The sequence below is a fragment of the Panthera leo genome, chromosome D1 (genome assembly GCF_018350215.1).
Source record: "Panthera leo isolate Ple1 chromosome D1, P.leo_Ple1_pat1.1, whole genome shotgun sequence".
Classification (NCBI taxonomy): Eukaryota; Metazoa; Chordata; class Mammalia; order Carnivora; family Felidae; genus Panthera; species Panthera leo.
In genome coordinates this window covers 61,914,495-61,986,583 of record NC_056688.1, presented here as the reverse complement: position 1 = coordinate 61,986,583, position 72,089 = coordinate 61,914,495, and the positions used below count along the sequence as shown (strand labels likewise).

At 41.0% G+C, this 72,089-nt stretch overlaps 1 protein-coding gene and 1 pseudogene across 4 annotated transcripts; both read right to left on the bottom strand.

Moving 5' to 3' along the window:
* Window positions 1-9,283: 9,283 nt before the first annotated feature.
* LOC122201387 lies at window positions 9,284-21,790 on the bottom strand (annotated as a pseudogene).
* A 10,841-nt stretch (window positions 21,791-32,631) lies between these two features.
* On the bottom strand, window positions 32,632-70,651 carry LOC122201386 (tripartite motif-containing protein 34-like). Of its 4 annotated transcripts, XM_042907243.1 has the most exons (13): window positions 70,386-70,650; window positions 63,565-64,054; window positions 62,867-62,962; window positions 61,827-62,057; window positions 55,316-55,338; window positions 53,509-53,609; window positions 53,183-53,209; window positions 40,562-41,034; window positions 39,825-39,920; window positions 38,953-39,183; window positions 34,738-34,760; window positions 33,587-33,690; window positions 32,632-32,997 (listed from the first exon to the last, which is right to left on the bottom strand). In XM_042907243.1, the coding sequence occupies exons 2-13, from the start codon at window positions 63,982-63,984 to the stop codon at window positions 32,978-32,980; spliced, it is 1,845 nt and encodes a 614-aa protein (XP_042763177.1). In that variant the 5' UTR covers window positions 63,985-64,054; window positions 70,386-70,650; the 3' UTR covers window positions 32,632-32,977. The 4 variants fall into 4 exon arrangements, with proteins under 4 accessions (XP_042763177.1, XP_042763180.1, XP_042763179.1 ...); XM_042907245.1 differs by lacking the exons at window positions 32,632-32,997; window positions 33,587-33,690; window positions 34,738-34,760; ... (1 more) ...; window positions 39,825-39,920; window positions 40,562-41,034 and adding an exon at window positions 46,063-46,848 and having other exon boundaries at window positions 70,386-70,651; XM_042907244.1 differs by lacking the exons at window positions 32,632-32,997; window positions 33,587-33,690; window positions 34,738-34,760; ... (1 more) ...; window positions 39,825-39,920; window positions 40,562-41,034 and adding an exon at window positions 49,733-52,650 and having other exon boundaries at window positions 70,386-70,651.
* Between the last annotated feature and the right edge of the window lie 1,438 nt (window positions 70,652-72,089).

Here is a 72,089-nt window from a genome sequence, read left to right as displayed (position 1 = left end):
ACAGACCCCAGTCAGCACAAAGTTACACAATTAAAACTTGTAGAGAAGCTCAATTTTGTTGACTAGAAAAGTAATTTAGAAAAGAAAATGCAAGTTTACCACATACACCGGAAAGTGAAGAGAAATACCCACAATAGAAAGAGTTTGAAAATTCTACATATAAATACTGCCAACATCTCTAAAGTACACGTTTGAGGAAGACTCTATACAATTCAAGTAAAACTATAAGACCTGAAGAGGTAGTTTAGCTGCTACTTACTGCCGAGAAGACACATGGAATTTGACATCAGCCAAGTAAACTGCCTGAAAAAAAATTTAATTCAGAAAACTGTAACAGAATCCAGACATTTTTGCAACATATCTTTCACAATTTCCAGAGTACATTATACAGTCTAAAATCACTAGACATATTTAAACAGGACCCATGCTTTAAAAAAAAAGAAAAAGACAGTCGTGGAGATTGACTCCAAGATGAGCCAGATGTTTGTTAGTGGACACAGACTTCAAAGCAACTGCCTTAACTATAGTCAAAGACAAAGGGATAAATATGTTTCTAATGAATGCACAAGTAGGAAATCTCAGCAGAAAAATAAAAATTATTTTAAAATAATGAAAACTCTGAAACTATAAAAACAATAACTGAAACTTTAAAACCACTATATGGGCTAAAAGAATGATTAGAGATGAGAGAAGAAAGAGTAAAGGAACTTGAGGATAGATTAATAATAATTATCCAAGAAGGAAAATAGTATCCAACTTGAAAAGCATATTTTAAAAACTGAAGTAAAAAAAAAGAAGAGAACAGAATCTCAGTGCCTTGTGGAACAAAATAAAAGGAATAATATACATTTAATTGGGATTCCGGAATTAGAACAAAAGGAAAACAATACATATCTGAAAAATATTTAAAGAGATATTAGCCAAAAAAGCCCTGATTTTATGAAAGACATAGACCTGATTAGAATAAATACAAAGAAAATCAGTTTCAAGCATATTATAGTCAAAATTCTGAGAAAAATTTGACAGCAGCCAGACGAAGCAGCACAGTAAATACAGTGAGATGATTGTTGGCCTCTATTTAGAGACATCAAAGACTAGAAGGGAGTGGAATGATATTTTTTTAATTGAAGAAAAAAATATATATATATCTGTCCACACTTCTGTAGGAAGTGAAAATATTCTTAATAAAGGCAAATGAAGACATTTTATCAGATCAACAAAAACCACAACTATTTTTTATAGCCCAAAGTTGAGAAAAAAAGGGAAGTGTTTTGTTTTGTTTTGCTTTTTTAATTTCTTATCCCAGGGGCACCTGGGTGTCTCAGTCAGTTAAGCGTTCTGACTCTTTGATTTCAGCTCAGGTCATGATCTCACAGTTTGTGAGACTGAGCCCCACGAAGGGCCCTGCACTGGCAGCGTGCTTGGGATTCTGTCTCTCTCTCTCTTTCTTGACCCCTACCCCACTTGCATGCACTCTCTCTCTAAAAATAAATAACCAGTTAAAAAAGAAAATAAAATTATAAAATAAATTTTAAAAACTATTTAAAAAAATTCTTGTACTATACCTAATGAAGGTAGACAGAAACAAGGAGACTAAGATATATCTGTGCTTAGCAGTGCATGAGTTTCTTAGTGAACAGGAAGTCCTGGGACCATCGAGAACAAAGTGAGGGCACAGGTGCCCCTTGTGTCATCAGTTCATTCTAGTTTTGCTAGACTATATTAAACACCAAAAATATTTTATTTTATTTTATTTTATTTTATTTTATTTGTTTAAGTTTATTTATTTATTTTGAAAGAGGGAATGAGAGAGAGAGAGAGAGAGACCACATGCACATGAGTGTAAGAGCAGGGCAGGGGCAGAGAGAGAGGGAGAGAAAGAATCCCAAGCAGGCTCTCTGTTGTCAGAGCAGAGCCCGACACAGGGCTCAGTCCCAGGAACTGTGAGTTCATGACCTGAGCTGATATCAAGAGTCAGAGGCCTAACCAACTAAGCCACCCAGGCCCCCCTGTTACACATTAAATATAAATGTTATAAAATTGTATAAGTTTGTTGAAGATGACCGCTCAGCATAATGGCATGTTTGATAGAAAGAAAAATAACATTTATTTATCTGCTATGAGGATTTGTTTTCTCCATACCTTGAAAACAATATGGGTTATTGCTTTCCAATATTCTCAAAAACAAGTGAAAATACTTAGAGTCTATGAATGTACCTGTAGGGTTTTAGTAGCAAAGCACCTCTCAGTAAAAAAATGAAGCCACACTTACCACCCCCAACCTACTAGATGAGAGTCACCAGAGCTGAGGATGGAGGGGAGAGAGAGATAGGACAGAGAGAATGGCAGAGGGGGAGGGGCTTAGGCCTTTGGAGATTAAAAACAGATTTGGGGTTGGACAATTTAGAGAGATTAGGGGTCTGGATCAATTAGATTGTGCAGTATTATCCTTGAGCAAAAAGGAAACCATTGGAATCCCAAAACCATGGGGCAGTCCGTGTGCCAGTCTTCCAATAACAGCATCACAGATCAGCACATTGAGAGATGTCTGATCACTTCTGGTGATGGTTCTAGATACATTGTCGGTGGATAATCCTGAGAGCTGAAGTCTTCTTATGCACTGAGATTCTCCTGAGCCCACCCAGACTTCCCACTGTGGTCACCCACCTTATTCATTAATGTCCCAGCAAAGTCCTAAAGATCCAGAAACACGAATAGTGTAATTACCACTCAAAATTCAGAGGTAGTGGGGAGGGAAAAGCCCCAGAACAGATACCTGGTCTCTGAGAGTGTCTGCAGCTCCGATGAACTAGGGAGGACTAAACAATCAGGCATCAGAGTAGCTGATTAAATTCAGCAAGCCAAAATGAAAGTAACAGTGAAGTCTTTAAACATTTACTACAGGGACATGTGGGTGGTTCTGTCAGTTACCACTTCAGCTCAGGTCATGGTCTCACCTTTCATGAGTTCCAGCTCCTAATGGGACATCTCTGCTGTCAGCACAGATCCCACTTCAGATCCTCTGCTCCTCTCTGCCCCTTCCCTGCTCATGCTCTCTCTCTCTCTCTCAAGAATAAACAAAACATTAAAAATAAAAGGATAAACATTTACTACAGTAGCATGAGGAAGAGGCTGGAACAGGGGAAAGTGCTGTATAAATAACAGAAATGAAACCGGTGAATTGCCAAAGTAGTAATTAGTAATGCACACACCAGAAAATACAGTTTGCAAACCAAGAGCACTCAGCCGAAAACACGGTATGAGGTGTGGGAGTATATAAAGCAGCTCATGTAGTGAGAAGGCAGTGATTGTTTATTCTTCACAATGATTGGTTATAATATTAGACTTTTCTTCAATGTTTATTTTTGAGAGAGAGAGAGCATGAACAGAGGAGGGGCAAAGAGAGAGGGAGACACCGAATCTGAAGCAGGCTCCAGGCTCTGAGCTGTCAACACAGAGCCCGATGAGGGGCTCCAACTCATGAATCTCGAAATCATGAACTGAGCCTAAGTTGGCTGCTTAAGCAACTGAGCCACCCAGGTGCCCCAATATTAGAATTTTCTTATAAATGATAGGGAATTGGTCAGTGGTTACCTGATATCAACCTTGGGAAACAGTTCAAGTTTTGCTTCTGATTTCCAAAGACACAAGCAAGAAATGACCCAGGTCAAGGTAGCCTTGCAAAATAAGTTAAATTAAACTTTATATATGACTAAACTGGTTTGTCTGCTTAGGAAAAGGCTGAGTGTCTGTTTATTATTGATTTTAACAGTGCCAACTTCCTCATTAGGTCTCCCCCTGTGGAAGAGTGCACAAGCTGAGGGTCAGATAGAGCAGCACAGACCTGGGGGTTGTCTCATTGCCAAGGGAACCCTGAAAAAAAGGTTCCTACAGTTTTGTGAACCCTGGGGTCTGAAGGAGTTTGAGGAAGGAGGGCTAAGAGTGGAAAAGTATTGAGTGTTCAGCCAGAGTACAGTATCTTCCAGGTTTCCAAAAAAGGACACCTCCAAGCAAAGGCTTCCGGGCTAGCAGTATAGGTGTGCACCAAAAGCATGGCCTGCCGGGGAGGTGGGGGGCCTGGGTCCTTGACCGCCACTCCCTTCCAAGACTGCCATGCATGGCTGGTACCAAGTCTGGTGTGGGAGGAGGTTTTTGCCCTGTGACGTCCAGCCTATGAAGTAAAGCTTTTGTCACTGCCAGTAGAGGGGCCTAAGAAATTACACATAGGATTTCAGCCTAGAGCTAAAATCCTCAATTTCATTCCCTGACTTTTCAGGACCTAAGCTGGAAACAGACGACATTATCATGAACTCTAATTGGTGAGACTTTGAGGAGTTATGTCAGAACTGGGTAATGAGTCTGACGCAACAGCAGACCAGGCAATGATCAAGATTATTCTGAGGAGGATGAAACCTGTCTGAAGAACTGAATATAACCATGAGTCTTCAGTTACCAAGTCAGAAAAAGAGGTTCCATACCCAGTAGGGCTTCCTTTAAAGAGCTAGAAAGCTTCCCCCTTAAGTTCCTTTTTATTTTAAATGTTTATTTATTTATTTTGATAGAGACAGAGCACAAGCCAGGGAGGGGCAGAGAGAGAGGGAGAGAGCAAGCTCCACACTGTCAGTGCAGAGGCGGACACGGGGCTTGAACTCACAAACTGTGAGATCATGACCTGTGCCTAAATCAAGAGTTGGATGCTTAACCAACTGCACCACTGAGGTGTGAACCCCCCACACTAAGTTTCTATATGGGTCTTATCTTATCTGGTCCAAGACATTGATTCAAGCACAGCACAGCTTTGGCCACAGTACAGCTGAAGGCTAACCTGAAGCTTTCAGAGGAGCTTCTGAGCTTCAGAAGAGGCAGTGTCAGGATAGTCAGGGTTCACATGCAAGAAGGATAATCCCAGGGGGCAAATGTGGTCTCCCTAAAAACAGGGTTTACAATGTGAGGGCACCCCAAGGGGACAGATACTAATCTGGCTGCAGACTAACAGAGCTCCTGCCCTGGGGTTCCCAGTCCAGACAGAATAATTCACTTTAGTCCTTGGTTTCAGAACTACCACAGATGGTTCGTTTCAGTCTTATTTGTGTGTGATATCAGTTTATCAGCCTGGTGATGTGAATGACATCTCTGTGTGCTCTGTTGGGATCTGGGAACTGCGGGATCAGTAGTCAGTCTGGATCCAAAGCACTTACAGCAGCTCAGAAAGGCAACACCCCAAGGTTTTAGTTCAAGAAGAAGGAGAAGCTTCCAGGGCTGGTTCTAAAAGACCTGAAAGACCACTGATGTTTTTCCCTTTCCCCCTTCCCCATGCCTCCCGAGGTACCAGAGTGTTACGATTCTTTTCTGTTTTTTGTTATTCATTTTCCCATGTTGTTATCAGTATGTCTCTTTTACGTTTTTTAATTCTGTATTTTCATCTAAACCTTTTAGTCTGGAAGGACTATATGCAGGAAGGGCGAAAGCATTTCTATAGGAAAACATTTTTGTACAACTTAATCAGAAAGACACATCATGTTGAAGAATTGGTTAGCACAAAAATCTTGGATCTCTCATCCCTTGCTGTGATGTTAATCTCTGACCTATTTGAATCTTTAGAAAGGGGTTGATGGGTGTCTGGATGGCTCAGTCAGTTAAGCTTCTGACTCTTAACTTTGGCTCAGGTCATGGTCTCACAGTTCGTGAGTTTGAGCCTCATGTCAGGCTCTGCTCTCTCTCAAAACAAATAAATTTTAGAAAGGGGTTGAAGGGATTAGAAAGTCTTTGCAAGGTCCTCCACAAATATTGAAATGTCAAAGTTATAAAAGACAGATGTACAATTGAAGGAAGGGAGCAGACATCCTGATCAAACATGAGGCGCAAGTGAGAATTGTCCTTTAGGGCAATCGCTGCTTTGAGAACCCGGATTGTTTGTCTGAGATGTGTGGTCCAGGCTGGGGTTGTCTTATCTCTTCATCAGCTGCAAAATTCCATCCAGTAATTGTTCATTAAAATACTCAGTTTCCTTTGTGGCTTGAGTGTGGCATGAAGCATGAAGAGTCCACCATGTGTCCCATGATTAGGTCCACTGATTTGTAGCTTGGGCTGCTAATCCAGGGCCATTATCAGAGGCAAAGTGTTCAGGAAACCTAACAGGAAACAAATATGGCCTTGTAGGGCCTGGATACCATGGCTTGAGTCAGTGGAATGCATGGGAGTGCTAGGACAAATACAAAGAAAATGTCAACTGTAGACAGGGTTGAGTGAGAGCTCTGATGGGACAAGGGGTTTGATGTTAGGCAGGATGTTCTACCAGCCAAGAATATATTTGGTCCTTGGGCAATTTGGGGATTCTGTCCTTGGGCAGTGATTTTAGCCTTGACCAGAGTCACGGACAAGCTTTTTATACTATTTCAGTATTTGTTGCTGACAGTGGCAGTCTGTGCATGTAGGCTTTTTCTAGATTTTCCAAGGCCATCCTCACCTGAATTCAAGAGAAGATTGGTCACAAACCTGTTTGCTTTGGGGTAGAAGACACTTTAGTCTCCACATTTAGTTGACAATCATGGTCTGCTCATTGATTGTTTCCTTGGCCAAGTGTAGGTCCTCTCTGCTGAGCATCCACATGGATCACAAACACTTATTAGGAGCAGAACTAATTTTTCTCCAACTGTTCCATCTCCACAGGGAAACTTGTTTTATATGCCAGGCTCAGGTTCTCTAGCAGGCCAATCAAATAGCCAGGCCATTTACTATTGCCCAGGAATCATGTTGGCTTACAGTCCTCCACATGCCCCACAAAAATATCCCTAACATGGCTCGGGGGCAAAGACTAGCAAAGGTGCACACAGACAATTTAACAATATCAATAATACCTTCAGCAGTGGGGGGCATCACAGTAGAAGTTTGTAGGGGCCCAGAGACACCTACCCATTGTCAGGTTTGGGCAAAGGCCTGGGTGCTAACAAAGATTCTCTCCTGAACTGAACTCAGGCCCCTTAGTATCCCATTTAGTAACCTCTGACCCTGTTCCTTGGCTCTAAATCCCCACTTTGTTTATTGTACTCAGAGTTGAGCCAATCTCTCTCTCCCACTACAAAACCCCATTGTAGCAGCCCCTCTAGAATAAAGTCCTCCTTACCTTACATCTTTAGCAAGTGCCCTGAATAGTTTTTTCTTTAAATGGTGGTGGCTTCAGACCCCAAATCAGAGCATAGTGTCTGTTTTTTCTTCATTTGGTGCCAGGGATTAAGGGATCACAGTAACCAGTGCATGGATGTATAAAATGCCTAAAAAGTGCAATTCTCTTCAATCTTCTCATTGAACTCTAACGTTGGCAAAGAGCATCTGGTCCCTACTAGAGACAGAGGGATCTGCTTAATTCCTAGTCTTGTTTATATCTGAAAACAGTTTAGGTCGGGCCACTTCTCTGCTCTCATCTGTATGTCAGCTGGCACCTTGAGCATACTCCGGTGAGACCCTAAAGGAGAGAACCCAGAAAAACTTTACCCAGACTCCTGATCCACAGAAACCATGACATAATTATTGTGTATTCTTTTAAGCCTAAAATTTAAACCTACCACTAAATTTGTGATAATTTGTTACATAGCAGGAGAAAATAAATACAATTTCATATAGTCTATTAAGTTAAAGAGGCTATTACAATTACAGGAGATGATGAGAATGAAGTAATTTTTACAATAACGTAATATTTATTTTAACTGGATAGAAAAAAATTTTAAACACTGATTCTTTACTCAAATTATCCTATTTCTTGAAAGCAAAGTTAATTATTTTAAAATGAATGGATGTGCTTTCTTAAAATCATTTATTTCAAGTCAGAAAATAAACCAATAAAAAGCATCAATAGGCACACTCTTGGTCAATGCTTATGTGCTAGAAAACAGCAGGTTGTTACAACTAACCTATTATTTAATTTCCACAACATCCCCATCAGGTAAGTTTTATTATTTTTATTTGTTTTATACACGAAAAATTGAATCTGATAAAAATTAGTTAATGTGATAAGGGCCACAAAGGGATAATATCATTACACAAAATTTGGTCTGTTTTCAGAGTCCAGCTTTGTAACTGTCCAATTATAGTGTTCACCGTCTACACTAAAAGGTGGGGACATTTTCTTCATGTCATCCGCAGTAGCATGGTGGCCATGAAGCATCTCAGCATAATATTATCTATGACCTACTACTGTCTCATTTGGGCTATATGGATTGAGCATATCAAATTGAATTTCATGGCACCTAAGGTTTGCCCTAAGATGGCCAGGCTCCTCCTGCAGGCAGCATTTCCTGGCTCTCCCTCCTTCCCCATATCCTTGGGAGTCAAGTTGCTGCCTTCTCTGTGGTGTGGTGCAGAGGACAGCACACAGGTGTGGGAGTAGCACACAGCTGGTACTATTCCTGCCTCTCTCACTCATTAACCTTGAAACCTTAGGAAAAAATTCTAACAGCTTACAAACTTCTAGAATTTTTTTCTTCCGTTTGTAAACCCTTTTAATCTCCTGATATAAATTTCTTCCTCTTAGGATATTTGTAAAGACTAACCAGAATGATGTTAATATATATTCACGTATTTATACAAATGGTTACAGGTATATACACCCATAGGTGTACATGCGTGTGTATGCATGTGTGTATATAGACAGATATATAAATATTGATCCAGCGCCAGACACTTTCATTTTCATCCAGCATGGCCAAGGTATGCATCTTTCTCTAAAGTCCTGTGAATCTTGATTCAAATTTTGTACAGTGGCATAGTCTGCTCTATTTTATAATGCATGCTTCTCAACGAGCAATCTGTGTCTTCACTATCCTAGGTAGTTCTATTCTTCATTTCATATTCTGACAAAGAAGAGGAAGAAGAAGAAAAAGAAGCAGAAGAAGGAGGAGGGAGAGGGAGGAAGAGAAAGAGGAGGAGGAAGAAGGAGGGGGGAGGAGATGGGGAGTGGGAAGAGAGGGGAGAGGAGGAGGAGGAGGAGAAGGAGAAGAAGAGTGCATAGGGTGGTAAATGCAGAGGTATACTCAGATGTTTCACCACAAGGACAAGGACTGAACACCAGAAGGCTGTCTTTCATCAGCACAGCTGAGCCTAGATATGACCCTCTCTACACGACACAACATGAAAACTCATATTGTCTGCGGTGGAGTTTTGGAATCTGGGAAAAGAGACTTCAGTGAGCCAATTATCATTTTATTAAAGCAAAACTAAACCAGAACAAAACAAAAAATTGTTCCTCATTAATACAGCTTATATTTTTTCAGCAATAACAAATGTTCACTCTTTCATGTAAGACTCTTAGATAAGTGCTTCACATCTAATAAAATTTGGTTTCTCAAAGTGACCCTAGGAAGTAGGTACAATCTTTAATATGAATTTTTATTTTAGGAAAATGAGACCAAGAGGTGCTAAGTAACTTGTTCAAGTTTATGCAACTTGTAAGTAAAGACATGAGATTTGACCTCAGAAACTCTGAGCACCAAAAATCCACTCTTGGTAAATATTTTATTTGTGCACTTCTGCTTTAACTCCGTCATATAAAGGGGTGCCATTGTAAAGCAACACACTCTGAAGGATTCACTACCAAATGACAGATTCCTATGCACTGTCCTAAGTCCTATGTATGGGGGTAGAATTGATAAGTTTTCCTTGTTAATTCCATTAAACAGCAGAGGGAATGAGGAAAAGAGATGTCAGATGTGGTACAGCAATACTGGTCTTTCTACAGAAAGGATTACATGTGTTCCCTTTGCAAATAAGCAACCTCTCCTCATGATAAACAAAAACGAATAAGAAAAAAAATATTCTTCCCTAGTGAGAACAAAATATTATGTAGAAAAAGGTTAAAGCTTTCGCTGCATGGCAAAGACATGCAAAAGACTGTTGAGTTGACTTGTGTTCCCCTTAAGTTCATATGTTACAATCCTAACCCCCAATATTTCAGAGTGTGATCTTTTGGAGAGAGGGTCTTTACAGGGGTGATTAAGTCAAATGATGTAATTAGGATGGGCCCTGCTCCAATCTGATTAGTGTCCTTAGAAAGGGGAGATTTAGACACAAAGGCATGCAACAGTAGGAAGGTGATATGAATAGACACAGAGAGAAGACAGCCACCTACAATGCAAGGAACAGACCCTTCCCTCACAGCCCTCAGAAAAAAGCCAACTTTGCTGACACCTTGGTGTTAGACTTCCAGCCTCCACAACTGTCAGACAAGAAATTTCTGTTGTTTAAGCCACCCACTCTGTGGTAATTTGTTACAGCAGTGCTAGCAGACTCTTCCAAAGACATTCTAAAATAAAAGATGGAGAAAAGAAGGAAGAGGTTTCAGAATGGTGCAGATGAGCTCAGGTGTAGGAGATGAGCCCCAAGGACAAGGAGCACTACACAAAAGTGAGGGGGGTGCCAAGAAGGTTCAGGAGCTTGGTGGGCACAGGATGATGGAGCCTGGACAATTCCAAGGATTAAAATATGGATAAGTAGTCTGAAAAAACTGACATCTAGAAAACTCGTAGATGAGTGACCCATGGTTTGCGATATTGAAAAATGAGACAATGCCTGCTTCATAGTCTAGGAAAACCCCAATACGGGGAGGGACAGTCATGCAAAGAGTCAAGACCTTGGGATCAAAGGTGGAAGACTCCTCAAAAACCTTATAACCAGATTCATTCTGTAACCCAATAACCCAGTAGCCAAATTGAGGTTTGTATCTGGAGTAAACATCTGGAAGATATACATTCGGGTCAAAAACAAACCCAGAACTCCCTTTTCTCTTGGGGCTTCTTGCTTTACTGTGCACCCCCAGGATCCAGGCAATCTTCTCAGACACATCTACTTCCCAGCAATACTTGCTTTAGGAGAAATGCTGGCAGCCCAAGACATCATAAAGAGAGAAACCACATAGATGTATATTTTGAAGAGAGAAATCTTATATGCCATTTACCTGTCTTTTACCTGTCTTTTATCCACAGAAATGGTAATATTCAAAATAGCATTGACTGGCTTCAGCATCACGTCCACTGTGGGAAAAATGACAGGGTTGGGTGAAGGATACAGAGCAGGTGTGTCTTGTGACATTTGAGGTGGAACGTCAGGAACTGACTGGGAGGAACTCATGTTGATGGGTCAGAGTTGAGTAGCACACTTAAGAACTGTTGTATGCACGCATGTTTGGGGAGGAGCACATGAAGCTAAGATCATGGGACCTGATAGTAACCACAACTTCTAAAAGGGATCAGAACATGGCAGTTTGAAGAACCTGTAACTCCTTCTTACCCCAGTAGCGTTGAATCTCTGTCAGCTCTGAAATGACAAAAGTTTCAATGATGTTGTTAAAAGCAAAGGGATTAAACCCTGATACTTGGCTTCTCACTAGAATGGAGGCATGAGGCCCTGTGTGGCTATCAACTGGTGAATGAAATGATGAATCAGACACCTTGACCATTCCCCCTCAGATATGATCTCATCTTCCACACAATATATCTATCTCCGCTTGTCAGGCCTACATCCTCTCTTTTATCCTCATCTAGAAACCACATCCTCTTCCCCATTTTGCTCCAATACTACAACAATTTGACACCCACACCCTTTCTCTGACTCTCCTTACCTTTAAACACTTGCAGCGTCCCTTTCAGATCTGGAATTTGGTATGCACTCTTCGGTTTCTTGGAAACAATGTTTGGCCTCTTCAAAATCAAGCTCTCACTCCTAGAGAAGACAAAATTGGTCACCCCACATGTTTGACCTCTGCAAGACCACTGCTTCTCCCACTTTTCACTCCACTGATGTACTTGAATCCTCTCCACTGAAGGACCTGAGGAGGGGAACGGGGAGAGACCTGATGCTGCAACCAGAAAAAATATCTGCTCACATATACCTTTCCATTTGCCCTCTGTGTGATCTTCAGAAGGGGTCTTCACCTCAATGAAGCTCATGTTCTTCCTTCTAAAATGGCGAAACTAACCCCATACTCTCTACCTCTTAAAATAATAAAACTATATAAAATAATGATGCATTTAACAGGTATTTGATGCCTCTAAAAAAAATCAAGTATTTGATACATGAAGAAGTCACTGCCACCCTAGGGGTTCCACCAGGGAGAGGCCAGAGATGTGAGTTCCCAGACAGGTGGTCAGTAAAGAAGCTCCAGAACCTGGCTACAGAGGGATTTAGGTTATCAAGTATGGAGCTCTATGTTAAGAGTCTGAAGGGTCTCCAAAGCCTGGTATCCCAGTACAGATGTCTAGAGAATAACATTTGAGGTTACATTCTCTGGGGAAACATTACACACATGTGGAAAAGGAGAAGTTATGACAACCAAATGAATTAGTGGTTTGAATTTCATGTATTTGGGAAGAACTTGAAGCTGCCATGTGGATAGGCCACTTTAGACACAAAAAGGCCACATTTTCTATAAGATACTAAAGTGTGTAAGCAAGTAGAAATTAATTATTGGCACCAGGACCAAAGCCATTGTTCCCCAAGACAGGGGTTGGGTTTTTTTGTTTGTTTTGTTTTTTTGTTTTTTTTTGTTTTTTTCCGAAGCCCCAATGAAACCACTAGAAAGAGCTTGTTTCTTCTATTTTCAGGAAGAAAAATAAATGAAAGGAGCTGCCTTTGTGGAAAACTTGGGGTCTGGAAGATAGAGGATAGGATCCTCCCTGAAATAAGACAGGTACCTATGAAATATGGAAACAAGCTGAAGCAGAGACTAAGATTTGACTAAAATTAGTGAAATCATGCTCTTACTGGCCCTAATTCTGTGACCTCCCACCACCCAAATTCCTTTGAAAACTTTCACCTGTGATCAAAAATTTAAAATGATATAATTTCCCAATTCCCCAGCTCTGTGGGTTTTTTTTAATTTCTTATTCATCCCAAGATAACTCTCATGGCTATAATTCTGTCTTCACATAAAAAAGGACCATACCTGGTCTCCCACACATACCTTCTCATGACATTAATCAAATCCTGGAGAAGAGAGAAAATATGAGTCAAGTACAGGATTGGTATACTTAGAAAATAAAAATGGGTAGTTAAATTTTCATTTTAAGTAAAAATATACTTTAGCTTAAGCAAGACTCCTGCAATATTTAGGATATCCTTCTACTAAAACAATGATTTATAATTTATCTGAAATTCAAATTTAATTATGCATCCTGGATTTGATCTGACAACTCTCCAAGGAGTTATAAGCCCTCCTACCTTAAAAAGTTTTATCCTCCTTAACCCTCTAACATCCCTTGCTAAGGTGTGAAAAAAGAGATGATCAGAATATGGAGGACAGAATATATGATAAGACCCAGATCAACCATCCTGAGGACTCATGTGAGGATGTTAGAAAGATGCTTCCAGTGCTTGGAGATGGGATATATTTAAAAGAAGAGAAGAGGCTTGACATTTTTAAACAAATACGTACATGAGAAGACCTCATTAATTCATTATGCTTTTATTTATTCCAGAGACTGATAAAGGTGAAACACATATGTGCCAGACATCATTCCAGGCTCTGGAGAGTCAAAGATGAATAATCAATAATAATAGTTCTCCAAAAGTATCCTTTCTTTTGCTGCGGGTACATGCAAACAAACACTTCAAGTGAAATGTTTCTCTGGCTTTCTTTCACTCATCCTATATACCTCCTCTCCGTTACCTATAGGTAATCTCATCAATATTTGAGCATGAAATAAGCCAGAGGAACCAGAACCTGAGAAAGTCTAAAATGTAATTTACTAGTTGCCAACTGTTTATATTCCATTGCCCCAAATGATACCAATACATACTCAGTCACAGTCTTAGAAACTATATCTTACTCTGAATTTCAATATTGTATTGTCAATCCAGTCCATGGTCTCAAAATCTTTTAGCCATCTTTTTATTCCCATCATAGAACAGAAATGTACCAATATATTTGGTTTCCCTCTTTCCAGCCCAACCCCTTTTATACCAATGAAGACCTGGCCTTCAGTTGACTCTACATTTCGGATAAAGTTTTACTCTCTGAATTAGGCTTTTTCTTGTTATTGTATATGACAAAAACCCAAATAAAACTGGTTTAAATTTAAAAGAAAGATGAATAAATTCAGGGGCAGGTGTAAATTTCGTCATAGGTGGTTTTTAAGTGAAAATATTGTCATCAGAATCTGTTATTCTCAAAATTCTAATTCTATTTTCTACTTGCAATATTGACTTTCTTTTTAGGCTCTGTGTGGCATCAACTTGAATCTCCTGGTTTAAATGATAATCCCTTATATACTACCTAGTGAAAAAGAGAATTTCTCTTTCCTAGTCATGACAGTAAGATTCAAAGGCATAAAAATCTTTGACCTGAATTGGGTCAGATGCCTATGTCAAAATAATTACTGCATTATTGGTAAACATAAGAATCTGATATTCTGACTTACCTAGAATTGAGAGACACATCCCTAAAGCTACTGATTTTATCAACCCTAACCAACTACATAGACTGGGAGTAAGAATGATTCTTCAAAGAGTAATTCAAGAAGTTCTAGAAAGAAAGAGAAAGAAAGAAAGAAAGAAAGAAAGAAAGAAAGAAAGAAAGAAAGAAAGAAAGAAAGAGGGAGGGAGGTAATTGAATTGAGGTTGGACAAACAAAAGTCCCATACAGTCCATCCCTTCACTGATTGCCATCTCCTCATTCTTTTTACCAAATTATTTCCCCCCAAAATGGCTCAAAATAATACAATGGTTACAATACTATTAAACATAGATGACTTGCATCACATATAAATTATAAATCAAGATGAATTAAAGATCTAGACTTGAGATATAAAACTATATAACTGTTAGAAGAAAACAAAGACAAAAATATTCACAATATTAGATTTGGTAATGATTTCTTGGATATAACAACAACAACAACAAAAAGCACAAGGAATAAAAGAAAAACCGCTAAGTTGAACTACACCAAAGTTAAAAATTTCTATGCAGCAAAGAACACTATGAAGAGACAATGCACAAAAAGGTAGATGATATTTGCAAATCATATATCTGATAAGGTATTAGTCACAGAATATACAACAAACTACAACAATGCAACAACAACAAAAAGCCAATTCAAAAAATGGGGAAAAAATTTGAATAGATACTTCTCCAAAGAAAATATACAAATGGACAATAAACCCATGAAAAGATGCACAACATTATTGGTCTATATTAGGGAAATGAAAATCAAAACTACAAATATTGCACAGTCTAGTACTCAACAACAAGAAAATCAAATGTAAATAGAGATTTGTGTTATTTGACCACACTTAATGAAGAGATGTCTTACAAATGGTAGATCATAGATAAGGGGAGCTTATAAAGAATCTTGTCTTCAAATTTTTTTGCACTGCCTTTTATGAATTGCTAACAATGGCAATTTTCTTTGCCATTCTTTGAATTATCCCTCCAAGCTTTGAAATGATTGAGAGGGGGTATGGAGGGGCCCAAGAGTCTTTCAATGTCACCATAAGGAAGAAAATGAAGGAATCCAGCAGGGAAGGAAATTTACTCTCTCTTTCCCCTAAATCTCATCATGTAAACGCTCCAACCGAAGCCTTACCTGCAGCATGTCTTCTGAGGACCCCCATATCTGATGCTCAATGTGTGAGATGAGTGAGCCCTCTCAAATACTGCCTCTGCCAGTCCAGCTAGTCTCTGGCCTCTACCAAGTTATCCAACACATTTACTTTGTCTTCCTCCAGCTTTTGCAACACTCTCTTCTCCTCGCTGTCCAGGAGGCCTTTCATTTCATTAAACTCTTTCAGAATCCTTTGTCTCTCAGTCTGCATATGATTCTTTGGGGATGGGAAGAGAAAGAGGCAGTCAGTCTGTTTGGCCAAGGGCCTACTTTGTCTGGGCCTGGGAGCCAAGACAAGAATTATCTTCCTCAGGGACTTCTCAATGAGGTAGTGAGCAACTACTGAGAAAGCCATTTCCCCATGACTTTCCTTTGAGTTTCTTCCAAAGGAATATATTAAAGTCTACTTTACCAGGGCCCACCCTCAGACACAATATGACACCTGGATGAGGCTTGGCTTGCAGATATCTGTCCTGGATAATCATGCCACACTGTATAGTAAGCCCTCTTCCACCCACACCTCCTAAATAGGGAACACTGGGCTTTTCTCAATATGTTTTCTGGAAGTATTAGTGCCTCAAACTTGATGATGGATATGGAACATGGGATTCATTAGTCATTTTTACATGGCTTTCTCCTATGCCTTCACCTCCAAATATTTGGTTTTATTTGTGATATGTCTACCCTCTGGAACCCAATTCCAACAGGGGAGGAATGAAATGAGGACTAATCAAATATCTTCTGAACTCATTAATTGTGAGGTAACCAAGAGAAAGGGGCCTCCTTGTGACTGGACTAAGATGCTGCCTTGTTTCCTGCCTCAGAACTCCCTCAGGAAATATTTTCCTGCCTTCCAGGAATCTCTCTCCTCTCTGATGTCAACTTCAAGCTCTTCTACTTTCTGCTGCTCCTTCCTCAGCTTCTTCAGAGTTGCCTGGAGTTTCTCCTATGAGAAAAAGAATCACCAGAGTCAAGTTATGAGCTTTCTTAGCACCTGGATAGAAGGAAGAAATAAGACTCATCACAGAAGAGACTAGGTTACGGAAATGAAACTGATGATTAGAATCTACTATGTAGACAAAAATCTGAAGAGGTTAATGCATTCTTTATCCCTGTGTGCTGCAAGTTATCACCCCTTGATCAAGAGTAACCTGATTCTCTCTTTTCCTAGAGGAAGAAGTGATCCTGCAGCAAGGAAATTCCTTTCCTCTCATTGACAGCATTCTCCACATCCAACCAGCCATGTTCCCCAAGAACCCTTCTGCTCAAAGCGGCTATCAGATTTTATCTTGGGAAGCATTTCTCCATTCATCCAACTTCTCTTTGCTAAGGGTCTCTAATCTAGACTCATTCCTGATCAGATGAAAGAATGCACAGAAATATCCTTTAGGTCTCAGAAGCTGAGAAAAGGGTATGGAAAAGAGATTTCAGAGCTCAGTTTTATGATGGCAAGGGGAGGAAAATAGGCTTAAAAAGTGAAGAATTCATTTCAGGTATCATCCTGCCCCATCTTCTTTCACCCTTGAGCCTACCTGACATTCCTTGACCACCTTCTCTGTGAGGAATATATGATGACCGTGATGCTCCTGAGACACTGCAGTGTGCTGGCAACCAGCCTTCCCATGCTCCTTACAGAAGACACAGAGTGTTTTTCCATGATTCTCACAGAACTTTTTCTTCTGTGGGCTCCTATTTTCCCTGACTCTCTCCACAATGCCGGCCAGAGGGTGGTTAGGTCAGAGATTCTGAAGCTGATATTTGCACTGGCACACAGGACAGTTGCTCTCCCCTCCTTGGTGAGTCCCTGTTCTTTGCAGTGATGCAATCTCAGCAGAAGGTGTGGCCACAGTCCAGGCTCAGGGGCTCTGTCAGAAGCTCCAGGCAGATGGGGTAGGTCAACTCCCTCTTAAAGTTTACCTGTGCTAGAAAATCCATTGCAGCGCTCCCCTGGCTTCTACCTTTCCTGACAACTGAGGCTCTTCTTGCTCACAGACTCCTGTAGGGCTGGAATGTTGAAGGGGACATGATAAGAAAGGCAGAAATAGAAAGGATACTGATTATGTAGAGATTTGGAATTGGGCAAAACATTAATATTCAATATAGAGAAGAAAATGGACAAGAGAAGTAGGTCAGTAGCAGAATGAAAAGCACTCTTTGTAATAATTTTAAACACGTCACTCTCAGTTTATGTAGCATGATAAATTTCACCCCATCAGGGTAAGCTTGCTAGTTTGTCTTCTTCTACTGGTAGACAGACAAACTGAAGCCCTTCCTACCAAGAACCTTGTGCAACCCATAAGTTTTTCCGGTCTTTACTTGCCCATCCCAAAACACATCCTTCCTGTTAAATACACTAAACCCACTGTGGCCCCTGGGCTTTTGCACTGCTCTTCTCCTGAGTGGAGTGATCCCACTCGTGATATTTACATGACCTTTTTTAAAAAACAATTTTATCAAGTAATATTTCTATCAAATGCATTAATTTCAACAGTACAATGCAATGATTCTAGTAAACTTATGGAACTGGATAACTAACACCACAGTCCAATTCTAGAACATTTCTATCACATGAAAACAAGCCTCGTGCCATTAGTAGTCACCCCATTCTGAACTTGAGCCTTAGGAAATCATCAGTCTTGTGTTTTTATATTTTACAATCTTGTGTATTTATATTATAATGTATAATAAGAGTGGAATTATAATATATGATCTTTTGAGGCTGACTTCTTCACTTAGCATACTGGTTTTGAGCTTCATCCACCCTGCCTTTCTCTCCAGTTCCTCAATGTCAAAAGCACAAAAGTCACTGCTGCCTCAGAAACTTTGCACTTGTTTGTCTCTCTACATAGAATCACTCTCCTCCGACATCAGCATGACTCGTAGTTTTCATTCAGTCTCCTTTTATGCCTTCTCATCAGGACCTGCTTTGTTAACTTCTCTATAGCAAAACTGCTGATACTATCATTTGCTGTACATTTGCTATATTTTTTATTTTTACTACATAATACAAAACATCTTTCTTTAAATATCTGCCCCTTCCTCCTAAAAAGTAACCCATAGATTTTTTTCACTGACGGATCCTCAGTACCTAGAACAGTACATCATACACAAGAACACAATATGTGATAAATATATTAAGTTAGAATCTCCTCATCTCTCCATAGATGATTAGATCTTTCTCATCAACTTTTCAGCTTTTTTTCCTTTTTTTAATGTTTATTTATTTATGTTTATTTATTTTTGAGACAGAGAGAGATAGAGTGCAAGTGGGGGAGGGGCAGAGAGAGAGGGAGACACAGAATCTGAAACAGGCTCCAGGCTCTGAGCTGTCAGCACAGAGCCCGATGCGGGGCTCAAACCCACTAACGTGAGATCATGACCTGAGCCGAAGTCGGACGCTTAACCAACTGAGCCACCCAGGCGCCCCAAATGTTTATTTATTTTTGAAAGAGAGAGAGAAAGAAGGAGAGAGAGCAAGAAAGTGCACTAGCAAGTGGGGGAGGGGCAGAGAGAGGAGGACAGGGTTTGAAGCAGGCTCCATGCTGGCAGCAGACAGCCTGCTGCGGGGCTCAGACTCATGAACTGTGAGATTATGACTTGAGCCAGTCAGACACTCAACCGACTGAGCCACCCAGGTACCCCTTAAGCTTTTCTTCCTATCTATTAGTAGTTCTCTAATAACTGAGAAGAATTTATCTGCTAACACACCTGTCCCACATAGAGCCTTCCCCATGCCCTCAAATTCGTTCCCCAGAGACACCTACAGAAACAGCAAGGATCACAATAGGGAGGTAATTTTGTCACTAATGGTTTTATAACCAATTACCATTTACAAGTCACTCTGACCTATTTATTCCTTATATAAGAATCCCTGAGAAATAAGAGTGTACATAGAATCTTTCTTCACATGTGTACATAGAATCACATGGCTTACAGATCATTCTATTTACAGACGTCATTCTATTATAAAAGATAGAGTTGAGTGGACATACAATCCTCAAGATCCTCTTTCAGAATTCTCTCCATTACTGCACAGATGTTAACAAAGACAAACAGAGGGAAAGGCTGTGTGAACTAGACAGCTACACAGTGCTCTGGGGGTATAGGAATAGAGACCTCAAGACCAGATGGGTGGTCTGGGGAGTTTTGTATTTGTAGATGGAATTTCACCTTGACCTGGACATACAACAAGGAGGTCGATGGGCACAGAAAGGAATATGTTTTTAGGGAGGAAAGAACAGGTTCATATACTTCTAGGGTCACACACATGACAGAGACTCAGGAAACATAAATTCCAATGAGGCAACTGTTGGTCATGGGAAAGAAGAATCAATATATAATGAAGGCCATAGATAGAAAGATAAAGTCTGTCCTGTTTCAAACACACTGAGTGCTATTATGGTTTGAATTATATTCCCCCAAAAGATGTCAAAGTCCTAGCCCCCAGTATGTGTAGATGTAACTTTACTTGGAAATAGTGTCTTTGTAGATGATCAAGTTAATGTGAAGTCATTATGACGGGCCTTAATTCAACATGACTGCATCTTCATAAAATGGGGAAATTTGGGGACACAGATGGACATGCACACATAGAGAAGGCCATGTAAAGACAAGAGCTGAGATCAGGGTGGTGCATCTACAGACCAGAGAACACCAAAGATTGCCAGAAAGCTATCAAAAGCAAGCAGAGACATGGAACAGATCCTCTGTCACCACCCATGGAAGGAACCAACCCTGCCAACAAGTTGATCTTGTACTTTTAGACTCCAGCACTGTGAGAAAATGAATTTCACCTAAGCCAACCATTTGTGGTGCATCTTTTTATGGCAGCCCCAGAAAACTAATATAAGTGCTTATGTTTCCTTATTCATGTGTTTTTCTAATGTGTATTTATTTTGCATGCACTCAAGAGAGAGAGACTGGAAAGGAACAGAGAGAAAGGGAAACAGAGAATCCAAAGCAGGCTCCAGACTCTGAATTGTCAGGACAAAGCCTGACACGGGGCTCAAACCAACGAACTGTGAGATCATGATCTGAGCCAAAATCAGGCGCTTAACCGACTGAGCACTCAGGCGTCCCTATTTCGTGTATTCTTTATTCTATCATTGAAGAAGTGTTACACCATTGAAAGTCTCTCCACCTTAAACAGACAGACAGATACAGAGCCCAAATGTATACTCCCCTTGGAGATGGTACAAATGTGGAGTTTTTACAGTAGGGTAAGGGCCAACTAGATCCTAAGTTTCCTTATCTCCCTACATCCTGATTGTATGGAGGCTTTCTGTGTCTGCACAGATGAGAAAAATGAAAAGTGTCTCCACAATAAGGGAAGAAAGTCCTATGAGGAATGTAGACATCCTTGATCCTGCCCCTGTTCCTGAGTAGAAGAGCCTCCTTCTTCTACCACCCCTTAGAGTCCAGGGTTTAATCTGCCCCACATTAATGACACTGCCCCCAAGAGCTCAAGGTCTGAGGTCAACCTGTTTCAAAGTAGTCATTTTGTCACAGAAGTCCATGTCCATAAGGCTATGGCAGGCTCATCACTGTCTGTCACCATCAGTTCATCAGAAGGTCCTGTAAGCATTCTCTTCAAATTATGTCCCCACCAACTGAGTCTTTTACCTGGATTCCAGAAGTAGCTTCTGCACCAGTCTCCCTGAAACTGTCATCCATCTCAGGCAGTCTGCTTTCATCACTGTTCACATCCCAGCAGGAATGATTTTTTTTTTTAAAGCATCCATCAATCTTGCCATTCCTCTGCTCAAACACATGTCATTCAGCTGGAGTCAGTCTTTATCATGGTCGAGTTAGGTTGACGTAACACATCCCTTCCTATGCCTCATCTTCTCAGCCCAGCTCCTACTCCTCCCCAGCCTACACTGGCTGGCTTATATGTGCCTTGCTCACTCTTAGCAAAAATCCATCCTCAATCCATCACTTCCTTGAAAACTCAGCTCAAAATCACCTCTCCACACTGAGACCTAGCCCGAAATCTGTTCTAAATTGCAAATCCTTTTATCAAGGCACAGCGTAGATACCTAGCCCTGTGGTGGGACTTCTTATCTACTAGTGCTCTTGTTTCTTTGTTTTCATATTTTCTCATACCGTGTTACTCTTTTACTGTTTACTTTCTCTCCATTCACCCAGAATATAATTTTTTGGAGATGCTTAATATCTACTGAATGTCAGTAGATGTTAATACGTTTTTTTTTTCATCACAGCTATATGCTTTTGCCTTTGTGAATTTAATCAAAAATATTTTTTAAAATTTTAAACCCATTTTCTCCCATCTATTGGACCCTGTGCTAGCCCTCTGAGTAAGCAATTAATATACACCAAATACGAACCTGGTCTAGATGTAAGACATAGAACAATGACTTCTGAAAAGTGATAGGAAAGGAAAGTGCACATCAAAATATTATATAACATAGAGATCAAGGTACAAGGTGTTCAGAGGTGAGATTAAGATGGAGTTCTTTCCTGCTTCCGATTCTGTGTCTCCCTCTCTCTCTGCCCCTCCCCCGTTCATGCTCTGTCTCTCTCTGTCCCAAAAATAAATAAAAAACGTTGAAAAAAAAATTAAAAAAAAAAAAAGATGGAGTTCTTTCTGAAAAATTACCAACTCCTTTCCTTACTCTGAGCAGGGACAAAGGAGTTAGGAGTTGAGCTAAAAAGCAATGGAAAAGTGTGTCTAACAGGACAGAGTTCTGTCATGTTTTTTTTTTTTTTTTAATTAACAAAAAATTTTTTTGAGAGAGAGAGAGCAAAAAGGGGAGGGGCAAAGAGAGAGGGAGACACAGAATCCAAAGCAGAATCCAGGCTCTGAGCAATCAGCACAGAGCCTGATGCAGATCTTGAACCCATGAACCGTGAGATCATGACCTGAGCTGAAGTCAGATGTGTAACTGACTGAGAACCCAGGTGCCCTAATGGAGGACAAGTTCTAAAGGAGAGGACTCCAGAGAGTCCTGAGGTGAGGGTAAGCTGTCCTCACTCAGAAGAGAACAAATTCCCTGTGGCTGGAGCCCCAGAGACAAGTGACCACACGGGAGCTGTAGAGATGAGCAGCAGATTGATCATCCAATCTATCTCATCAGCCTGGCCAAAACTCTGGTGATTTATCAGGAATGTTGCAGACAATTTCCCAGAAGTTACAAGGACAAGAAGTATAAAATGATGGGTTTCAAGAGGTCTTATCCCTGGCACAGCCCCTAAGATCCCTTTCCCTCCCACAAGTCTAGATAAGGGTCGTCATCTCTGCCAACTCTCTCCAGGAACTTGGGCTTTTATGAATAGGGAAAACAGGGCTCCATCTCACAGGTTTCTCTGGAGGAAAAGAGGAAGGGATTTTCTGTTTCTGAAAAAAAAAGTTATTCTGGCTCACCTTGACAAAAAAAGTCAAAACTACAGAATAGAAAGAAGATGAGAGTAATTCAGCCTGGAGAAGTAATGATCTTTCCAAAAATAAAACAAGGTTCTTTGCATTCTCAAGCCTCCCTTCTTTAGTGGTCATGCCTCCCCCACACTCAATGCACCTCTCTTCTGCAGAAAACCTACAAGCTGGCCCTTTGGTGAATTCAGAGCAGCTTCAGAACCACAAATTGAATTCATCCAAACACACTCAATCGATTCCTCCCAAACTTACTGCCCTTTGCCTTCACAGACTGCCCCACACACCTTCAGGCTGAAGTGGAGAAGTCTTGACTCAGCAGAGATCAGATGCAGGTATGGTCAATAATTCACTCACCAAGTCAAAGCACTGGTCTTAGTGAGGGAGCTTCCCTCCAGGTGAGAAATGAAAGTCAAAATCTTAGAAGGGGAAATGAAACAAAGGAAGCAGAACAGAAACTTGTAAGATAGTAACAGTGGGAGGGCACCGTGTGGGATACCAGGGAAGGGTATGTCCTAGGACTTGCACCAGCTAAGCACCCAATCACAACATTCTTATTCCTCCTCCAGCTTATTCCAGCAAGAATATCTGAGTAAGAAAAAAAATGTGAATTACAGTGATATAGCCTGAATATTCAGCATTTCAATTCAATCCTATAATTATTTGTTGAGCTTATCCTATATTCAGGTCCTAAGCAAGTCACAAAGGATAAAATAATGATCCAGAAAGTCTTGGCACCTGAGCTTTTGTAATGCAGAGGGTGATGGGAAAGATAATCAGTTATAAAGCTCTGTAAATATGAGCAGACCTAGTAAGCATTAGCAGCCATTATTGTAAATGACAAAAATAAAATTTAAAAGTTTCTTCAGTGTGCGCCTATGGAAAAAAATCTTTCCAAAATATCATTGAAACCATTTTCTGTTTCTTATCCAGGCAGGCCAAAAACAGAAGGCTTCCAGAAATTAATCATGGTAGAACTGAGTCAGTGCCTTGTTACCTAATGAGTAGGAAGCAGATGAGAACATGGAGTTTAACAGATGGTGCTATTCAAGTATAATCTTCGATGTGAGGGTAATCTGCCTGTGACATCTCTCACGCCATTGATTGCCAGAATTGATTCAGCTGATCTGGCTGGCTAGGCAGGAGTCCCCTTCCTCCCTCACCGCTCCATGTGTGTCCCTCCATAAGCTACAGCTGCGAGCTCAGTGGAAGAGGATGACCTTCCCCTATAATAGAGGAGGGCCATTCTTTGGTTAAGGGGACACAAGTATCTGCCCTCTCCTGCTAGGACCTCCAAGCAAGCTCTCAAGTATAATCTTTTTTTTTTAAATGTTTGTTTATTTATTTATTTTTGAGAGAGAGGGAGTGAGCACAAGTGGGGAAGAGGCAGAGAGGCAGGGAGACAGAATGTGAAGCAGGCTCCAGGCTGTGAGCTGTCAGCACAGGGCCCAGCGCAGGGCTCAAACTCATGAACTGTGAGATCATGAGCTGAGCCAAAGTTGGTCGCTTAACCAACCGAGCCACCCAGGTGCCCCTCAAGTATAATCTTTTACTGAGTAACACACCTACATAATTTTTCCACCTTACTCCACTTCCTTTGGGAAAATTTTGGTCTTTTTTACACTATCAATCAAAGGCAGATCTGAAATATTTTATACTTTGTACACATAGTTTCGTGCTTTGTTGTCTATCTTGTTCTTGTTCAGATTACATGCCCTTCATGGGGCAACTGCATGATGGTGGAAGCTCCATCATGGGTCCCTGACTGGCAGAACTGGAGAGCACAGTAAACTTCACACATTATATGATGTGAGGCATGTAGCATGACTCAGAAGCTGGTTTGTTGAACTAAGGCACAGATACTTTGTTATTGTCCATATCACACAGAAAAGTGAGCTAATCATGGCTTTTAAACACTGAATCAGGGGCACCTGGGTGGCTCAGTCGGTTGAGTGTCCAACTTCAGGTCATGATCTCAAGGTTCGTTGGGGGATTGGGTCCCATATTGGGCTCTGTGCTGACAGCTCAGAGCCTGGCACCTGCTTTAGATTCTGCGTCCCTCTCTCTCTGCTCCTCCCCCACTCGTGCTCTGTCTCTCTCTCTCAAAAATAAGTAACCATTAAAAAAACAACCAAAAATATTAAAAATAAATAAACTCCTTGAATCACTTTTATCTATGAGGCAGGAACTGAAAATCATATAGGCATAATCACTAAGCCATACTGACAGTTTCACTTTCTTGGGTACGAAGTAAGTTTTTGCTAACAGCGAATAAATTTTATGATGCTTCTCAAGAACAATAATAATCATCTAAATTTTGTACACATTACATTTGGAGAGCTAGCATTTTTTATCACCTTTGTTATCATATGACACAATCAATGAGTATCCCTCCTCATGCAGCCCTGCACCAAACAACAATAAGTTCTATGAAGACAGGAAGGAAACTTTTCTATGTTGTTCCTTCTTGCCTCAGATCTATTACAAAGTGTTGCATACAGGGAGTGACATTTAAACAGAAAGATATGTAGTTACCCAGCCATAGATATAATTTTAGTTGCATTGAGTGTGCTGACGATAATCATGGTTGTGTTCATTTGTTGGTCTTGCAGTTAACACAATTTCTGTGCTGAATGTGAAGTTCTGGTATTAACATCTATATGAACTCCTTTGAAAAATGCTAACCAACAGGTTTTCTTATCTTCTCTGTGTCTTCCTAAGATTTACTCAGATACTTACCTCAATGCCTGTTGTTTAATCTTTCTGTACCAGTACACTTTAACCACATTACTTCCTGTGGCTTGTGGTTTTTTCAGGCTGAGAACATGGGCCCAGAGTGAGAGATCTTTCATTTGTATCCCTCTGCAACAGGAGATACAGGAATTGGAGGGAGACACAGAGCCCTAAGGAGGATTTATTATTCCCTGCTCCTTGGGAGCATAGTAAACTGGAAAGTGGATCACAGCAATGTGGTTAGCATCAGAGATAGACTTTGAGTGGCAGGAGGACCATGACTCATTGAGCTTTCCTACCAACCCATGTTTCCTTGTACCTGGCATGCTCAGATTTCCTCACTGGTTTCTCCCATCTTAAATCTGATGTCTCAGGGGATGTTCCCAGGGCATCAGTGCCATCTTCCCACCCTCCCACCCTCTCTTGGGCCTCTGATTCCCTCCCACATCTTCCAGATAAGTTTTTTATTATCTCTTCTCAGACATGCTCAAAAACATCAGGTTCTCTATTAACTGTAATTTTCTTTTTTTTAAAAAAATAACAATCATTTATTATCTCACAATTTCTGCAGATCAGAAATTCAGGTACTGCTTAGCTCAGGGTCTCATAAGAGTGCAATGAAGGTATTGGTCAGGCTGCCTTCTCATTTGGTTCTTGGGTTCTTCTCTCAGTCTCAATCCTATAACTGGGAGAATTCAGTTCCTGTCCTTTATAGTTAACTGTAATTTTCAAATGATAGATTGATCCAAGGTTTTATAGCCCAAAGCTGCCCCATCAAAACTTCCTCAGATATGCATCATGGGTACTGGGATCTGTGTTTTGGAAGAAAAGGAGTTCTTGAAAGCTGAAGAGAAGGGATCCTGATTTAAAAGTCAGCTTTTAGACTCCCCCTACTGCCAAACATCACTTTCTTCACATTCCAGAAGCTCTTGTATTTCATACAATCTTCTCACACAAAGTCTAGAGGGAATCCATTAGTCATCTGGGGCCCAGGATGTGGGATCACATCAGAGATTCACAGGGAATAAAAGGATGGATATGGGACTTGTGGGAGGCAAGAGAAAGGAGAGTATTAGAGAGACAAGAGGCCCTTGGATAAAGGAACTCCTCTCCTTCAGTCCTCACAATTGTCTCACCTCTACCTTGCCCCTGTTCACACCCCATAAACAAACCCACACACACACCCACACAAACACACACACACACACACACACAAAGCCCCGCACTCCCCTCCAATAGTCAGCAAGATATACAAAGCAAAAATAGACTATACCAAAGTCACATCTACTGTAAATCTCTGCCTCACCGCCACACTCCTGACCATCCCTCTTTTCTTTTCTGACCTGTGAGAATGAAAAATGGGACAACCACTATGAAAAACATCTGGCAGTTTGCTATGACACAAAATATACTTTAACCCTAAAAGCCAGTAAGTCAACTTATATTATGCACTCAGGAGGGATGACTGGTTTGTATTTTTAGAAGAGTGGACAGGGAGATCTCACCAACCCCTGCATGAGTATCCACTACAGAAACTTCCCCTCTTTTCTCCCTCAGAAGGGAAACCTGGCTTTTCTTCATTCCTGAGAACTGCCCATAGTCTAGGAACTCACTGGGAAGAAGGAGGCAAACCAGGAGAAAGGAACGTTTGGCCTAGGGCATTGTTGGGAAATCCCACAAAGTACTCTGGACTCTTCCTGTATTTCCATGAATAATAATTGAGTAAAGCCAGGTAAACACAGAAAAGGATTTCCGATGAAATAGAATGACTGCAGAAATAGGAGAGGATATTAACTTTTCATTAGTATATTCAGTTAAAGAGGCTATTAATAATTGTAAAATAAGATGGGCAGCTATAAAAGTGATAAAAAATGCCTATAATGCTAAAATATTTATTTTACAATTAGATAAGATTCTTTAAAAAATCTTTATTTAAGCAAGTTAAACAAAGCTAAGGCAATAATTTTGAAAGTAAACTAATATGTACTTTTTAAAATTATTTCAAAGTCACAGGTAAATGTGACGAGGTTTTGGGGTAAGGTGGGGGGTCCAGAGCTGACGACCAAGAATGAATTCTTGAAGACATCTTTGGTGCAAAAAGGTGATTTTATTAAAGCACGGGACGGGACGGGACCCATGGGCAGAAAGAGTTGCTCTGGGGTTGTGAAGAATGGCTGGTTTTATATTATGGAGTTGGGGGTAAAGTCAGAAGGAAGGCCTCTGATATGCTAAAGAAACTCCTAAGATACCTGAGGCCTTGCTATTGTCAAGCTAAGGTTGTTTTCCCTCTTGTAAGGCATTAACAGTAGGATGGTAGGGCATTCCTGGAGAACTGTTGTAGTCTGTATTTGCCTCAAGCATTTGTCAATGGGCTGCAGGTTATAAGGAAATTTAATTTTACCTGCCATTTCCTTCTCCATATCACTGTGGAAGGGTGATGTGGGGCTACAAGTTTCTCGAGATTAGGCTATTGATAAGATTGCCTTTTTCTTGTAATTTACCAAGGCATTTGTAAGCTGATGGAGACCCATGTCCTGTATGACTGCGATCTCTATCAGTTGGCCACTTGTTTTCTTTCCTTTCTTTTGTCCTCGGGCAGCCAGGAATGCCTAAAGAATGTCACACACATCCCACCTTGGGGGGAGCGGGTGTGCCAGTTTGTACTTTGTCCTCTGCCCGCCCCACGCTACCTCATGAAAGGGAACCAGAAAAATAACAGACATCACTCTAGATGGATGTTTATGTTAGGAGGCAGCAGCAATTATTAAAAATATTCTACTAATTTTCACAATAACTCATCAAGTAATTTTCATTACTTTTTTTTTATAAATGAGAAAGAGTATCTCATTAAATTTACTTTATTTGATAAGGGCCAGTATGTGGCAACACCAGAATTATAATAAAAGTCCACCTGTGATATAGAAAGAGAAATACTGCATGATCTCACTTACATGTTACACTAGGAAGTAGAGATTAGGATGGTGGTTGTCAGGGGCTGGGGGCGGGAGGAAATGGGGAAACACACACACACTCACACTCACACACACTGGTAACTATGTAGAGGTGATGAACAGGTTTATTAGCTTGCTTGTGGTGATCATTTCACAACATATACATGTATTCAAATATCAAGCTGTACAGCTTAAAAGTTTATAATGTTTATGTCAATAACATCTCACTATCTCAAAGCTGTTAAAAAACTGAAAACAAGTATGCCTATGAGGTGTGTGTGTGTGTGTATCAAAGGCAGAACTGGAAGAGTCTTCTCAGTAGCGTTAAGGATCTGAAAAATGGGGGAATTGAGAAAAGTGTGTAAGGTATGTCTCTGGGTTATTTCTCACACCTGTATGTGAAGCTGCAGTTACCTTTCATTTAAAAAAAAAAGTTGAGGGGCACCTGGGTGGCTTGGTCGGTTAAGCGTCCGACTTCGGCTCAGGTCATGATCTCACGGTCCGTGAGTTCGAGCCCCGCGTCGGGCTCTGTGCTGACAGCTCAGAGCCTGGAGCCTGCTTCCGATTCTGTGTCTCCCTCTCTCTCTGACCCTCCCCCATTCATGCTCTGTCTCTCTCTGTCTCAAAAATAAATAAACGTTAAAAAAAATTTTTTTTTTTAAAAAGTTGACAATTTTGGAAATTCTTCTCTAGGGTACAAGTTTTCCTTCGGTTTTGTATCCTCAGCTGAGCTTTGCTTCCAGGTGGGCAGGGCCCAGGCAGAGGCACAAGTATCCAGAAATCTGTCGGTTTTTCCAGAGGACTGGGCACTGGGCTCAAGAGAGCTGGGTGAAGAGAGGAGAGATTGCAGAACTGAGCAGGGGCCCAGTCATCAAGTCTCCTTTATACAGGTAAAGAGAGTGATGTAGGGGAACAAAGGCTGAAGGAAATGACAGATAAAATAAAATTTCCTTATAACCTGCAGCCCATTGACAAACGCTTGAGGCCCGGAGAGTACAACATTCCTCCAGAACTCCCTACTGCCTTAAGGTTAATGCTTTGCTAGAGGGAAAAAAACCCTGAGCTTATTAGCCAGGCCTCCAGGATCCTGAGTCTTCTTGAGCATATGAAAGTCCTTTTGGAAACTTCCCCCTGACTTTACCTCCCCCAACTGCCAAGTATATAATCAATCACTCCTCATAACTCCAGGGCAACTTTTTCTGCCCATAGTTTCTGTCTTTGTGCCTTACTTTTTGTTTAAAATTTTTAAATGTTTATTCTTGAGAGAGAGAAAGAGAGAGAGGGAGAGAGAGAGCATGAGCAGGGTAGGGGCAGAGAGAGAGAGAGGGAGGCACAGAATCCAAAGCAGGTGCCAGGCTCTGAGCTGTCAGCACAGAGCCCGATGCGGGGCTCAAACTCATGAACTGTGAGATCATGACCTGAGCTGAAGTCGGATGCTTAACCGACTGAGCCACCCAGGTGCCCCATGTCCCTGTACTTTAATAAAACCCCCTTTTTGCACTGAAGACATCTCAAGAATTCTTCCTTGACCTTGGGCTCAAAACCCCAACACATTTCCACATCAGAAAGCACTGAGAATTTCTCTAGAGGATCACAAACACACTATATATTTACAAGTGTGAAGAGTAAGGGAGAGGAAGCAATTGGATTGGCTTTCCTAGATCCCTCTGGAAAAATGATAATGAGGTCTCCTCATTTCCTTTTCTGTCCTGAAGCGGGGCAGAGACATCATCTGCTGTCCCTGACTACAGAAGTGACCCAGATGTGGCTATCAAAAGGAGGATTGCCTGATACACTTTGGACACTTGTAATTTCATAATTTTGCACATACTTTCGTTATTATGATCCTATGAAGTTTTCTGCTACTTCTAGAAGATATTTTTGTATTTCCCCAGATTACTCATTGTAGCAATAGGGTGACAGGAAAACAGAGGTCAAAGGGAAATTTTAGAAGAACAATTTCCTCCAGTTTCCATGGATGAGTGCTGATAGAGATGTGTGAATGCACGCATGCATGCACACACACACACACACACACACACACACACACACACAGGTTCTAGAAATATTCACCTTGGAATCCCTTGTGTTATCAAAGGTCATCCAGAGATGAAGCAGATGGGAATTTTGTGGACAAGCAGAAATGAGAGCAGATCCTGTTTAACCAACAGCCCACTTTTTCTCTCTGTAGCTCTGAACGTAGTTAAGAAAGAGTTGGAAATGAAAAAGCTAAAAGACACAGGGATCCCACCAAGCCTCAAATGGACATCCACTGCAGAGATAACTCCCCTCTTATCTCACTGAAGGAGGAAAGCAGGATTTCCCTCTTCCTTCCTGAGAACTTTCAAGTCACTGCAAAAGGAAAGCTGACCAGGCAAGCAAAACACTTACCTACACCATTGCTAAGAAATCCCATGATTGTACTTCTCGTACTGTATCACTGTGAATAATAACTTTTAAAGCTGGGCCAACATCTCAAATGAATATTTAACTTCAATGAAACAGAATTACTGCAGAAAAAATAAAAAAAAAGACTAGGTACCTATGCAAAAAAAATTAATTTATTTTACAATCAGCTAAAATTTAAAGAAAATTGAAATTCTTTAATGAAGTTATTTTATTTCTTAAAACAAAATGAAGGTACTAATGTTGAAAGAAAGCTAATATGTATTCTTAAGATCATTTATTTTGGTCACAGTGAGAGGGAGCCAAAAAATGAAGACACCTTATTGGATCCTGTTTATGTACTAGAAAACATTGTTTGTTAATTTTCACAATTCTATATCAGGTACTTTTTTTTTCTTTTCTTTTTCCAAATGAGAAAACTGAATCCCACAGAATTTCATGAGACACTGACACAGCTTATATTTTTTAGGAATTAGAGCAATTATTTATAATATTTATTAATAATTTGAGACACTTAAGATGCTTTATTTTTATTTTTTAATGTTTTATTTATTTTTAATTTTTTTTGAGAGAGAGGGAGAGACAGAATATGAAGCAGGCTCCAGGCTCTGAGCTGTCAGCACAGCACCCGACGAAGGGCTCAAACCCATGAACTGCAAGATCATGATCTGAGCCAAAGTCGGACGCTTAACCAACTGAGCCACCCAGGTGCCCCTAGATGCTTTATTTTTAATGACATTTATTTTCTCACAATGATCCTAAGTACAGTGCAGTTTTCACACCAAGCTTATTTTAAGAAAATAAACACAACATTAATGTATGTTATTCAAGGTTGCATTTGCTATGTGTGGAGAGAGGACAGGAACTCAGACACGCTGAACATAAACTTCCGTTCTTACTATTTATGATATTTTCTCATTTTCTCCCGAACTCTTTGATGAGTAAGAGGCATCATGAGAACACTGACACACCACTAAGGGTTCAGTCTTTAGTGAATAATTCCTACACTTAGGTCTTTGATAATACATCAAAATTGTTGAAAAAATTTCCTTCATCTTTTTAGTCATGACAGAGGAAATGGGATTGTAACAATCTGGCAGAGTTGTTCCGTCAATAATGATCTTTCTTTATGAGGCATCAGCCCTTTTTTTTCCGTTGGGACTATGGAAAATTATGAACAGATATTCTTTCCTAATGCAAACATCACACTGGGAAAAACATTCTTCAAGGCAAACTGTACACCCTGCTAATGAATGAAGGTGTTCACGTAGAGAAAAGGGAGGCAGCAAGGGACACACGGTGAGACAGACTCAATGCATTAGGTGTACCTAAGGCAAACGCAACTACAAAGAAATAAGTAGGGGTGTAAGAAGGTTCAAGAGCTTGGCGAGCACAGAGTCATGGGGGTCAGTATATTTCCCAGGGTTGAAATACAGAAAAGCTTTCTGAGAAAAGGAACATGAAGAGAATTTATAGATGAGAAACCTATAGTTTGTGACATTGTAAAAGGAGACGGTGCCAGCCTTGTAGTCTAGGAAAACTCCAACACAATGGGGAGGAACAGGCAAGGCCAGGATTAAGATGAAGGGGTCAGAGAAGGAGGACTCCTCAAAAGCATTATATTCAAGTTGATTCTGTAACCCTTTAACGCAGTAGCCATATTAGGTTGATACCCAGAGTAAACATATTGGTAATTTTAAGTACGTCTAACATGAAATTTCATATTGGATTCTGGGCATGTTCTATCATATACCCCCCAAGATCAAACTCCCAGTAATGTTTCCCCGAACTGATAATCAGGGAGCCCGGGACACCATAATCGCTGTTACACGCATTATATGATTTCCAACAGCACATATCTCTCATTGGTCTTCGTCCCGTAGAAATGCCAAAATACGTCATATTTTGGGGTCAGTGTGGAATCACGTGAGCTGCAAAAAAAGTACAGGGTTGGGTGAGGGATATGACATAGCTTTATTTGTGACCCTGTGAGAGGGATCTGATCTTGGGAATAACTGGAGTGGGAACTACGAAAAATCTGTCTTCGGGGAGCAGTATAACACTGAAGAAGCACAATATGTACGTTATGTGTTACAGGGGAAAATATGGGTCTCAGAACATAAGACCTACTAGGAATGAAAAATTCTGAAAGATGGTAAGTACAAGGTGGCGTGATGATACTGATATCTCCTTACCTTGCTAGTGCTAAACATGTGTCGGCTCTCAAAAAACAAAAAACAAAACAAAACAAAACCCCATAATCAACATAAGCAAGGGAGGCAGCCCTGAAATCTCTTTCCCCTGAAGATCAGGGGAAAGACTGGGGATGATGGTGAGATAGTGAACTGGTGAAGGAGAGTATGAACCAGACACCCAATGAAATATGACCATATCATCAGCACAGGACATCCAGTCTCCTTTGTCTTCTCTCTCCATACCCAGAAATTGTGCCCTTTTCCCCATTTAGCCCCTGCCATCACAAGACTCCCACAGCCACCCACTTGCTCTAACACTCCTCACCTTTTTTAAAGGCTTGTATTATCTCTTTCAGATCAAGAGCTCGGAATGTGTTCCTTTGTCCCTTGAGAAAAGTTTTTGGTTTCTTCAGACTCAAGACCCTGCTCCTAGGGATGACAAAAATTGAACCCCACACTTCTGACTTTTTGTCCCTCCACACAACTTTTTATCTTCACCCCACTGAAGCGCTTGAACCCTGAATACCCTGAGAAAGAACAGGAAACTTGTGACCTTAGAGTCAGGGAAAAGTGTTCACACGTACCCTCTCTCAGTTGCCTTCTGTGTGACCTTAGGAAGGTCTTGACCTCTCAGAGGCACAGTTTCCAAAATTAAATCATGAACCTCTCCCTCTCTAAATCCTAGAAATCATGTAAAATTACATGAAATAATGGATATAACAAAACAAAACTTTGGTACCTTTAAAAAAAACTTAAACTCTGCTTCCCAGCAGGAAAGCCCTCAGAATAACATCTGAGCTTTCAGGTTTTCTGGGAAAGTTTGCAAACACTTGGAACTTGAGCACCAAACTAACGATGGCCTGAATTTCCTGTGTTAGGAAAAAACTCGATGTTGTCACATAGGTGTGCAAAACTGAGACACAAGGATGCCACCTTTCCAATCTGGCTTCCAATGTATGAGATCAAGATGGATCACTTGTGTATACTAGGGCCAAAATATTTCTTGAGATTCGAGTCTGTTTTTGGAAATCTAAGAGCTGCATAGAAGGTCTCTTCCATTCCAAGGGCAGAAATTTAAATATAAGGGAGCTGTCTCCAACTCTGGGTGCTTGGCAGATAAAGAAGATATGACATTCCCAGGATAAGCCAAGCGCCTAAGAAATATGAGAACCTGAGTTAGATATGAGCATGCAAGGTGAATAAAAGCTATCATGTCACAAGGGTCTGCCACGCCTTAGCCTTGATACTGCTACTGACCCAAACTGTGTGACTTCCCACCACCCAAATTCTCTACCACAGAGCCTGGTCTATTCTCAACAGTTACAGAACACTCAAACCACAATTTGTGAACAGAAATTTCACATAAAACTATACATCCAAATTGTCCGGCCCTGAGAAATGTTTTATTCTAACTGATCACCACAGAACTCTAATGCCTTTAAACCTCTTTCACCATCTCTGATCCCCCACACATACCTTTCCATGAGGTGATTCACATCCTAGGGAGAAAAGGGAAAACATGAGTCAAGAGGTAACAGGTCCTCCCCACTTACAAAGCATCATCACATCCCCACCAACCCTACGGTGGGAATAAAGATGGTCCCAATGTGAGAGCAAATAAGTAAAGATAAGACCCAGGCTAATCATTCCAGAAGACTCATGTGAGGTTGTCAGATTTCCTAAAAGGTAGAAACAGCTTTGAGCCTTGTGGAAGTAAAGCATGAAGCTTCTAGTATCTGGAGTGGAGACATATTTACGAGGAAAACAACAGTTCCATAATTTTTTCCCCAAGTGCATGAGATGATATGAATAATGCATGGCTCTTTCATTTATTCAATAGAAACGTAAGGGGATTTGCTATTATTTGCCAAACAACAGGATAGTCTTTGGAGAATCAAAGATGAGTAAATAATATCCCTCAAGAGGTTTCCATGCCTTTGCTGAGGATATGAGCAATATATGAAGGTAGGCATTTTTCAAGTCTCTCTTCTCATTACACGCTATCTGTAAGTGACCTTGTCCACTCCCTTAAGTTCAACACACACCCATGTCCACTTAATTTCCAACCCTATGTTTTTACTCAGTTTTGTCTCTTAAACGCAGGTTAATGATTTCAGTAGTGAACAGGCCACAGAAACAAGTAGGTTAGGATGTCTAATATGTAACTTACCATTCACCAACCAAACCGTCTCCTCCCTTACACTCCATTGTTCATAAGGTTGCCAATATCCATTCAGTCACTGTCCTAAACATTACAATATTTACAACGCACTTCAGTCTCCACCAAGCAATTCAGTCCACATTCTTTGTCTAATTTTTTAAAGTTTTTATTTAATTATTTTTAATTTTTTAAATGTTTTTGAGAGAGGGAGAGAGAGAGAGTACAGGAGAAAGGCAGAGAGAGGGAGAGAGAGAATCCCAAGGAGGCTCCATGCTGTCAGTGCAGAGCCTGACACGGGGCTCGATCTCACAAACTGAGATCATGACCTGATCTAAAATCAAGAGCTGGACACTTAACCAACTGAGCCACTGAGGCGCCCCAAGTTTTTATTTAACATTCCATTTGGTTAACATACATACATAATACATACTCATAATACATACATACATAACTCATACATAGTATGAGTTCAGTTTAGTCCACTTTCTTAAAGGTTTTAGCCATCTGATTTTCTTTATCATCACAGATATTGCTTCATTTGTTTGAACAAATATCTACCAGTATATTTGATGTCCTCTACCTCAGACTTCACGTCTCTCATGTCACCAAAAACTAGGCCAACAGGTGGGTCTACAAGGGCCATTAAAAATAAATGCTCTCTGTATTAGGGCTTTTGTGTTGTATATGACAAAAATCAAAACTAGATTAAGTAGAGAAAAGGATCTGGGGGCAGTTATAACTTTAATGAAAGCTTAATTTTGAAGCTCAAACCCTGTCATCAGGACCCTATGTCTTTCTCCAAATTCTACTTATTCCCTCTTAATTGACTTTATTCTCAGTTCATAAAGGAAACATGAATCTCCTGATATAAACTCCAGAAGAAAAAAGAACTTCTCTTCCCAATTAAAACAAAAAAAACCTCTTATGGCTGCATGGCACTGCCCTGCATTGGATCAGGTGCCCATATTAAAAGTATCACTGTAGGGGCGCCTGGGTGGCTCAGTCGGTTAAGCGTCTGACTTTGGCTCAGGTCATGATCTTGTGGTTTGTGGGTTCAAGCCCTGTGTTGGGCTCTGTGCTGACAGCTCAGAGCCTGGAGCCTGCTTCAGATTCTGTGCCTCCCTCTCTCTGCCTCTCCCATGTTCGTGCTCTGTCTATGTCTCAAAAATAAATAAACGTTAAAAAAATTGTTTAAATCATGTATCCAATAATTAAAATTGGTATTAAAATTAGTATTAATCTGAGGTAGATGATGATAGGGTAAGAGGCATGCTGTAATCACTTGAATAACCACTATGGGGGAAAAAAACTAACACTGAAACAAAACAAAACAAAACTCCCACAGAAATAGGAAAATTTAAAATTAAACTTAAAATATTTGTTTAACTCAAACAAAGCTAGTCAAGGGAAACCAGAACAATGAAAACTACAGGCAACATATGGAAAGAAAATAGCAATATGATAAATTTAAATACAACAACACCAAAAATTGTATTAAATGTTATTGTTTTAACATCCCAATTAAAAGGCAATGATTATACGGGTGCTTGGTGGCTCAGTTGGTTGAGCATCCAACTTTGGCTCAGGTCATGATCCATATTTTGGATCCAAAGACACAAATACAGTAAAAAGATAGAAAAATATATACCATGCAAGCAGTAATCACAAGATAGCTCAAGTATTTATATTAATACTAGACAAAATAGACTTTAAGACAATAAATATTATGAGAGAATGAAAGGGAAGTTTCAGAATGATAAAAGGTTCAGTATGTCAAGAAAGGATATAACAATTATAAACGTATGTGTACCTAACAGCAGAGCTTCAAAATACACAAAGCAAAACTGAAAGGATTAAACAAAAATAGACAATTTAGTAGTTGTAGATTTCAATAGCTCACTCTCAATAACTGACAGAATAACTTGTATGAAAATCTGAAGATACAGAAGACATGGATGATACTATCAACCAACTTGACCTAACTGACATCTATAGACTATTATATCTAACAAACGCAGAATATACGTTCTTCTCAAATTCATATAGAAAAAGTTTGTGGACATACACTATTTTAGTCCATGAGACAAGTATCAATACATTCAAATACTGAAATAATAAAATATGTGTTTTCTGACTGCAAAGAAATTAAATTTGAAATCTGCGGCAGAAGAAAAAGTGAGAAATCAAGTATTATTAAATTAAACGCACACTTTCTAGGGATTTACCCAAAGAATACAAAAATACAAATTCAAAGGGATACATGCACTCTAATGTAGCATTAGAGCTGCATTATCTACAATAGCCAAATTATTGTAACAGCACAAGTGTCCACTGACTGATGAATGGATAAAGATGTGATATCTATATGTAACGGGATATTACTCAGCCATAAAAAAAATGAAATCTTGTCATTTGCAACAACATGGATGGAACTAGAGAGTATTATGCTAAACGAAATAAATGCAATGCATTTATATCATTAAATACTATTATCAGAAAAGATGGTCTCAAATAAGTAATGAATGTTTCTACTTTAAGAAACTAGAAAAAGGATGGCAAACTAAACCCAACACACACATACTCACATTCATGCGTGCATACACATACATACACAAAGGAAACAATAAAGATAAAAGCAGACACAAATGACACAGAAAGGTTAAAAAAAACCCTAAAGTCAATGAAATAATAGTTGATTCTTGAAGAAAATCAAGAAAGACAAATTGACCAAAGACAACTAAACTGACCAAAAAAAAAAAAAAAAAGAAAGAAAGAAAGAAAAAGAAAAAAGCACACCACCAAAATCAGGAATCAAAGAGGGGACATTACTGTGAGTGTTGGAAAAGCTAGAGGTATTATAAGTGATTATTACGACCACCTTTATGTCTATATATCAGGCAACTTAGAGTGGAATGATCCCTACAAAGACATATATTACAAAAACTGACTTAAGAACTTCAACAAAATGTAAATAAACCTAATACATATTTTTAAATATTATTTTAAGTCTTTTACAAAAGAAAAGCCCAGAATGAGATGGCTTCACTGGGTGAATTCTATTGAATGTTTTAAGAATAAATAATACTAGTCCTTCACCACTTACTTTTTGTTTGTTTGTTTTCAGAAACTAGAAAAGGAGGGAGAAGAAAAATCTTAGTTCATTCTATAAGGGAAGAACAAGTCTCAGGATGTGAAGTTCATTTGTCTGTGACCAAGCTGAATCGGGAAGAGGTACCAGATAAGTCCTTAGCACTAGATCACAGATAACAGAGGCCCATAGACTATCCCTGGATACGAAGCAAATTCTCTCCACAGTCAGATTTCTGCACTGCACTTGATAAATAAATATGCAATTGTTCCTTGCTATTTATTCCTATAAGCTCTGACAGAGATGCAGGAAAGGGGTACTCTGCAGGGCCAAAGGAACCTTAGAGTCACCACCAGGAAGAGCAAAGCAACACAGGAGAGAAGGAAACTTGGTCTTCATTTTTCTCAAATCTCAGGTGCTGGCGCTTCTTCCCGAGTCTTACCTGCAGCATGTCCATTGTTGACCCCTGCAGCTGATGTTCCAGATCCGAGATGAGGTCGGTCAACAGCTGGCTGTGCTGGGCCAGTTCATCCTCAGCTTCAGCCAGGCTGCCAAGAACAGCTTTCTCCTCGTTTTCCAAATTCTGCAGCTCCCTCAGCTCCTCATACTCCAGGATGTCCTTCAGTTTTTTAAACTGTGCCTGGATACTTTGTCTCTCAGTTTGCACTTGTTTCTTCAGGAATGAGAAAGAGAGAGAGGTACCTGGGCTATCAGGCCGAGACTAGGAACCAGAAAGAGAACTCCTTTCTTTGGAAAGTTCTCACAGGGAAATGAAATAGAAGCCAGGGAGCAATTCTTGGGAAAGCTGACTTTTCCTATCATCTTTTCTCCATCACATTCCAAAATAATGGCCTCAAGTTTGCATTATTGAGGCTAACCCTGAGCCCCAATGGGATCCCTGGGAGTGGCTTAGCTTTCACACAGCTGTCTAGGACAACCAAGTCTCCTCATATTATTCTTGACCCCCACCCCTTCACCCTTGGCTGAAAACTCAACGGTGCGGACAGAACCATGAGTCATTGCTAAATGTCTTCCCCTAGAAAGAGAAAAGACTCAAAATCACAACAGGAATGTAGCACAGAATTCACTAGCCATCTTCTATGTGAATACCTCCTTCTAAACATCTGTGTTCATTTATAATAGGTTCACTTCTCAGCCCCAACCCTTATCAGGGAAAGGATAAAGAAGAGGACCAATCAAATGACTTTTGGACATAGAAACTATCAGGGAACAAAAAGGAAGGAGGCTCTTTGTTAGTAAGGCCCAAGGTCCTGTCTAGATTTTTGTCAAACTCCCTCAGGAAACATCTCCCACCTTCCAGGAAGTTCTCTCTTCTCCGATACCAGCTTCCAACATCCTAGTTTCCTGCTGGTCTTCCTTCAGCTTCCATAGAGCTTCCTGGAGCTTCTTCTATGAGACAGGAATCACACCATAGTCAAGCTATGAGATTCCTCAGCATTAGCATAGGGTATAAATGAGGGGAAAAATCAGGCTGATCTCCGAAGAGACAAGAGTTTACAGAACCGGTGAAAATAGCAATTAGAATCCATGAGTTGGAAGAAAACTGGAGGTGGTGGTGAATGTGTTCTTTAAGACTCAGGTGATGGACATCACCATCCCCTTGTCAAAAGAGTGACTGATTCTCTTTGTACCAGAAGAACAAGCTGAATCCTGCAGCCAGGAAAGAAATTACATCTCAATCTACCCTACTGTTCGACTGTTCGACGGAGTGATGAGAGCCTCTCTTGGGCACGAAATCTCCACCCATCTAGCGCAAGATACAAAAGTATCTACTTTTGGTTAAACCTGTGTGGTAGGGTTACAGAAAGTTGTAATTGAATGGAACGGCCAAAAATGTTCTTTAGGCAAAAAACAAAAACAAACAAACAAAAAAACTGTCTTTCAGGTCTTGGAAGGTGAGAATAGAAAGACAAAATCACAGGCTTGGGCACAGCTCTCGGGTCTATGGTGACAAGGGAATGCAAGTTGAATACAAAGTGCTCATCAAGTATCGTTTTCTGCCCTGTATTTCCTCCATCCTGGTCTCTTACCTGGTAGTCCTGGGCAATCTCCTCCACGAGGACCGTGTGGTGACCGCGGTGCTCCTGAGACCGTTCGCAAAGCCAGCAAATGACCTTCCCATCCGTCTTACAGAAAAGCAGAAGTTTCTCTTCATGGCGCTCACAGAGATTTATCTTCTGCCCCTCCTCGGGGCTCACCTTGACCTCTCTGAGCCTCTCCACTATGTTGGCCACATGCCAGTTAGGCCGCAGCTCCCCAGTACAGTACCTGATTCGGCACACAGGGCATCTGCTTTCCCCTCCTTGGTTAGTCGTGGACTCCTTGGTCTTTGCAGTGATGCAGGCCTGGCAGAAGCTGTGGCCACAGTCTAGGCTCAGGGGCTGTGTTAGGATGTCCAGGCAGATGGGGCAGGTCACTTCCTCCTGTAAGCATTTCAGGAGTTCAGAAGCCATAGCAGCTGCTCCCTGTCCTGACTTCTGTGGCTCTTCTTGCTCACAGATCCCTGCATGATTGGGAAGGTTAAAAGGGGGCAGAATAAGAAAGGTAGGAATAAAATTACACTAATTGCGCAGAAATCGAGGACAGGCCAAAATCATATCGAAGGACAAGAAAGAAAAGGTGGAGAAACAAAAAAGGAGCGTGGGGACCTGGTAAACAGGACTTTTCTGTTTCAAGTGCATTACTCCTGGTTCATGTGACATGACAAATCCCATCTTTATCTGCGACGACTATTATTTTCCTTTTATTTTACTAAGCAAAAAGATGACCTGAGGCCTCCTCTACCAAGACCCTTGTGTGACCTACCATCTCTCTTGCTTTTTCTTTGCCATCTCCAAAACACAGCCCCACTGTAAAAAGCACCCATCCACATATGCCTTTGGGTTTTTATACCTGTCTTTCACTCAGCATGGATACTGCCCCTGACATCGGTATGACTCACTCTTACACTTCAGTAAACTCTCAACAAGTTCTCTTATCAAAAAATCCTGCTCTAACTTACAGTGTAACCATTGACATCACTTACGAGAAGTTTGCAGTGATTTCTCTTATCATGACATAATATATGACAGTATGTTTGTGTACACGGCAAAAGCAAACCCTTCATCAGACGTGTGAACAGAGGTGGTAAGTGACTTACAAAGATCATTTATCTCCAATACAGAGTTGGGATCAACTTAACGTATTCAAAGCCCTCCTACAGAGGTCTGTCCCCTATCCCAAAGAGCTCATCAAAGGCAAACAAAAGGACCCAATTAACACCCAGAACAATGGAAGGTGTGGGGATGAAGAGATCCAGACCAGCTGAGAGGTTCTGGGAAGTCCAGTGTTTATAACCAGTGAGATTTCAGCATGGCCAGGAAATAAACCAGGGCCATTAACAGGAACCTAAAGGTGTGTATGTAGGGGGACAGTAGGGGAGATGGTATATACTCATAGGATCATATAAGTCAAATACCTGAAAAAAAAAATAGAAACACAGATGAAATGTTAGTCTTGACAAAGAAGTCTCAAAATATTGGGCAAGTTTATTCAATTAATTATCATTAATGATGAATTAAATGCCAGCAACTTGACTAATACCCATAAACACCAAAACAAGTCTAAACAGAGTGTTTAACCTAAACGAGCAAGGGGGGGGGGGGGGGGAGAGGGAGAGAGAGAGACAGAGAGAGAGGGAGAGAGAGAGAAAGACTGAGAGAGAGGGAGAGAGAAAAATCAAGAAAGACTCTTAACTATAGAGAACAAACTGATGGTTACCAGAGGGGATGTGAGTGGGGGATGGGTTAAATAGGCAAGGAGGATTAAGGAGGGCACTTGCTGTGATGAGCATAATGTGTTGTATGAAGCGCTGAATCACTATATTGTACACCTGAAACTGATATAACACTATATGTGAACCATATTGGAATTAAAATTTTTAAAAACAGAGGGTTTAAACCACTATGGACTTGGCATTCATAAATTAAATAATAGACCACACACACATACACACACACACACATACACAGCGTGTGCAAGATGTGGAAAACACTAGTAGAGAGATGCACATACTATTGGGAAAACAAATAATGGGGTAAATAAAGGGTTATCCAAGAATTCCAACTTGAAAACAGAAGGGTTGAATTGAAAGCTGAAGAAAATGAAGGAAAGATGGGATGAGACAGGGGACACAATGTACTGGGTAGAGGAAGTGATCTGGTCAGAGAAAACATGTCACCTTGTATGAGTTTTAAAAGGTCAGTGTGGCTGGGGTGCAGAAAATTGCTGGGCCTTTGACATCACATGAGCCTTCAGTGGCCATCAAATAGAACACTCCCCAAATTACACAACGTTTAGGGAATCTTTTCCAAGAGCAGGGAGAAATTATCAAGGTTTTCTCATCAGAGAAGAGTAGGAGTATATTTAGCTCTGCACTCAGGCTGTGTGACAGATTAGGTGGATTCAGTGTGGAACTGGGAAGGTCAGGTGGGATGCCCACACAGCAACTCGGAGAAGGAGGATGATAGCTCGAGGGACAAGTTGATGAAGGAAATGGAGGGCAGCAAGTAAGAGTGAGAGATAAGATGAGGTAAAAGGATAGGGTTGGGAGTTGGGAACAAGGGGTTAACATCAGGCTTGGGATCTTTCTTCTGGTAAAGGTAACACTGGTTTACTCTTCTGGCGGGTAGTTTCTTGTTCGTTTTTCTGGGAAACCTACCAGGTTACAATGAAGCGGAAGGTCAGCTTTCTTGCAAGGCCACAATATTAACAGCAAAAATGGCTTGATGTGTAAAGTGCATTGGGACTAGGAAGACTTTATACAGACCTTAAATGCCGGCTGGTAAGCAAAGACTCGCTTTTCACAAGGGGATTGTGACTCTTAGGGCCAAATAGGTCTTGTTTAGGCCCCTGGAAGCTGTACTCATGGGATTTCACCAGGTAATCAGCCCTTTGTAGCACTAGGATTATGGATGGCAGGTTCACCCACATCTACCTAGTCTGGTTTCTTAAGAAGCTGAGATACCAGGGATAAAATACCTCCTGTATCACTGTAAGGGCCATCACTGATGGCTCACCTAAAGCAGCCATGCCAGCATGCTGTGCCTCCTGTCCTCTGGCCCCCAGATAAGCTAAATGAACCTGGAGGTTTGCGTCTTGTCAGGTTGCATGGATGGAAATGGTGACCCAAAGTGGAAACTACTGCCAGTGGTCAGTCACCACAACTGCAGCTGGTGGGTGTCACACAGTGGTAGCACAATGACACTCATTCTCTGATGGCTCTGTGGCCACAGTCTAGATTCAGGGGTTCTGTCAAGAGCTCCAGGCAAACAGGGGTATGTGGCAAAAAAACAGAGAAAGGGAAGATCTCAGTAATGATTAAGGTTCTGATGGCTGCCAAGGTTTGATGGTAAAGAACGATCTCCAGTATGAGACAACCGATAAGGTTTCCCTTTGCTCCACACAAGGGAGGGGAAAGCTATGAAGGCAGCATGGAGATAAATTTAAATCTACTAAAACTGTCCACTCATGCCACGTTCATCATGCATAAAGGAAACCTGATGAGAATAAGGCAGCCATGCCCTGCAAATATAATCCAGCTAATGGTAAAGATACCGAAAATAGTTCAAAGACCATATGAAGTAAGCCCCCAGCTGGAGAGACCATGGGTCAGATGAGGCTCTGACAAACAGGAAGATGAGAGGTAGGTATCTTATCAGAGGTAGATATTATATTATATGTACCTATTACATAATAAAATCTACCCCTATTACATAATATCTAGCCAAGCTATGTTATGAACATGGAGTGAGCCTCCAGTTATTTCTCATCCCATTCAAGATACAATCAGTGCAGAGAAGCATCAAGAGCCTTCTACGGGAGGGAGCAACAGCGAATGCATCCTGCTGTAGGGCTGTGGGGTTTATTTTCACACTAGGGCTATAAGGAGCTAATGACAAAGCAGCTGCTGTCACCACTGACACAGGAGGAGGAATGGGCAAAGGGGCTGGAGTTGCCATACATGGGGGAGGAGCTCACTGCTACTTAAGCCGTGACCCAAGGGCTCTGTGGCAATCTGGGAGATAGATACGGAAACATGAGTGGTATCTGCCTGATAGAACTCCCGGGTCAGCTGGCTGCCACAGGTGTCAGGACCCTACTCATGGGTCTTCTCCATACATCTGAGCTCGTGAGAATGCAAACTCGACGTGTTCCAGAGGCGAGAGCTAAGGACAAGCAAAAGGACATAAAAAGACAATTAACTATGTAAAAGTCCAAAGAGTAAAGATACACACAAAATTTGATTCTTTTGTGACTAAACCAAACTGTTTCTCTAAGTATGATGAAGCCACGAGTTATGGACATATATGGGAAAGAGTCACTTTGCTTAAGTAGAATGGGAAAAGAAAATTGTGCTGTTTCATTTGCCAGGTAGTCATCTAATACTATTTAATATGAACTCCTTATAAAACTAGCAAAATGAAAAAGGAAGCAGAAAAGTAAACAAATCGATTCTAAAACCCTGTGATCATTGGCATGACAAGAGGTGTACTATTTGAGTTCAGAAGTCGGGTGCCAGTCACTGACCAGTGGCTGAGAGGGGCACAAGGAATATGCAGCAGAGGTAATAACCTCCAAAATCAGCTTTGATAAAGTGACGTTTGGTCAGATGAAGTAAAGTCAGGCAAGGTGGGAGAAGAGATCTGACGTGACGGGTGTCCCCCATCCCGCTGTAAGGGGGATGCAGCTGTACCTCCTATGGAAGGGGGTGGAGTAAACAGAAGCTCCCCTGCTGTAAACTCCCTTCCCTCCTGGCTCTCAGGATTCTCTAACATACTTCTTCCCACATCTTTTTACATCGTTAACAACAATCAAACTCATTTTGTTTATTAAAAGTTAGAAAAGACCCCACGTCTGGAGAATGCTCCCCTCACTCCTGATCTCTCGGGCAACCTGTTTCCGAGGCAGATAAGGCCCGGGAGAAGGATGAGTAAGGTTGGTCATTCTCAAGGACCTTCTAGACGAGTTCACAGATGAAGGCTGCAGGGACTGCCGGTTATCACCCCACCAAGCTCCTAGGCACAGACAGGCCAAGGTAGTGAGAATTTATCTAGAGTCATGCAGAAATACTTTATTGTTAGGCGATAGGCATTCAAACGTTAGGATTCAAAGATCCTTCTGCCTTCGCTCTTGCTGTGGAGAGCAGGAACTTTCTACCTCTGAAAAATGGAGGATTCTGGCTTGTCCTCAGCAAGGTGCAATTCACACTTGCAGAATGGGAAGGAGAATCTCCAGGGTAGACTCTGCCTGGAGAAATGAAGGTTCCTTCCAAGAAAGAACAAAGCCCTTCCATTCCAGTCTTCACAGCTCCCTTCTTTGAGGACTGCGCCTCCTCCAGCCGGCCTTCCCCACCCTCCCCGCCCCCCACACCCCCTCCCCTACTTGCACCCCTACCGGGCACTCTCAGCAGGAAGGCTGCAAACTGGGCGTTGCCCCGCCCTTCACAGCAGCTGCGAGACCCCACGTTAGACTCACCCCAAAATTCGGTTCTTCTCCCCACCTCTGCCCTCCGCAAACTACTGCACACAGCTTCCGACACCAGGGGAGAAGTCGTGCCTCCCCGAAGAAGAGTAGAGGCAGACGTGGTCAGGATCCTGTCCCCAAACCAGGCGCTAATCTCCGCTGAGACCCGGAGGAGCAAAGTGAAAACGGAAGTTGAATTCTTGGGGGAAGGCAGGACAGGAGGAGAGGCCACCGACCAATGGGAGGCCTCCGCATAGGAACCCCCGCCCCCCCCTCGCCCCCCAGGAAAATGACCAGGTTTCCGAGCCGCGGCCGGATGGGCCCGGGATTGCGCTCCTGCTGCTCCCGTGCTTTATCAGGGTTAAGGCGGCCTTTGGAGAAGGAGGCTTACCCGAGCAGTGTAACTTCACACACACCCGCGTTTCCTTTTTCCGCTACAAATGAGCTGTCATGGGGAGGGAATAAAATTCCTCCTTTCCCACAAGGAGGACTCGCACTTGAGGCTGGCCTGGGGCGGCCACATGGGCAGGCTGTCTACAGTTCCGCATCCCCCCGCTGGGGTCTGTGAATCTGACCGGTGTGTGTCCTCATCGGCGTGTGAGAGGGCAGGACTGTGCAAATCTGGCATTACCTCACTCAGGTGGTCAGTCAGGGGCTGTCACAGAGTGGTAGCACAGCGAAGCTGACCTTCAGATTGTGGATTCAAGACGGCCAAAAATGACGCTTTTTCTACGGAGGCTGGGAAGATGGAGCTGTTTCAAGTGTCACGTTGGGCAACGCATCTAATACTTTTCAGCATATAATCTCTAAAATCCTAGCATAATAAAAACGAAGCAGGAAAATAATCGTGAAGGTTAATGTCATGTGTCAACTTGACTGGCCCCGAGGTGCCCAGATTAAACATTTCTGGGTCTGTCTGGGAAGTGGTTGTTTCTAGATGAGATTATCATTCAAATCTGTCGACTCAGGTTGTCTTCACCAGTGTTGTTGGGCATCATTTAATTTGTTGCGGGGCCTGAGAAGAAAAAGGGATTCATCCCTTTTATTTCCTGCCTGCCTGCCTGCTTGAGCTGGGATACAGGTCCTCTCCTGTCCTTGGACTGGAATTTACACCATTACCCACCCCAGATCTGAGGCTTTGGTCTCGGACTGACTTACACCACCAGCTTTCCTAGGTCTCCACTTCGCAGCCACCAGATCCTGGAACTTCTCAGCCCCAAATAATCATGTGAGCCAATTCCTCATAATAAATCTCCTTCATATTGGTTCTGTTTCTCTGGAGAACCCTGACTAACAATTCTGAAATTCTATGTCAAGTGGCATCGGTGGTGAAGTGTGATAATGACAATGATAACGAAACAGGGGAGCTGTGCAGTTTCAAAGAATGCATGCCAAACAGTGATGTAGGAGAGCCAACTGTACAAGGAGGGTGTTGTAAGGGTGATAATGTTTAACATTTTTTTTTAATTTATTTTTAAAGGAGAGAGAGAGTGCAAGCAGAGGAGGGGCAGAGAGAGAGGGAGACACAGAATCTGAAGCAGGCTCCAGGCTCTGAACTGTCAGCACAGAGGCAGAGGCAGACAGAAGGCTCGAACCCAGGAACGATGAGATCATGACCTGAGCTGAAGTCAGACGCTTAGCTGACTGAGCCATCAGGTGCCCCTGATAATGTTTAAAAAGTCAACTTTAATCCCAAAAGACCTGGTCAGATAAGAGGAAGTCACTGTAAAAAAAAAAAAAAAAAAAAAAAAAAAGGAGTTTTGATGGGATCTGCAGTCTGAATGAGTCAGTCTAGAGTGTAGCTGTCATTCACAGGAGGAAAGGTAGTTAAAATAAAGAAGCTTTCCTACTCTCGCTTTTCTCATGGGTCTTAGGATATTGTTAACATGCCCCTTCTTCTGATGTCCTTTCATATTATTTAACACCAAACAAGCATCTCATTTTGTTTTATTAACAGTCGTCAAGATGCCCCTTATGGAAATCCTTCCTATGTGCTCTGGCTGATCTCCCAGGTGAGCTCAGTTTCTGGGTGGCAGCAATGACCCAAGGAGAAGGATGAGCAAAGTTAGTAATTTTGTGTGTGTGAGCTGCTGGAGATCTCGGAGTTTGAATTTGGAAAACTTGCAGAACTAGAAAACACCAAAGAAGCTGTAGAGGGACTGACTGTCACACCATTAAGGTTCCCAGACCCGGGGACAGGGTGCTAGGAATTTATGTGGAGAGCACTGCAGAAATCCTACATGATTAATACTGACAGGCGTTAAATTGTTAAGCTTCAAAGAACTTTCTGACTTTACCCTACTGTCTTCCTCATAGCATCTTTTGCATCCCTGAGCAAAACCAGGCCTCTCTCTCTCTTCTGTTCCACTCAGTGCACAACTGGTCCAGAGTCCTGGGCCATGGCCCACAGAGATGCCATAAGTTCTTTATCTAGGGCTTCCTTTGTTTGAATTTCTCTCTGGCAGTCCTTGCTGAAACAAGGGTTACTTCTGGAGGTGAGGACTCAGCCACTATACCTTGAATTAGAAAATGAATATGCAGGGCGCCTGGGTGGATCAGTCAGGTGAGCGCTGATTTCAAGGTTCATGGGTTTGAGCCAGGCATTGGGCTCTGTGCTGACAGCTTGGAGCCCGGAGCCCACTTCGGATTCTGTGTCTCCCTCTCTCTCTCTGCCCCTGCCCCACTTGTGCTCTCTCTCTCTCTGTCTCTCAAAAATAAACATTAAAAAATTAGGGGAGCCCGCGTGGCTCAGTCGGTTAAGCATCAGACTTCAGCTCGGGCCATGATCTCATGGTCTGTGACTTTGAGCCTCGCATCAGGCTCTATGCTGACAGCTCAAAACCTGGAGCCTGCTTTGGATTCTGTGCCTCCCTCTCTCTCTGTCTTTCTCTCTCTGCCCCTCCCCGGCTTGTGCTCTGTTTCTCTATCAAAAAAAAAAATAAACATTAAAAAAATTTAATTGAATATGCAGAAGTGTAAAGCAACAGAGAGAAATGCAACAGGAAACCTACTGTATTACTGATATTATCAGTGGCAATATCAGTGGCCACCCCCAACTTCAAGTTTCATGAGGTTAGGCAGGGACCTTCCCTATTTTGTTGCTTATTGCCTCAGATCTATTAGAAGTCATTTCATATAAAGAATGATAAATAGATAGATACACAGATATATAATTTTAAAAATATTTTTAATTGAATGGAACATCTTGATGATAAATCATGCTTCTATACACTGTTCTTGCTCTGAACACAGTTGCTGCCACATCATAGAATTCAGTTACTCTTCTGGTATCAATAACATATATTGGATTCCCCTTTGATCATTTTTTATTGAAGTATAATTGACATACATTATATTAGTTTAGGTGTACAACATAATGTTTCAACATTTGTACACATTGTGAAATGTTCACCACAATAAATCAAGTTCCTATCTATCACCATAGGGAATCAAGAAAATGTTTTCTTTCCTGTGATGAGAACGTTTAAGATTTACTTTTGTAGCAACTTTCAAATTTGCAACACAGTATTATTTGCTATAGTCATCAGGCTGTATGTTACATGAGTTATTTTATAAGTGGAAGTCTTTACCTCTTGATCCCCTTCATCCATTTTGCCCACCTCCAAACCCCCATCTCTAGCAACCACCAATCTGATCTCTGTATCTATGAATTTTGTTTTATTTGCTTGTTTGGTTTTTTAGATTACACATATAAGTGAAAACATATGGTATTTGTCTTTCTCTGTCTAAATTCACTTAGCATTACACCCTCAAGGCCCACCTGTGTTGTTGAATGTCAAGATTGCATTCTTTTTTATGGCTGAGTAGTATTCCATTGCATATATCTCACATCTTTTTTATCCATTCATCCATTGACGGGCTCTGGGTTTGTTTCCACATTTGACAAATTTTAATCAATTTTTCACATCTCCTCTTTTCTTCCTACGGTTTACGTGGATTGGTGTTTTATCTGTTTCCACCGATATACTTTAACCACGTTAACTTTTGCTTTATTTACCCTAAGATTTTCTCAAATGCAAAAAGTATTAAAAATCCATGGGCCAAAGGGGGAGATATTTCATTAGATTCCTCTGCAAGCAGGAGATGTAATGACTGGAGGGGAAATACAGAGCCCTAAGAAAGATTTCTTTTTCCCGGTAACTCAGAAGATAATAAGCTGGAATGTGGAACATAGACACGTACTCCGCTCTGGTGAGAAAATATGTTTGGTGGGAGAAGCATAGTAAATTCAGATGTTCCGCTTGCCCAAGTTTTCAGGTATCTTGACAGGACCTGACCTCGCCACTGATTTCTCTCAGCTGCAAAGCTAATGTTTCCTAAGAATGTCTCAAGATACTGACCATGGATGTGGGGTCATTTCAGAGATTCAGATGAAGAGGAGTAAAACCATGGATATTGGATCTGTGCAAGGATTGGCAAAGGAAGAAGTACTGGGTAGAGAAGAGGTCCTTGGGTGAGGAAGCTCATTTCTTGTGAACACTGCAATCAATACCACTATGCTGCACTCGTCACACAGCGAGACTCTGAGCTCTCCAGTCCCCTCCAGTTTTAACCAGATATACGTAAAAACACATCTATTCCTACTATGTCTGCATTAACCATCCTACTCCATCCCATTATTCCCTTTCTGAAATATGTGGGAATGCAAAATGGTATAACCACTTTGAACAAAATCTGGAAGTTTGTATAAAAAAGAAAAAAAATACTAAAATTCAACAATTGAACTTATAGCTTAGGATACCCAGGACAAACAAAACTTGTTCTGTTTCCACAAACAGAGGTATTTATTCTAATAAAACAGTACCTGTTACCTATGCGTCAACACTATGAACCTTGAACAATTGTAAGAACAAAACAAAAAAGATGAAGGCACTAGAGAGTGACAAACACTAGAATCTACAGTGTAATCGACCATGGGAAGAAGGGAATACTACTGGAGGAGTTTCCTGGTTTTGTGGGTTTTTATTTGAAAGCAAACCTCAATTAGTAGTAAGTAGGACATTAAAACTCAGCAACATACAGACTTATTAACTTGAAGAGCAAGAAGAATAATTTGAGGATGTACCTGCAGCTGAAAAATGGCAAAAGAATGTCTGTAAAAGAGAGATCCAGAGAAGGAAATCCCAAACTGTACGTACACACTCAGCAACAATCAGAACTACACATGTTTGAGACAGATACCAAGTAGCCCAAATAGAGCTACAAGAACTGACTAGAGATTTCACCTGCTGCAAAATGCAGGGCAGAATTTAGGACTTGAGTTCAACCAAGTTAACTACCTGAAGAAAAAAATATTCTTCAGAAAAATTAACAGAATCCAGAGTCTTTACATCCCATTCACAATTCCCCTGGGGGAATTTTAGGTACATGTTAAAATTGTTTAACATACAAAGAAAATAGAAAACATGGTCCATACTCAAGAGCAAAAGCAATCAATAGAGATCAACTCCAAGATAATCCAGATATCATATTTACAAGGATTTACAACAAAAAAAGACAAGGACTTAACAGCAGTCCTTAAATCTAAGGTTAAGGTTATGAAAGAAAATATGGTTGTACTAATGAGCAAATAGGAAATGTCAAAAGACAAATAAAAATAGTTTTGTTAGTTGAAATTCTAAAACTAAAAGCCATAATCACTCAAAAAATAATGTAGGACTGGCTTAAGAGAAATTCAGGATCACAAAAGAAAGACTAAGTGAACTTCAAAGTAGATTAATACAAATTATCCAATATGAAAACAATGAACAGAGCCTCAATAATCTGTGAAAAAAAAATATCAAGGTACTGACATAGGCTTAAACCACAGAACAACTACTAAAATACAACAATAACAAAACTATAAAGGTAGTTGAATTAAATGAGAAACAAAAAGGTAAAAAGTGCACATTCATTTTACATACATGCAGAAAAGCATGCACAAAGACATTCTAAAATAAAAGGAGAAAGGATGGAAGCGGGTAAGCTCAGGTGTAGATGAGCCCAGGACAAGAGGTGCCACACAGAAGTGGATGAGAGACTAAGAAGGTTCAGGAGCTCGGTGGGCACAGGGTGATGGGGCCTGGACAGTTCAAAGGATTAAAATATGGATAAGCAGTCTGAGAAAAGCAACATTTAGAAAATTTGTAGATGAGTGATCCATGGTTTGTGACATTGAAAAATGAGACAATGCCTGCTTCATAGTCTAGGAAAACCCCAACATGACAGGGAGGAACAGCCATGGAAAGAGTCAAGACCTTGGGATCAGATGTGTAAGACTCCTCAAAGGCTTTATACTCAAATTTATTCTGTAACCCAATAACCCAGTAGCCAAATTGAGGTTTGTATCTGGAGAAGACATTTTGATAATCTGTATCTTGTCTAACAGCATATTTTATATTACGGAAACATGTTCTACAGTATACTCCTAGGATCCAAGCAGTCTTCTTGGACACATCTATTTCCCAGTAATGTTTCCCTGAAGAGAAGTTTTGGGAGCCCAAGATACCATAATTATAAAATTTAACAGGCCAAATTGGCATAGGTATTACTTGTCTCTGATCTTCTGAAAGGACAAGGTTTAAATTTAGGTTGATTGGATTCAGTGTGATGTCCACTGTAGGGAAAAAAAAAATTATAAGATCAGGTAAGATATATGAGATAGATTTATCTAGTGAAGAGGGACCATGGGAAGAGACCAGGTAGAGCTTGTATTATGGGTTGGGGAAGGGGGCAAAACACTGGAGAAATGTATTTATATATATATATATATATATATATATATATATATATAGAGAGAGAGAGAGAGAGAGAGAGAGAGAGAGAAATATATAATATTATATATATATTATACTAAATATATATAGAGAAATATATAATATTATATATATTATACACATATATAATATATATAAACACATGGGGCGAAGATCATGAGATCTCTGAAATCACAAAAAAATTCTTTAAAGTAAGCTTCACACCCAGCACAGAGCCCAACATGGGACTTGAACTCACGACCCTGAGATCAAGACCTGAGCTGAGATTAAGAGTTGGACGCTTAACTGACTGAGCCACCCAGGTGCCCTGAAATCACAAATTTCTGAAAGGGGATCAGAACCCAGGGATTTGAAGAACCAGTAACTTCTTACCCCAGTAGCACTGGACATGTGTTAGCTCTGAAATGATAAAAGATTCAATGATGTTGATTAGAAGCAAATGATTAAGCACCAATACCTATCTCTTCTCCAAAGAAGGGCCAGCAGACGGGAGCCCTGGTAGACCATAAACTGGTAATTGAGATGATGAACTGGACACCTAGCTATTCCCCCTTAGATATAACCACATCTCCTAAAGCAATATCCCTCCTCTGAAAACCCTCCTTTCTATCCTCTCTTTGAAACTATACCAGCTCCCCAGTTAGGTCCCTGACACCACAGGGCTCCCATACCCGCCCTCCTGTCCTGGCTCTCCTCACCTCTATGTATGCGCAGCATTGCCCTCAGATCTGGAGCATGGAATGAACTCTTCAGTCTTCTTGAAACAGTTTTTGGCTTCCTTAGTGTCCAGATCTCACTCCTAGGCATGACAAAAAAATGTTGTTCCTGTATCTCTTTCCTTGTATCCTAACAACACAGCTGCCTTCCTCTCTCCTTCCATGCCACTGATGCACTTGATCCCTCCTCCCTCAGAAGCCTGACCTGGGGGGAAGGGAGAATCCTGATGCTGGAGCCAGAAGCAATGTGCTCATGTCTCCCTTCCCATTTGCCATCTGTGTGACCTTGGGAAGGTTTTCATCTCAAAGAAACAGTTTCTTCTTCTAAAAATGGAATAATTAACCCTTTTCTTGATACCTCGTGGACATAATAGAAAATTTGATGAAATAATGTATAGAAAAAGCCTTAGCTACCTCTAAAAAAGGTAGGCAATATGTCGGAAATTCATCACGGTGGGTCTTTCATGGAGAGTTCATAGATGTGTGCTCCCAGGCAGATAGATCAGTAGTGAGGCTGAGGATCCTATCTATGATGTGAGATCCATAGGTCTCTTTTTGAGAGCCTGTGAACTTGTGCCTTAGTCCAAAGCCTGAACCCCAGTGGTATGACCCACAAATAACATTGGAGATTTCCGGTGTTCTGAAAAAAGTTAAAAACCCTTGGTAAAGGAGAAGTATGACCACCAAACTACAAAGGTTAGTATTTCATGTGTTTGTAAGGAATTTAATGCTGTCAGGTGGGTTGGCAACTTAAGCCACAAGAAATACACTTTCCCATATAAGCTTCTAATGTGTGTGAACGGGAAAAAATTAATTATATCACTAAGGTCAAAGTCACTAACCCTGGGGCTCATGTTTGTTTTTGGAAATCTAAAGAGAACCTTGTAAAATGACCTAATCTTTTATTTAAAAAATTTTTTTAATGTTTATTTATTTTATTTATTTATTTTTTAATTTTCAACGTTTTTTATTTATTTTGGGGACAGAGAGAGACAGAGCATGAACGGGGGAGGGGCAGAGAGAGAGGGAGACACAGAATCGGAAACAGGCTCCAGGCTCCGAGCCATCAGCCCAGAGCCTGACACGGGGCTCGAACTCACGGACCACGAGATCGTGACCTGGCTGAAGTCGGACGCTTAACCGACTGCACCACCCAGGCGCCCCAATGTTTATTTATTTTTGAGAGAGAGACAGACAGAACATGAGCAGAGGAGGGGCAGAGAGAGACAGAGACAGAATCCGAAGCAGGCTCCAGGCTCTGAGCTGTCAGCACAGAGCCCAATGTGGGGCTCAAACCACAAACCGTGAGATTGTGACCTGAGCCAAAGTTGGACGCTTAACCAATTGAGCCACCCAGGCTCCCCAAATGACCTAATCTTTTATATTCCCATGTAAGCAAAGTAACTATAAAGGAACTGCCCTTATAACCTATTTTAGGACTTGATGAAGCCCTCCATGTGATAGGACAAGCACCTGTGGACTACAGGAAGAAGAGCAAGGACAAAGTGAAGTCACAGGACTCTAATAGTGAAATCCCTGATCCTTATTACCCTGACTGGCCCTACCTCTGTGACCTCCAGCCACTGAATTCACTAGCATAGAATCTCGTCTATTTTCAATAGATAAGGAACACTTAAATCCTTGTCTATGACCAGCAATTTAAAAAATACTACATCCAAATTTCCCTGATTTGGAAGATTTTTCATTCTGATTGACCACCAGATCACTCTTATGGCTACAAACCTTTCTTCAGAACACAAAAGTACAACTCCTGGTCACCCATACGCACCATTTCATGATTCCACTCATGTCCTAGGGAGAAGAGAGAAAACATGAGTCAAGGAGTATAAAGAGTAACGCAGGATTAATGAAAGAAAAAATAGAAAAACACTAGAGAAAATCAGGGAAATCAAAAGTGAACTATTTAAAAATATCAACACATTTGACAGATTTTATACAGACATACCATGAAAAAAGAGAAGAGAAATTATTAAAATCAGGAATAAAAGGGAAGACATCACTACTGACTTTTGCAAAAATTAATAAGAATATAAAGGCTATGAACAACTATATGCCAACAACTCATATAATCTAGATGAAATGGGCAAATTCCTCAAAACACAGAAACTACCAATACTGATTCAAGAAGAAATAGAAAATCTGAATAGACCTAACACATGTAGTGGTTAGATTGGAAATCAAGAACTTCCTACAAAGAAGTCAGGCCCAGATGGTTCCAGTGGTGAATTGTAATAATGGTTTAAAGAAGAAATAATTAAAAAAAAATACTTCACAAATTCTTCCAAAAAATAGAAAAAAAGGGAACAATCCCCAACTCATTCTATGAGGCCAGTACTACTATGATACTAAAATGAGACAAACATCAGAATTAAAGTGAACTACAGGCCAGCATTTCTTATGAGTATAGAGGTAAACTTCACCAAAATACTAAAAAACTGAATCCAGCAAAATATGGAAGATTATCTATACACCATGGCCAAGTAGGATTTATCCCAGAAATGCAAAGTTGATTTCACATAAGAAAAACAATTAATGTAATTCATTATATTAATAGAATAAAAGTAAAAGTCACATGAATAGACACAAGGAAAAAAACATTTGACAAAATTCAATATCCCTTCATGAAAAAAAAAAAAAAAAAAGAATAGTAACAGCCCACTAGAAATAGTGGGGGAACTTCCTCAGCCTGACAAAGGGAGTCTATGAAAAACTCAAAATTAATGAAGAACTAAATGCTTTTTCCCTGAAATTAGGCACAAGAATGTCTACTCTTACTACTTCTATTTAAAGTGGTACTAGAGGGACTCCTGAGTGGTTCAGTCAGCTGATCTTGACCAGCTCAAGTCAGGATCTCACGGTTGATGGGATTGAGCCCCACATCAGGCTCTATGCTGACAGCATGGGATTCTCTCTCTCTGCCCCTCCTCCACTCTGTCTCTCAAAAAAAAACTCTTTTTTTTTAAACAGCAAAAAAAAAAAAAAAAAAAGCCCATAACACTATGGTACTAGAGGTTCTAGTCAAGGCAATTAGCCAATAAAAACAAAAAAAAAAAAAGCATTTATGTTGGAAAGAAGTAAAACTAGCTCTATCTGCAGAATACATAGCTCATATACAGCAAAACTCTGTTCCATACAGTGCTTATTGGTAACCTCTTCCACTTCTTAAATTTCAGCTCACATGCAGGTGTCACGGATCCCAAACTTTACATAACCTGATCATGGCCTATTGTCTATAATCATGTATACAGGATAATACATCACACAATGAAGAAGAAACAGGTACTAGAATCTCAAAATATCTAAAATATAACCTACTATTCACCAACTAATTGTTTTCTCTCTTATGTCCATTTGTCAAATACGGTACCAATATTCATTCAGTCCCTGTCCCAAACACTAAAACACCCTACCAAGCCAGTCCATTCCACATCCTTAACTTCTTTCAACTAATTTGCATTTCCATATCATCACCACTATGGATTTATTTGTTTTCAACAATATATACCAATATATTTGGCCTTACCTTTAAATGCCACCAGCTGGGTTCACAACGAAATCAGAGGAATAGTTTTGCTTCTCTGTATCAGTATAGTTTGGTCGTACATGACAAAGAAGCCAACTAACATTGCCTTAAACTCCTCGCCCCACCCCACCCCCCCAAAAAAAAAGATGTGGCCAGAGAGGTATTATTTCAGTCACAGATGGATCTTGAAGCTCAAATACTATCATGTATCTAGTCTTTCTGTGTCTCATAATTCTCTTTCTTCTCTGTCTGTTGACTTTATTCTCAGACTGTAATTGATAGCAACTTTAAAATCTCCTGGTTTACATTAGTTTCAGTGATATAATTCCCATGCAAAAGGACAACTTTCTTCACTGTGACAATACATTCTGATGCTCCAAGCCACTGACCAAAATTGGGTCATATGCTCACCTGCATGGTTTGTGGGAATATAGGAATTAGGTAAACTAATTTAGGTAAGATTAACCCATCCATCCTTGATAATGTTGATTTTCTCAGTCCCAAACAAGTAGATGTACAAAAATAGACATATTGGTGTGTCATCAGAAAAAAAATCCCAGGTGTTGTTACGAGAAAAAGCCAAAGGATACTAAGCAGATAAAATAATAAGTGCCATCTTCACTCCATCATTTAATTGCCTATCATCATTCATACATGTGTAATTCTACAAAATTTCTAAAACGAAAATGACCCAATATAATAACTATGACAAAAACATTAAGAAGTACTTCCTTTCCTAAGGGAAAGAACCTAAAATCTCATCTAATTTTTCATCCATTTTCAAATACAGCATGTCTCTGTTAGCTCATTCTTCCCAGTCAGTATTGAATGTAGCCCTCATGCAAACAACAGCCCCTCTAGCAAACAATAGACATATAATGTCCAAAGAACAACAATGAAGATTTGGATAAAAAGAGCTGTTATAAGAACTTTCAGTAGACAGGTTATGAGGGGACAGCACCACAATCAATAGTATATATCTTAACATTTTGGAAAAGAACATCCAAATTCCCTAATCTAGTAAAAGAGTAAGTTCCTCCCTCTTACACTGTTGGTGGGAATGCAAATTGGTGCAGCCGCTCTGGAAAGCAGTGTGGAGGTTCCTCAGAAAATTAAAAATAGACCTACCCTATGACCCAGCAATAGCACTGCTAGGAATTTATCCAAGGGATACAGGAGTACTGATGCATAGGGGCACTTGTACCCCAATGTTTATAGCAGCAGTCTCAACAATAGCCAAAGTATGGAAAGAGCCTAAATGTCCATCAACTGATGAATGGATAAAGAAATTGTGGTTTATATACACAATGGAATACTACATGGCAATGAGAAAAAATGAAATATGGCCTTTTGTAGCAACATGGATGGAACTGGAGAGTGTGATGCTAAGTGAAATAAGCCATACAGAGAAAGACAGATACCATATGGTTTCACTCTTATGTGGATCCTGAGAAACTTAACAGGAATCCATGGGGGAGGGGAAGGAAAAAAAAAAAAAAAAGAGGTTAGAGTGGGAGAGAGCCGAAGCATAAGAGACTGTTAAAAACTGAGAACAAACTGAGGGTTGATGGGGGGTGGGAGGGAGGGGAGGGTGGGTGATGGGTATTGAGGAGGGCACCTTTTGGGATGAGCACTGGGTGTTGTATGGAAACCAATTTGACAATAAATTTCATATATTAAAAAAAATAAATAAATAAATAAAAATAAAAAATGCAAATGGAAAAAAAAAAAAAAAAGAGTAAGTTCCTTGGTTGGCCCATTTGTCATTCTTTGAAGATTTTATCTAAATATGGGATGTTAATCCCACAAAACTTATAATGTTTATCTACTGAGTATTGTTTTTATTACAAGTAAACAGATACAACTTAAGCTAGCTTAAGTGAAACAAATGCCTGGACAAGTAACATAAACACAATAGTTGTGTGAAGTTGGCAAGTGAAAGAGTTGTGAAGAGCTTGTGGATGAATTATAAACAAGGGAAAAGGAATAAATAAGCCTACATAGTTTTTTGTTTTACTCAGATGTAATTAAAATACCATATAATTCATCTTTTATAGTGCACAATTTAGTAGGGTTTAGTACATTTATAATGTATATTTACCATCACCACTATTTAATTCCAGAACAATTTCATTATTGCAAAATGAAACTGTACACTCATTAGCAACCATTTCATAATTGCCTCCTCTCCAGAGCCCCCTGACAACCAGTAATCTAATTTTTATGTCTTTGGATTTGTCAACTACAGACTTTATATAAACAGAATCCTATAATAGGGAACTTTTGTGCGTGCCTTCTTTCACTTATGTTTTCAAGGTACATCCATGTTGTAGCATCCGCTAGTGCTTAATTTCTTTTTAGAGCCAAATAATTCCATTGTTTGGATATAACACATTTTGCTTGTGCATTCTTCGCTTAATGGACAATTGGGTTGTTTCCACTTTTGAGCTATTATGAACAGTACTGCCATGAACTTCTGTATACACGTTTAGTTGCGGACATAGGTTTTCATTTCATAGGTATGTACCTAGGAATGGAATTGCTGAGCCATACGGTAACTATCTTTAACGTTTTGAGGAACTGACAAGCAGTTTTCCAAAAGTAGCTTCACTATTTTACATCTTCACTAGCAATGTATAAAAGTTCCAATTTCTCCACATCTTTGTCAATCCTTGGTAATGTCCATTCTTTTTTTTTTTTTTTTTTGGTGGTATTATCATTGTGGTTTTGATTTTACATTTCCTTGATGGCTAATGATATCAATCATCTTTTCATGTGCTTATTGACTATTTATATATCTTTTTTTGAGAAATATCTATTCAAGCCCTTTATCCATTTTTAAATTGGGTTGTCTTTTGATTATTGAGCTGTTAGAGGTTTTTTATACATCATGAATACTAGGCCTTATCAGATCCATGATTTGAAAATATTTTCTCCCATTCTGTGGGATGTTTTTTCACTTTCTACATGGCGTCCTTTAAAACACAACAGTTTTTAATTTTGATGAATTACAATTTATTTTATCTTTGGCTGTTTCCATTTTGGGTGCCATATCTGTGAAGCTATTGCCTGGTAAAAAGTCACAAAGATTTATACCTATGTTTTCTTCTAAGAGTCTTATAATTTGTGTCCTTACATTTAGATTTTTGATCTGCTTTGAGTTAATTTTTGTATATGGTGTGAAGTAAGAGTTTAACTTCATTTTTTTGCATGTGGATATTCTATTTTCCCAGCCCAACTTATTAAAAAGACCTATTGCAGTTTTTACCAAAATTTGTTTGGTATCATAATCACTTAGAGAACCTGGTAAAAAATGCAAAAGCTATCTTACTACAATGGGCCTGAGGAGCTAAGGTTTTTTTTTTTTATTTTTTAAATTTTTATTATTATTTTTTTTTTACTTTTATTTATAGCACTCTAGGTGATTCTGATACAAAAAAAGAAAGGTATGATGCAAGCATCAGAGACAAAGGAAACCAGCCAACACATGAAAATCAATTATCCTTCTGCTTGATATCAAGAATAAAACAAAAGAAGTGTTTGGAAATCCAGCAAAGAAAGGCAAGAAGATATACAAGAAGTCAAGCAAAAATATGAAAAGTCTGTAATTCCCTGAATGACCATCATGCTTCATGCTCAGGACCATAGTCAGACTATTAATGCTTAAAAAAAAAAAAACTTGTCTAAATTTTAACATTAGTTCAAATTGTTCCCTCAAGTCTGTAGATATATAGTAGGGGATGCCTGGGTGGCTCAGTCTGTTAAGCATCAGACTCTTGATTTCGGCTCAGATCATGATCTACAGTGGTTTCATGCACCACCTTGGGCTTTGAGCTGACAGCACAGGGCCTGCTTAGGATTCTGTCTCTCCTCTCTCTCTGCCCCTCCCCCACTTGTGCTTTCTCAGTCTTTCTCAAAATAAATACACTTTTTTTAATTTAAAAAAAAAAGTGGGGTGCCTGGGTGGCTCAGTCGGTTAAGTGTCCCACTTCAGCTCAGGTCATGATCTCACCGCTCTTAAGTTCAGCCATGTGATGGACTCTGGCTGATAGCTCAGAACCTGGAGCCTGCCTCAGAGTCTGTATCTCCCTCTCTCTCTGCCCCTCTCCTGCTCACACTGTCTCTTTCTCTCTCTCAAAAATAAACATTAAAAAAAATTTTTTTAATTAAAAAAATAATAAAGATTTGCACCAGCATGCTTTCCTGACACCAGCAACCTTTCCTGGCACAGACACATTCACACTTGCACAGAGATTCACACGACTCAAGTATAATACTTTCTATGCATATGTGTGCCGATCCTCACAAGAAAAGGCTCAGTATTCTATCTCTTTGTGTTAAAAAAAAACTAACAAGAGAAGTTTGTGATAATAAATACACACTTTTTAATTAAAAAAAGGATATATTTCTGAAAGCTGAAAATTCATGTATTTGCCTGTGGCTAAGATGAATGAAAAGAACTAGACAAATGTCCAACACTAGATCAAAGATAATAGGAGCCTAGAGAATATCACTGGATACCATAGATCTTCTGTCCAAGGTCAAATGTATTCCCTTACTTCATAAAATAAAAAGTAGGACACTCCCCTGGAATGCTTATATTCAACTGCCCATGATATATATCTCCAATAGAGAAGGGCTCCAGAAGACCAAAGGAACCTTTTAGTGTCAACACCAGGATTAGAGCCCAAGGACACAGAAAAGAAGGTAACTTAGACTATGTTTGAAGAATTCCAGACTGAGGGATTCTTCTTACCTGCAGCAGGTCCACTGTTGGCCATTCACTGCGATGCTCCAGATCTGAGATAAGCTCTTTCACCAGTTGGTTCTGCTGAGCCAGATCATCCTCAGCCTCAGCCAAGTTATCCAGTATTCTCTTCTCCTCTTCTTCCAATTTTTGCAGTTCTCTCTGCTCTTCACTGTCCAGGATGCTTCTAAGCTGATTAAATTCTGTTCTTATCCTTTGTCTCTCAGTCTGTATCTGGTACTGCAAGGTTGGACACACAAGAGAGGTAAAGAGTCTATTAGCCTGAAAGCCTACCGTGGAAGGGATTAGAAGCCAGTAAAAGAAATATTTTTCATTGAGTTCTAACCGATAGGAGAATAAGGGCACAGGGGCAAATTTTGAGAAAGCTGGGTATTTTTCCTGCTATTTTCCTTTCAGTACATACCAAAACAGGCCTCAGACTGTCTTATCTAGGCCAACCCTGGGATGAAATGCAAAACCCAAGTGAGTTTTTACATTTAGGAGCGCCCGGGCGGCTCACTGGGTTAAGCGTCCAACTCTTGATCTAAGTTCAGATATTGATCTCAGGGTTGTGAGTTCAAGGCCCAAATCGGGCTTCGTGCCGAGCATGCAGCCTACTTAAAAAACAAAAACAAAAACACTAAATGAGGTTTATGTTGTAGATAGCTGTACTGAACACTCATGCCTGCCTGCATTACCATGTTCCCAAGTTTGAACCTGGGGGGAAATCTTGGTCCTTTGCCTAGTGTCTTCCACTGGAAGTGTTGGAGCCTCACTGGAAAAGAGGAATTGAAGACAGAATTTTCCACTCTTCCTTGCCAAAGAGTCTGTCTTTGTACTCAATTCCAAATACCTGCATGTACTTGTAACATATCCACTCTCCAGCCCTCAACTGCAACAGAGACTGGACAAAAAGGAGAACTAATTAAATGGCTTCTGGATGCATTCTGTGCCAGGGAACAAAGAGGAAGGGTCTTCCTTGTGATTTGAACTGAAGGTCCTGCCAAGATTCTTTTGTCCAAAACCTCTCAGAAAGAGTCTCCTCATACCTTCCAGGAAGTTCTCTCTTCTCTGATGTCAGCTTCTAGCTTCTCAACTTTCTGCTGCTCTGTCTTCAACCTCTCCAGAGCAGCCTGGAGCTTCTCCTATGAGGAAAAAGTCACATCAAAGTCAACCTATGAGTTTTCTCAGCAAAGAATAAATGGGGAAGAAATCAGGCTGATCTCAGAAGAGACCAGGTTACAAAAATTGTGATTAGAATCTAGGATATGGGAGAAAAGCTAAGGAGAATACATCCTTTGTTCCTGGGCGACAGAAGTCACCATTCCTCACCACAAGTAGCCTAATACTCTCTTTTCATAAGAGATCGACTGTGCTGCGGCAGGAAAAATCCTATACTTACTGGCACTCTTTCTACATCCAATCCACAGTGTTAAATAGCAACCATCCTGCTGAGGGGGAAAATGAGAGCCAAGCTTGCGAAAGGAATTCCCCATCCATATAAGAAAAGGGCAAAAAGGAAAACCTCCCACTCATGGCGAAGGGTCTAGGCTCTAGACTCTAGGCTTATTCTTTACGTAAGTGTAAGGAACATACAGAAATGTCCTTCAAGCATTGGAAGCTGAGCACAGTGTAAGAGATACACATGGAAAGAGATTACAGGGTGCCAAGGTGAGTAAAGAAGGACTGAAGGGTGACATTTCCCAAGTACCATCTTCTACCTCTCTCCCTCCGTCCTGGGGCCTACCTGACATTCCTTGACTACTTCCTCCACAAGGAATGTGTGGTGACCATGGTGCTCCTGAGACCGCTCACAAAGCCAACAAATGATCTTCCTATCTTCCTTACAGAAGAGCAGGAGTTTCTCTTCATGGCGCACGCAGAGGTCTCTCTTCAGCTCCTCCTCCGGGCTCAACTGGACCTTTCTGATTTTCTCCACTATGTTAGCCAGATGCTGATTAGGCCATAGGTTTTCAAGGGAGTATCTGACACCACATACAGGACAGCTGTTTTCCCCTTCTGGTCTGATCTCTGCCTCCTTGGTGTTTGCAGTGATGCAAGCTTCACAGAAGCTGTGGCCACAGTCTAGGCTCAGGGATTCTGTCAAAAGCTCCAGGCAGATGGGACAGAACACCTCGTCTTGTATGTTCAGGATTTTTAAAGCCATAGTACGTGTCCACTGGCTTCTTCCTGTCCTTACTCCCGAGGCTCTTCTTGCTTAAAAGACTCCTGGATGGCTGAGCAGATCGAAAGGGGATGAGGTAAGAATGGCATGAATAGCAAAGATTCTAATTGTGCAGATACTAGGGATCAACCAAGACTAAAATATTAAAGGACAAAAAAGAAGAGGGGAAAAATAAAACAGAAATGAAATTCAGTAGCCTGGGAAAGCTGCTAATGCTTCAGGCTTCTGCATTTGTTCTCCTTTCAGCCTGGAACTGACCTCCCCTTGATTTTTGCATGACTTCTTAATACTTCATTCAACGCCCTCTTTAAATATCATCTCATCAGAAGGACCTAATATGATTACTTTATCTACAGAATAATTACCAATATATTATCTGTTGTACATTTGCCATCTTTTTCTTACTATCACTATATAATATATATCTTTTCCTTAAATATCCTACTCCGAAAATGTCATCTGCACATAGATCCAACACTTTGTTTTTGTTCACTGCCGTATCCCTAGTGCTTAGAACACAGGAACGTAACCTTTGATCAATACATAAAGACCCTCCTCATTTCTCCATAGATGATTAGAACTTTTCTTTTTCTTTCTTTTTTTTTTTTTTATCACACTTTGTCTTTTTGTTTCATTGATTCTCTGTTCTCCAATGGGTAAACTTTGGGACCACAGATATGGTTTCAACGTAAGTGCTTACCTCCAAATGTACCTGTCCCATTCAGAACCCCTCCATTCCCTCATATTCACTCCCAGAGACACTTACAGAAACTGCAAGGGCTATGACAGAGAAGACATTTTACAACTAAGAATTTTAGAACCAGTTACAATTTGTAAATCACATGACCTATTTATTCTTTATACCAAAGTCCTTGAGAAATCAGAGTACTTTCTTTATCGAAATGTGTAAATTGAATGAAGTAGCTTATGAAGATTATTTCATCCAGTAAGTTGATTTGGGGTGAATACAATTCCTCAGGGTCTTCTTTCAGAGGTCTGGAAAGTATGATAAACACTACCACCCAGAGGGGCATGTTTTGGGGGAACTAATAATTTCCCAAATAGGAGAATATCAAAGATATCTCCCCTTAAATAAGCAAAGGTTGACCTAAAAGGTGTGAGAAGGGATATGGAATGAGAAAGAGGGAAAATATATTTTAGAGAGAAGAAGTCACCTATATGAATGCCTTGTTGATGGAAGATACATCTTCTATAGCTTTTAAAATGCCTATGGGGCACCTGGGTGGCTCTGTCGGTTAAGCGTCTGGCTTCAACTCAGGTCATGATCTCATGGTTTGCGAGTTCGAGTCCCACGTCAGGCTCTCTGCTGTCAGCACAGAGCCCACTTCAGATCCTCTGTCTCCCTCCGTCTCTGCCCCTTCCCTGCTTGCACTGTCTCTTTCAAAATAAATAAATAAACTTAAAAAAAAAATGTAAATGCTTATATGGCTTAGGGCCTGAGTGGCTCAGTTACGTGTCTGATTCATGATTTGAGCTCAATTCGTAACCTCAAGGTTCATGAGATTGAGCCCTGCATCAGGCTCTGCACTGACAGCATTAAGCCTGCTTGGGATTCCTTCTCCCTCCCTCCCTCTCTCTGTTCTTCCCCTGCTCATGGTCCTCTCTCAAAATAAACAAGTAAACAAAAAAAAAAAAAAAATAGGGATGCCTGGGTGGCTCAGTCAGTTAAGCATCCAACTTCGGCTCAGGTCATGATCTCACAGTTCATGGGTCCAAGCCCCACATCGGGCTCTGTACTGTCAGCTCAGAGCATGGAGCCTCCTTCAGATTCCATGTCTCTCTTTCTTTCTTTCCCTCCCCCAGCTCATGTTCTGTCTCTGTCTCTCAAAAATGAATAAACATTAAAAAAATTTTAATAAAAAAATAAAAATAAAATAAAATGCCTGTATGGCTGGTGTGCAGAGGGTTTCTAGGCTTTTGGCATTAATATGCCTGCAGGGACCAAAAATGTGACTTCCTAAATGATGCAAAAGAGACAGCTTATTTCCAAAGATCAGGGATCAGTGAGGAAAGGCTGCTAGAGGAAATAGAGAAGCAGATGAGGGTAAGAGAAAAGGTAAGATAAAAGGGACAGGACTGGGGTTGGGTTGAATGTATGGGAACAAAGGGTCATCGTCAGGCTTAAGTCCTTTCTTCTCATAAAAAGGACATTGGCATTACCTTCTCCTAGCAGTTTGTTTTGTTTTATTTTTCACTTATTTTCAGTAAGCACAGACCTCAGCTTCCACAAGTGGGTTGTGACTCTTGTAACGAAATTTGTGCTGGTTGGGGCCTGGAAGCTATGCTCAAGGCTCATACAAGGCAATCAGCTTATTGGACCAAGACTTACCTATGCTATGTTAGTTTCAAACATATCCACCAGATCTTACAAATGACCTGATGAAGGGGATACGGTACCACCTGCAGCACTGTACAGACCCTCATTGAGAGCTCACCTGAGGCAGCCATGCTGATATGCTGTGTCTCCTGTCCTGTATGCCCCAGCTAAGCTAAGTGAACCTGACTGCTTCTGTCCTGCCAAGTCACATGAGTGGGAATGGCAAACCAAGCCAAAAACTATTGCTGGTTGTCTGTCAGAAGGCATATCACACAGTGGTGGCATGGGGATGTTGCTGATTCTTAGAACCTGGACTCATTCTAGACAAGGAACTATGAGGCAAAAAAAAAAAAAAAAAAAAGAAAGAAAAGAAAAGAAAAGAAAAAGAAAAAGAAAAAGGAAGATCTCAGTGGATATTTTTGTCATGATACTTGTTCTCATAGATTGAATTGTATCCCCCACGCTGATGTCACCGGTGTGAATGTAATCTTGTTTGGGAAATAGGCCTCTGCAGATGTAATCAAATTAAGATGAGGTAATACTAAATAAGGTAGGTTCTAAATCCAATGACCAGCGTCCTTTAATAAGAGAGGGCACACCACACACAGGGAAGACAGCCATTTGACAATGGCAACAGAGACCAGAGCAATGCAGCAACAAGGCAAAGAATGCCAAGGATTGCTGGAAACCACCAGAAGCTAGTTGAGAGACATAGAAGAGGTTCTCCCTCAATACCTACAGAAGAAACCAACTCTGCGAACACCTTGATTTTGGACTTCTGGCCTCCTGAACTGTGAAAGAATAAATTATTCCAGTCATAATTTGTTACAACAGGCTTCGGAAAATAATTTGGAAAGGTTTGATGATGAGGTTTGTAACAAACTATAATCTTCCCTTTGCTCTAAAAAGAGAGAATAAGGGCATAATGAAAGCTGTGTGGAGATAAATTTAGGTCTAGAAATATACTCACTTCTCCAATCATCCATAAAGTGAAACAGAAAGCTAACTGTGGGCTGACCAATGTAATCTAGCCAATGGTACAGACACTGAAAATTGTCCCAAAACCATATGCTTTTAGCTTCTAGCTCCAGTGACAATGGTCAGATCAAGGCTCTAATGACTGGCAAGACCAGAGGTTTACACAACATAATGTCCACCCTTGCTTGCAACTGAAGCTATTAGCCAAAAGTGGGGCTAACAGGAGTGGGGTTCTCTGCTATCTTTCACAGTATCCAATCAATGCTGAGAAATACCTAGAGTCTACAGGGGTGTGGACCATGCATTCTACCATGGGGCTATAAACCTTCTTTTCACAGTGGGGCTATAAGAAGTTGATATCAAAGCAGTTGCCACCACACTGGCCACAGAAGGAGGAAAAGCCCCCATGCATAGGCAGGGACCTCTCCAATGTCCAAGAGTGACCCGAGAGCCCAGCAGCAATCAGGAAGATAGGAAGGGAGTACAAGTAGTATCTGCCTGATGGAAGTCCCAAGTCAGCTGACTGCCACAAGTGTCAGATGATCGTATCCTACACTTGATTCTTCTAACATCTGGACTCTGATAATGCAACTCTGCACATCTTTGCAGGTTGTATAGTAAAATAAAATATCTCCAAGAAGTGGAGTGCAGGGAAAGATGTTCCTTAAAGTTTCCAGATGGCATCCTAGACACTTCCCTTGGTTTCCTAGGCCAGAAACTGCCAGTGGGCAAAGCAGGACCTGTTTTTGACATGGAGAGACCTGGGCAACTCAGGTTGCATATAATGCAATCTCCTCTCCCCATTCCTCTGTATTCAGAGTTCCTACTTCAGGAACTCCTTAGAATCCAAAACTAAATATGTCACCAATCCACACTATTCATGACCCTCTCTTCAAGAGCTCTAGCTCTCTGGTAAATATGTTTTTGAAAAATCATATTTTTAAAAAGTCTTTTTGTAGCATAGGACCACTTTTTATAAAATTGCTTCTGGCCTCATTAGTTCATCAGAAGTTGCTAAGAGTGGGGCGCCTGGGTGGCTCAGTTGGTTAAGTGTCCAGCTTCAGCTCAGATCATGGTATCACGGTTCATGAGTTCAAGCCCTGCGTGGGGCTCTGTTCTGACAGCTCAGAGCCTGGAACCTGCTTTGGATTCTGTGTCTCCCTCTCTCTCTGCCCTTCCCTTGCTCACGCTCTCTCTCTTTCTCTCTCTCAAAAATAAATAAACATTAACAAAAATTTTTTAAAAAAAGTTGCTAAGAGTGTTTTCTTCACGTTAGTTCCAATCATTTCCACTGCCACCATCCTGGAAGGAGCCACCTGTGTCTCCTGCCTGAATTCTGGAAAATCGCTCTCCCTGAAACTATCACTGATTGCTCTTCTTCAGTGTGCTGCCATGGCTGTTCTTATGTCACGGACCAGAGTGCCCTTCAAAGCAGACACCAGTCCTGTCTATTCAAATGCATGTCGTCCAATATCAGCTGGTCATCATTATGCTCTAGGTAAGGCCACATTAGACACCTCCTCCTACTGTCCTACTCTTTCCCAAAGCCACCTCCTTCTCTTCCCCCTGCATACTCTACCCCAGCCCACACTGGCCTCCTTTCAATCGCAGGAAGAAACCCATGCTAAAGCCTTTAAATCCCTCACATTCTTAAGATTCTACTCAAATATCTCCTCACAATGAGGCCTTCATGAAAACTACTTAAATTTGCAAGGCCTTTACCATGTCACTACATTCAATACTTAAAAACTGTTCCCCAGTAATATTAGTCACCTTCTTGTGTACATATCAGTTATCTGTTTGTTTACAATCTCTCCCCAACCAGACTGTAAGTTCTTATATGTATTTAACATTTACTGCAAGTTGAATGCATATTCATTGCACTTTTTTTTTTTTTTACAACAGCTGTGTTAGTTCCTATGAATTAACTGTTTAAGTGAATAAATAAATAAATCCATTTCATCCTATGGGTTGGGCCTTGTTTTGGACCCTGGGGAGACAATCAGTGTCTGGGCAAAAATGGACCCATTTCAGGAGCAAAGCATAGGCTCCCAGGAAGACCATAACCATGACTCCTGAAAAGTGGGAATACAGGACAGAATGGGTGTGTCAGAAGGTATGTAACAAATCCATCAGTGTGCAAATTGCTCACAGGTGAGCTCAAGGTGGGACACAGTCACCATCAGTCACGGAGCAAATTCCTTAGCAAGACCATTGGATCTCTGGGCCCCTTCTGAGCAATAATCAGCTCCTGTTAATTAGCTCTGAGTAAAGAACAATAGTGAGAATTGAGGTAAGCATGCAAAGGTGTGTCTTCAGAGAAGAATGAGGAAGAAAGAGCTCTCAGGCAGGTAAGGATGTGGGGTCAGTGGACTACTGGAAGGAAGTGTATGCTCTTCAGGGAAGCGCCAGGAGACTCCTGAGACTGAACTTCAAAGGACACGGGATAAAAGGGGGCCACAGAGGCAGGTGGCAGGCCAACAGCTGAGATTCAGGAAGGCCACAGACCACCCCGCAGCTGGTTCTCCGTAAGGGAGTGAGAGAATCCTCCTCTTCAATATTATCCAGCCATGTCCCCAAAACTCCATTCTGTCTCCTGCCCCACTCACTCTAGGAGCTTGGGTTGCTATACGTTTGGAAAACAGGGACCTCTTTTGTCAGCTTTTCTTCAAGGAGGTAGTGGTGGGCAGAGGAGAAGACACTTTCTATTCATCTTGGAGAAAGAGAGAGAGAAAGGGAGAGGATTCCAGTTCTCCTCAGCAAGGTAGACAATTAAAATTATAGAATAGGAAAGGGACGAGTGAAGATGGACACAGCCCAGAGAAAGAAGGGCCCCTCCAGGAAAGAAACAATGCCCTCCACCTCTTGAGAACTCCTTTCTCTCCAGGCCATCTGTCTCCAGAATCTTGGCTTCCGTCTGTCTGCGCTCAGAGCAGGAAGCCTGAAGACTGGCTTTTCTTCCTTTCAGAGCAAGTCTGAGCCACATACTGAACTCACACACCTTTGCGTAGCACCTTCCTTCTGGAGTCTCCCACCCTCTGCCCCTCCCCCCAACCTCCCCACGCACCTTGAGGCCCCAGCGGAGAAGTCTTGATTCCTGATTTTAGTGGCGAAGCAAAGCCAGGGCGGGCGTGGTCAGCATTTACTGACTGAACAGGGAACAGGCGCTGGGCCTGCATGTAGCAGCTCATGAACAGCCGACTGGGAAGTGAAAGTGAAACCTCAGGGCTGGCAGGAAGAAGGAAGGGGAAGGAGCTTCTGGGCCCAAGGGGCTACAGTCCTGTAGGGCCACTGGGTATGAAATGTTTTACCTCAGTGGTTCTCTAGTGGGGGAGGGAGGGTTTGCCCTAAGGGACATTTAACCAACTCAGAGGACAAATTTGGCTGTCATAACTGGGGGATGCTACTGCCATCTAGTGGGTAGAGGCCAGAGGCACTGCTAACCACTCTGCAATGCACAAGACAGCTCCCACAGCAAAGAAACATCCAGTCCAAAATGTCTACAGTGTGAGGCTGAAAGTCTGTTTTAACCCTCTCTGCTTCCTGGGCCAGGTAGGAACCAAGGGTCTCCTACTCCTTTCATGGTTGTGCACAGGCCCTCAGTTTGGCCTTCCAATTTGATCCCTTCAGGTACCATGTTCCATTTGCCCCCAAAGAGCACACCACCACCTCCTAGGAAATAGATGGGACTTGGGCAGACGAGGGATGGAGGGTTCTGGAAGAGTTGGCTACAAAGGACCAGAAGAGCTTTTTGGAGTATTAGAAATTCTCTGAAGTCTATTTGTGTAGTAGTCACACAGGTGTAAAACTTTGTCAAAACTAATCAAACTGCATACTCTATATATTTTTTAAATGTTTATTTACTTTTGAGAAACAGAGTGTGAGTGGGGGAGGGGCAGAGAGAGAGAGAAAGACAGAATCCGAAGAGGCTCCAGGCTCTGAGCTGTCAGCACAGAGCCCAACGCGGGGCTGGAACTCACAAGCCGTGAGATCATGACCTGAGCCGAAGTCGGAAGCTTAAGCGACTGAGCCACCCAGGCGCCCCTCAAATTGCATACTCTAAAAGGGTGTATGTTATACCCATAACACATACCACAACAACATTGATTACAAAAGAAAATTATGTTTTCTGTTTCATTATTTTTTTGATTTTTTAATTTTTATTTTAATTCCAGTTAGTTAACATACAGTGTAATATTAGTTTCAGATGTACAATATAGTGACTCAACAATACCATACATCACCCAGTGCTCATCCCAACAAGTGCACTCCTTAATCTCCATCACCTATTTAACCCATCCCCACCTTGGATGGAAGGAGGAGCAAGTTTGGTGTGTTTGGGAATCTCCAAATAGTTTCATGGGACACTACTTGGAGCTCTAGGTAAGCAGAAGAAAGGCCACAAGATGTGGACAAGCGTCACGTCATCAAGACTCATTTCCACAGGCAGGGAGAGAGATGGGGAGTTATCTGAAGGAGGATGACAGCCACCACCTAGATCCCAGTGCGGGAGTAAAGTGTCAGCTTGCCAGGTCCCCTGACTTCCCTCTCATCGTGCCCACAGTACCCACACTGTCCCACGGCAGGGCCCAGCGGGGCTCTCTGCTCTTCGAGCCTGCACTCGCAGAAGGAAGTCAGAAGCCTGGGTCTCTTCAAATATCAGCATGCATGAGGCCCAATGCACATGGAGGATAATTGTGTACATCTTGTAATTTTTATTTTCTTATAAAGCTTTTCTGGTTTTTTTAATAGACTTTGTTCACAGAATTCT

Bases quoted from the DNA above. Each gene is read 5' to 3' on its own strand.
- LOC122201386 (XM_042907243.1), bottom strand. From the start codon at position 63,984: ATGGCTTTAAAAATCCTGAACATACAAGACGAGGTGTTCTGTCCCATC. The intron at 53,610-55,315 runs GTGCGTATGGGT...TGTCATGCCTAG, and splicing joins ATGAGTGGAATCATGAAATG to GAGTGAGATCTGGACACTAA. The intron at 33,691-34,737 runs GTATGTGTGGGG...TGTCATCCCTAG, and splicing joins GTGAATCACCTCATGGAAAG to GAGCAGGGTCTTGAGTCTGA.